This window comes from Phyllostomus hastatus, unplaced genomic scaffold, assembly GCF_019186645.2.
Source record: "Phyllostomus hastatus isolate PE091 unplaced genomic scaffold, TTU_PhHast_1.1 phas_contig_86, whole genome shotgun sequence".
NCBI lineage: Eukaryota > Metazoa > Chordata > Mammalia > Chiroptera > Phyllostomidae > Phyllostomus > Phyllostomus hastatus.
The window spans coordinates 47,255,382-47,327,470 of record NW_025333977.1 but is presented as its reverse complement, the minus strand read 5'-3'; the positions used below and the strand labels follow the sequence as shown (position 1 = coordinate 47,327,470).

The 72,089-nt window shown below is 37.8% G+C and overlaps 1 protein-coding gene across 1 annotated transcript; it reads right to left on the bottom strand.

The window, feature by feature from the left end:
• Window positions 1-36,852: 36,852 nt before the first annotated feature.
• Window positions 36,853-69,389, bottom strand: CPA3 (carboxypeptidase A3). Its single transcript, XM_045851531.1, has 11 exons — window positions 69,270-69,389; window positions 69,098-69,173; window positions 66,154-66,278; window positions 57,872-57,974; window positions 55,942-56,043; window positions 54,798-54,899; window positions 53,397-53,507; window positions 52,425-52,515; window positions 51,226-51,428; window positions 48,756-48,840; window positions 36,853-37,423 (listed from the first exon to the last, which is right to left on the bottom strand). The coding sequence occupies exons 1-11, from the start codon at window positions 69,335-69,337 to the stop codon at window positions 37,236-37,238; spliced, it is 1,254 nt and encodes a 417-aa protein (XP_045707487.1). The 5' UTR covers window positions 69,338-69,389; the 3' UTR covers window positions 36,853-37,235.
• Window positions 69,390-72,089: the final 2,700 nt, after the last annotated feature.

The following is a 72,089-nucleotide window of genomic DNA, read 5'->3' as shown; positions in this document are numbered from 1 at the left end:
AAAGCAGGAGAGAAAGGGATAAAAATGGATGTGCAATTTGGATTTTAGAAGAAAGCAACAATATGACTTTTTTAAAATAGATTTTATTAGTATTTAAATATTGTCTTTCTTTAAAATATAAGGAGTTTAATTTCAGAGAAGAAGTGGGGCAATAATAAGTAAGATGCATATTGCACTTTCCAGTTTAGGAGGTTGTCTCAAATCCATTATCTGGAGTTATCTTCTGCACAACCTTGGGAGATGGGTGTTTTTGCTCCCAAGTTTCTGACTAGGTCAACAGCTGCAATGCCATGCTGGAATTTTAATCCAGATAATTTGACTTCAAAAAGCTATACTATCCATTAAACTGGTGATTCTTAACTAGGGTGTGCATTGGAATTTCCCAGTGAGTTTTTTAACATAGGTACTCCCAGACCCATGCTGAACCTCCTCCACCAGAATTCCCTGAGTGATAATTGGGTTCATTCAATAAAGAAACACGAGTTAGGTCAGGTATGATGGATGTTTGGGGAGAAAGAACAAAGCACAGTGGGGTAGGAGAGAGTGACAGGTGCTATTTCAAAAGGTCAGTTGGGGAAAAACCTCTCCAAGGAGGGGGCATCTGAACTCAGACCCTAATGAAGTAGAGCAGTAACCTTTACAGGTGCAGGTGGGAAGGGTGCTGTAGCAGAGGGAATAACAGATGCAAAGGCCTTGAGGCAGGAGCGTGCTTGGTGTGGAGGAAAAGGAGGGAGACTAGTGTTGTGGAGTGGTGTTGGCAAGGAGAGCGTGCTGGGAGACAGGTCAGAAGGCAACCTGGGGCCAGATGTTAGGCCTTCAACTGGTGTTGCAGTTTTTAAAACAGGTTCAGGCACAAATCTCACTCCTCTAGTGTTCCTTTTTTCCCTTTGCCTTGCCAAGCAATGAAAAGGAAAAACAGGAAAGATAAAAACACAGCTAAAATACAACCCTGATGAGCTGCCACCATTGCAATCACCATGAAACCGCAGTTCAGGGCTGTTAGAGACCAAGAAGACTGAAAATGGTGAGTGGTGAATGAGTAGCTGCTAATTTGATAATCACCGTGAATCCGAGTGAAACAGATTTGTTCGCCTCACTGTCTACAATTTACTTTTATTTGTGATTGAATTGTAATTTCCATTTAAAATCATTATAAGGAAACAATACGTTCCTATCACGCTCACTTAACTACCATCCTGGAGTTTTTAGTTTTGCTCTAACATGAAATCTGGTTGTGCTGTCTTTCATTCCTACCATCAGGGCTTTCTCTTAAGTAGATGTTGTTCTTTTCCTTGTTGTGTTTATAATGTGGGACAAACTACACATATGCCTGGAGAGATGATGATTGTGTTTTATTTCTTAGAGAAGTGCACATTGGTTACGTTTGAAATTTTCTCTCAAGGGAGTTAAATATCCCATAATTCTAGAGAAAAATCTTTCATATGGATATAATTTAAAAATATGTTTATTAGAGTAGGGGTAAAATGCCATCTCCATAAAGTTTAAATCCACTACTGTTGTGGATCTTCAACAATTAGACAACTCACCATGGTGAATACAGTTACAGTAGGTAGTATTGATGTTAATTTCTTTTTCATATGCTCAAATTTATTTTTTCAGATACTGCATTGAAAAATAAAATGGTATATTACGATTGGTCATTTGCTTAAGCCAGCTAGAAAAGTTGGATGATAGAGAGCACCAGACAAGAAATGCAAGGAACATTGTCTGTCCCCACAGTCACAAGTCCGCACTCTGAGTGACCGAGACACTCAGGTGAGGAAGTAAAGTAGCATCTTGTGAAATTGGATGCAAAATGTGATCCTCTATTTGTTAAGACGAAATCCTTCATTTACATGTACATTTAATAATGTCTAGGATGACATCTCCACAGTATTGCCAGTGGTATTCCTTTAATGGAGGGTGGTTTCTGGATGATTTCACTTTTATCTTTTTGCTTATCTATACTTCTTAAGATGAACACATACTTGCAGAATGAAAAGTTGTGCAATAAGGTTTATGTACTTTTATATTATAGAAAAACACCACTGAATGCTACTTTTTTAAAATGGAGTGTTTGTTGCATGATGTGAATACCTCCCAGCTTCACCAGTTGCTTTATATTTCACCAATGAATCATTGACTCCTACTTATTTTACTTCAACACAAACTTTGCTTTCTACAATAGAAAACTTTAGCTGGATTACCCTGTAGCTTTTACAGTTTTTATAATAATCACTCCAACTCAGCACCACAGAAGAAGGGACGATTTTTCTGTGAGTTAACTGTTTATGGAGTTCAGCCTGAGGGAGCTAGGACTCTGGACCACACTGTCTGGTATATCCCTTCTGCCCACTAGAGGGCAACAGATGATAGGACTCATGGGCCATTAAGGTTAACTTCCTTGTTGACAGCTTTTTGGGAGACAAGCGAGAAATGGTCCAGGCATAGCTGGCTGGGTGTCACAGTGACTCTGTCATTCAGAAAGCCACGCGGTTTATTTGTGTTAGTGCAAATTAACAGCAGAATGTTTTCCTCTCCTCTGAACTATGAGAATGCAGAAAATTAACTCCTGCCCCATTGTTAGGAGATGCCAATGACTCAAACCTACATACTTAGGAATAAGACTTGCACCAAACAAGGGTGCAAGTCTTATACAAGTCTTATATAAGACTTGTACACTATACACTATATATTCTTGGAGGTTCTGGTTAACCAAATTTGAGGCAGAGGCTGTATAAAGTTGAGATGTAAAACAGAGATAAATTGTTTCCCTCAAGGTATATATAATAGAAAAGCTAGATAACACAGTACAAATTCTACATGCAATTAAGGGGCTATAAAGGAAGGATTATTAGTAAAGAAAATAACAGGGAAATAAATTTGACTGTCAGAATTTGAAGAAAGTAATATCTGCAGATTAGAATTGAGACAGGGGTTGAAAACTGGTATCTGCCCGGGACAGGCTGCAGTACTTTGTCTGATTAGTAGACTGCTATAAAATTTTTAAAATTTGAATTTATTTAAGTGGGACATGCACTCTTTTTTGCTAGACACCCCATCATTCCCTATCATTGTGTACCCAGAACTTCACATACTTGTCTTACCTTTCAGGCCCTTGAAGACATGTATGATTGCAACCCCTGATTTAGAGGAACTGGGAAAGGGAGACACAGGCAGGAGGAGGCAGAGTGGCATGACTGCTGGGCCGCAAGTGGCAGCAGGAGAGTCACAGTGGAGGGTGTGTGGAGTGTGGCTGCTATATATACACTGGGTTGACTCCAACCAAGGCACCATGTTGGAAAATAGGTTAAAAAAAAGGAAAAATAGGTTACAAGGAATTGAGGGTGGTGGTGGTGTGATTTGAAGAGTTCTTTAGATCCGATACTGTGGAGAGCTCTGTAAGTGCTTGAGGGTGAGAGGGACAGGAAGTCCTGGGATAAGATGCAGCGATCAACCTGGAAAAGTGCTGGGAGTCTATTTCCTGTTCATTCTGATATCTGTTTTTGCTATGGGTTTTGATGACTAGTACTGCTCTTCTGAAAAGAAACAGTGACACTGGAGTCAAATGTGACATGTGGGGATGCTGCCCCTCATCGCCACTCCAGACATCACCACTCACCTGTGTGTGTCCCTAGGAATGCTAGGGCATCAACTCCCCACATCCAGGACACGAGTCTCTCCTTGCATGATCTCGGTAGCACCAACGGACGGCAGTGGAGTCAGTGCCAGTTCTGCTCTTGGGATTGACTCAGTGGCTCACTGGGCACACAGTCACTTAATCACTGCACTTTAATTTTCTATAATAATTTCAAGGGATTGCACAAGCCAGCCTCAGAAAATTCATTTAGCAGATTGGAGCTCAGAAAAAATGCCAAAATCCAGCTCTTAATAAATAAACCAAGCTGTCAACCCTCCACTTGAGAAAAGAATTGGTCGCATTGCATTATGGGAGTAAACGGTGATGGGGAGTGGGAGAAGGGTGAAGAGGGGCAAAGAGTCTAATAAGATTAGACATGGGTTCTAATTCTAACCTCACATTTTCCTAACTGAGTGACCTTAGGAAAGCCATTGAACTTCTGTGAGCATCTGTTTCATTCACAAAATGATGAGGTTGGGATGTATGCGGCAGGGTTCTTTTTTTTTTTTTTTGGAATGAAATGAGACAGTGTTTGTAAATGTCTGGCACACATTCATTTCTACTTCATCCATGTGGAAGTCACTCCTGGAACCCTGCAGTCCTGTCTGGGAGATGGACTCTAGGTGAGAAGGAGCCAAGTCTCAAGGACACGGCATCAAGAGTTCATCTGTGTGAAGGAGCCAGGAAGAGATAATATACTGATGTTTCCTGATTAACTCAATTAAACTCTGACCACTTAACATGCCGCTAACAGTTCTGATTGCCACAGCATTTTTTTGTTCTGTTGCTCTGCTATCAAAAGAATCTAAGGTGGAATTGTGTTCAGGATCTAGAGGCTGCTCCAGAGCAGGTGGAGGAGTGCTGACTGCCCCTGTGGTGACTTGGTGGGTGCTGAAGAAGAGCCTCTGACCAAGAAACAGCTCTGCCCAACTGCCCTGAGACCTGCAGGACCTCATAGGAGCCTTGTAAGGCTCATGCTTTATAAGGAGCCTTACATGCTTTCATGTAAGTGATCTTGTTCCCCCAAAGTCGTTTGGCTACCTCCAGCAAGAAAACCAAGCTTTTCAACACACCTGAGGGCTATGACATGCCCCCTCCCCTTAACTGTGCATTGTCTGTAGGGAAGGAGGAGTGCGGTGATGGGCTGGTTCTGGGTGGTTCAAACAAGCCCCCAGCAGGTGCCTCTGTGATATCACAATTTCCTTTAGAAAGCCTCAGTCAGAAATATGAACTAATAAAGTAGTCCATTCAATAACTAACTAGAAAGGCCATGTATCTAAGGATGAGATAAAAATCTGTTTCAGATAGAACTTTGGATGGTTTATAAGGCAGTCATGATGTCTTTAAGTGTGGTTTCATCGTTTCATAACATAACAAAGACAATTTCTTTGACTGATTTTGTTTTATCTTGAAATGAGGCCCAGAACTATTAACTTCTAAGATTCTTGGTTGGCTCTTTAAAACTCAGCCACAGATTCTTAAGGACAGAAGCAGCTTAGTTGGGGGAGGTGGGAGCAAGGATTGGGATGATGTGGAGGTGTTGGGTAGAGATTTAGAAGGGAAAGGGCCACAGCGCCTGGCTTGTAGGAGGAAATAAGAGAAAGAGCACTGAGATTATGGAGGAGCACCTGGTGTGGGAGCTGGGGGCAGGGTGGGGGGGGGGCTAGAGTGGAACAAGTGAGGTAACCAGGTGCTAAACTTAAGGAGGCAGTCATATCAGGTTCATGTGAATGCAGTGCTGGTACCCAAGAGCGAGTACCTCCTTAAATTTTGTGTCATGGATGCTTTGTTTGCTCATCCTAGCCCAGGCCCTGGACTAAATTGGAAAGACATTCTGGTTTCTCCAAGACAGTTTCAAATTTGCTGCTTATTCTGTTTACCCAGAGGTTCTAGTGAAGATCTAAATGGCACAACTTTGGTGAAGAAAGTCTCTGATACTAAAGTAAAGAGAAATCACAGCTTAATAGATGTAAACATTGGTCATCTAAGGGTAAATATTTTTTTTTTCTTTAGATTAGTGGCCGTTTATATTTCAAGTCCAGGCATACCTCATTTTATTGCCCTTTACTGGTGTGTTTTTTACAAACTGCAGACAAGAACTACCAGCAAAAAGGTTCTGACCTTTTGCTGTATTGGGGTCCTCACTTTACCGCAGTGGTCTGGAACCCTGGAGCCACACTCGCAGTAGGTCCAATGACGTCCCCATGTGGCTGGAGCGCTGAGGTTTTCTTCCTCCTCCTTTTCCTCCATCCTCCTTCTTTTCTATCTCAACTCGTTTCTTCTCTTTCTCCTATTTTCCTTCTTACTCTGTGTGACACCATTGAAGTGTCGGCCCTCCTTTTTTCCCTTCCTCCTTCCTTTGCTTCCATTGCTTATAACAGATTCAGAGGGAATAAAAGAATCAAATATCTGTTTCACAGCCATTTTATAAACAATACAGGCTCCTTTCATTTGACACCACTAGGCAATGAAAAGCACTGTAGGAGGACATTTGTGACAGTAGAGTGATGAATTCATGATGACTAGGAACTACGGACTTGAAACAGGACCACTGTGCTTCTCTGCTTTTAGCTGAGACCAAATCAGAATGAATGCCCATGGGGGCTCAGCTGGATACATGAAACAAAGGGGTTTTCTATTTTGTGATGAAAGGAAAATAATTTGGGGGGAGGACAAAAAAACTCCTACTCAAACGAGAAGTTTAGTTTGTGTTTGTTTCAGCTAAATTGCTTCAAGCCCTGTCATATATTTCTGTGGGCCTCCATTGCTGTTGAAATGTTTTTTAAAGCCTTTCAGGTGTTAAACCTCTTCAGAAGTTTATCTCAAGATTAAGGAGTTACTAATGCAGCTTTTTCAACATTAGATCACATTCAACATTCTTTACTTTTAAACAACTTGAACTTTTTGAACTAAGTTCCTTTTTCCAAATTCCATTTTGAAGCAGTTGCATCTCATGTGAAACAGATTTCAGAAATTTATCTTAAAATCTGATAAGGATTCAAATATTCCAGTCTCCCACAACAGGAGGAAGGATTATCGTGAGTTATGCCATTCTCCTTTGTTTAAAACTTTTCACGATGAAGAATATGCAGTGCACTGTGTAAAAACAAGAAAACAGACTCGCGTGCCAGAGCTGGGAGGCTGGTGTGTGTGGTTTGCAGAATGTACATAGAACGATGCTGGGACTCCCTTCACATCACAGCCATTGTACGTGTGTGTATTTATTACAATAATTTTCCAGAAAATCACTTGGAAATGTTTGGGGGAAGGTGCTCCCCCTCTGACCCCCGAATTTACAAAATGTGCCATCTGGGAAAGCAGTGACTCTGATGCTGAGTTAATATTTAAAAGGTTTATTTTTGCTCCTTCGGTCCTATGCCTCTACCTGAATTGAAATGGAGTGGTCATATCCTGCTGTGTTGAAACTAAGGACTTTTCTCCTAACTTGCTGATCATTCTGAAGCATGCAAACAAATAAACAAACACCTGGAGTATTTGCATTCATCAGTTCCCCTTGTTTTCACTTGCTTTCTCCTGGGCTTAATGGCTTCTTTCTGGGTTCTCTCCTTAGTCCTTACTTTATGCCAGATGCTGTTCTAAGTTCTTGGTGATGCTAGCTCTATCAGTCTGTGCTGTTGGTCCTTTTTTTAAGGATGAGGAAACTAAGGCCCAAAGAGGTTAAAAAATTTGCCTGTGGTGACAGCCTGTCAGGGACAGAATCAGGATTTGAGCCTAGGCAATGCAGCATCAAAATTCCTACTATTAACCACTCTACTCTTCTGCCTTTCCTGAGTTGGTCTCTTTTTCCAAAACCTGTGTGGCTGTCTGAAGTCCTGTTTTAAGCTACTTTGGCCATCCACTGTCTGACAGGAGGGATATCCCCCTCCTCCATTGTGCCATTCAATCAGATCTCCTCTGGGCACTGTCATTTGGTGCCTCCCAAGACCTCCTTGAGGACCAGCCCTAATATAAATCAATTTCCTTAGCCCTGGTTCCCTCCAATTCCAAATTTCCATCGTTTTCTTCTGACCCACAGCTGAGGTGCCAGTATGCCTTCTGGTGGACCCCATTCACCTGGTGAGGACAGAAATGGGAAATTGCTATTGAGGGCTATGTAATTTCTGTATTTTATTTTATTTTATTATTTTATTTACTTACCTACCAGTGTGCAAAACTTCAAGAGCTTGATAATGTGCTGCCTCAGCTGGAGTGTGGGGAAACAGGAAGTCTCCTTTGTTGGTGGGAAGGTATACCCACGTAGCCCCTTTGGAGGGCAATTTGGTAACCTCTGTCACATGCATTCAAAATATAGCTAGACTCTGGCTACATTTTAGCACCTTTACTACTGCCATTCAGGTCTGAGCCTCCCCATTTCTCACCTCCTCTGTGGTCTCCCTGCTCCACTCTTGTCCCCCTAAATCTATTCTCAACACACATTCAAAGTGTTCTAAAGCAAAAGACAGATCATGTCACATGTCCTTTTCAGATCCCTCCATTGGTTTCCCCTTCTGTTAAGAGCAAAAGCCAAAATTTCCATCATGGGCTACAGGACCCTTCATAACCTGGCCTGAGTACCGCTTTGATTTGATCTCTTATTTTGTCTTCTTGCTGCCTCTGCTTCAGCCACACTGGCCTGCGTATTTTCCTTGAATATCTCAGTGACCTTTAAATTCCAGAACCTTTGCATGAGATGCTTCCTTGCCTGGAATAATTTTCCCTAGGTGTCTGCGGGGTCAAATCCCTTACCCCCTTTAGGTCTTAGATGAAACATCACCTTCTCCGTGGGGCCTTCACTAACTACTTGATTTAAAATTGCAACTTCTTGATCCCATTTCTTTTTACTCTTCTCTGCTTATTTCTATAACTATTATTATCTTCTAACACACTCTGACTGACATATTTATGGTGGTTTTATCTGTTTCTTTCCATGAGAATGGAAGCTCATCAAAGGTAGAAATATATATTTTTGTTTCACTTATTGACAGCAACTGGCAAACTGTCCAATAAATATTTATTTATAAATATATTTCTAAAATATTTATTGGATATTTTTAAATTTATTGATTGAAATTTGATTCAGCAATTAAATTCTATTAATTTATTTTGTGACATACTTATACATGAGCACAAAGCAACATAAATTGGTAGTCCCTGAACATTGTTTATTATAGCAATTAATAAACTGAGCAGTTATGAAGACTGGGCAGTTATCCTAAAAGATTAAGCATTACCTGAAAGTGCTATTTAAGGGATTTGCCAAAGTCTCGAACCAGATATGAATAAAAATTGATTTGTATTCCTATAGGGAACTGATCTGTGTGACAGTGGCAAATGTAGCCCAGCCTTGATTTGGAAAAGCGGCAGGTGCGAGGTGGCACACAGGAAACAGGCCCACAGATCAGCTTTCCCGTGGGAAACCAGGCCTGCATTGTACCTAGGCTGCTTTGAGGCTGGCTCTTGCTAAAACTCCCTCATCCTGAATTGAAGCAGCAAATGTTTACTGCATATCTTTAAAGTAACTTCCTAAAGTCTGTACTAATTCTCCCAAGAATGGAGTGTAACCAGATCAATCACTTTTATCGTTCCCCTGCATTTGCAACATTTTTTCTTTGTTAATCTGTAAGAAGTAATCAGCAACATCCTCTCCTAAAAGGTAATCACCGAAAGCAAACCTGAGCATAATAAATGAGAACCTTCTTTGATATATGATATTAGAAAGCAATAAAAGCCTGTCCAGGCAAGGGTCAGGATGCTCTCTCACTCAGAGAGTGGCCATGCTGTCCCTTTTTCTCCACAGGACTTCTTCAGTCCATGGGAATTTGTTCGTCACCTCCGCAACACACAGACACTGCTGGTTGGAGTCCCCATCATATTCCACTACCTCCTAGAAAATGGGAGCAAATATTGAAGACCACATCAATTACAGTCAGAACTTAATTTTCTTTGTACCTCTGAGTAAAATGTTGAAGTATATACATGTATAGAGTTACTACTTTCCCTGTCACTCCCAAATTGATAAACAAGTTTCAAAGTTGAGGACAGAGGTGTTCTGCTCCTAGTGCTAAAGAGAAGTGCCAACAATTAAGGTGAGACACTTCCCCTGGGCTTACCTAGAGGGGCTAATTGGGTGCTGTGCCCTCCACCATCTCCTCTGCCCTGATATGCTTCTATAAAAAAGTTATGGAAGAAGTCCTGTGATTAAGGCTCAGTGTCCCAGGATATAGTGAAGGGTTCCAGAAGACTCACTCTTAGGAATGGGGCTCCTTTAAGAAGCAGGGCAGTCTGGCATTTCCTCTCCTGGATGAATGCATTTCTACCTAAAGACTCACTGTGCTATTACTCCTGGAGTGAAGTTCACTTCTTGGGAAGTTTAACTGGTGCTCCAGGGGTTTGGAGGTAACCTGAACCAGAGACTACTTATCTCAGGATTTCTGCAAGCAGGAAGCCTGTAGGGGTCATCCATTGCTGAGAAGTGATGGGGTGGGGGTAGTTTGCATGGAAAGAGGAAGGGAGCAGCCCCATCTGCAGCTCCCTGTGTCCTTCGGAAAAGTGGGAAATGAGTTCACAGGATACTTGATCTGTCTTTGTATAAAAGATAATGAGGGAGAGAGCTGAGAGTGCAGGCCATGAGGTTGTCTAGGCAGCCTCTGGTCCACATGTGTGTGTAGGCTTTAGGGACTGTATTAGTTTACTAGGGCTCCAATAACAAAATACTACAACCTGGCCGGCTTAAACAGCAGCAATTTATGGTCTCGTAGCTGTGAAGTTCAGAAAATGAAGGTCAAGGGCGTTGGTAAGTTTGGTTTCGTCTGAGGCCTCTCTCCTTGGCTTGCCGATGGCTGCCTTCTGCCTGTGTCCTCACATGGCCATTCCTTTGCCTGTGTGTAGCACTGTTGTCTCTGTGTATGTTGGAATTTCCTCTTTTTAAAGGGACAATAGTCACATTGAATTAGGGCCCACATTAACAGTTTCATTTTGATCATCTCTTTAAAGACCCTGTCTTCAAATACAGTCACATTCTGAGGTACTAGTGTTTTGGGCTTCAGTCTATGAATTTTGGGGGGGACATTTCAGACCATAACAGAGACCTAGTTGTTTAGTGGGGCTGAAGGGAAATGTGGCTGCCATTTTCTGAGGTGGTTCTCAACAGTGGAATACGGCATGGTGGAGCTGAAGATCATCTCATCCACCAGGGGACTGCCCTGCCAGCAGGTGGAAGTAGATTGAGCCAGATCAGACCAGGGAGACACCGAAATGCCCGTAGGTTGTCAGTAATGTAAGAGGGTCCCTGCTTCTCCTATTCCTCCTGCTTTCCACTCTTAGTCCAAAATGCCTGACTCAGAAAAGGAACCAGGCCTTTTCCTTCTTTTTTTGCCCAATGGGCCTCTTCTCAACTCCAAGCCCATTCAGGCAATGCTAGGTCTACACTGGAGAGAAGAGAGAAGATGAAGTTTAAATTAGACATGAGGTGGGCATTTTAAACAAATTAAAATGAATTTTAACTATAAGTGGCAAGAAAGTTACAGAATTTGTAAGAAGTTGCTAGGAGGAAAAGGAGATTTCCGAACTCTGTTGAACTGTGATGCTTGAACAAAAGTAAAGGTATCTCAATTTAAACCCCACTGAGTTGATATTTCTCAATAAAATGGATATCTATCTCTACGCAAAGAAAGGAGCATGTCTTGGAAAACACAGTAAACTGTTTTCAGTAGTTATCTGTGGGGAAGGAGAGTTTGAGATGGGGGTTGGTGTGGGGAGAAAATGTACTTTTCACTCTGTACCCTTTTAAGTTAGGAAGGATTCATGTGTAAATATTACTTAAAAACTCAAACAATATAAAACTAAAGTAATTAGAACCATGTGATACTAACAGAGCAGGAGACTGAGTTAAGATCTAGCCCTGAAAGATACATGTCAATTCCATGTATTTTGAAGGAGTTTCTTACTAGGGGCAAAAAGTAATTATTATAGGGTAAACCAGGAAACTTATAATGGAAAGAAGGTGAGGTTTGCTGCGCACGAGGAGAGAACCTATTTAATGCATCTGAGGAAGATCTGTAGAAGGTGGAGGAGGAGACAGTTGGACTGGAGCTTGAATGTTAGAAACCAGTATGAATGGCTGATGCTGTTGCTTGAAGGTAGATACAAGTTGTGACAGATGTCTGCCAAGTTTTTGGCAAGGAATGGGGTTCCATTTGGTATGATGCCATTCAAGGTCAAGCTCTTTTGTGTCATGTAGATGTGGCATGTTTTTGGCTCAGTGCTGAACCCCGGGGTTTGGGATTTACATAATTGTGTGAGGCATTAAGTCAAGAGGCAATGCACAATGATTTGGCCAGTGACATTTGATATAATTCCTTGCACATATGTTCAAACAACAGAAATCACTACCGCAATACCAGAAAAAGGGCTCTGCTAAAATAAGAAAAGAGAAAAGCCTCACAAATGTGTGAGGCTTATGCATGTATCTTTCATTTCCCCATATGTGATTGATTGTATTCTTAGGTGTGTGGAGTAAATAAAAATTGTGAAATCATACATGTTCTGTGTGTACAGGAAGTGGCCAGAGAGGGGGAGGATAGCCCCATGATATTACTGGACCTAAATTAGGCCTGAACAGAAGGAGTTCTGATGAAATGAGGTACGAAACTGGACATAGGACTGCATGCAATAAATGTGGCCAGACCACACTAATTACTGCCACAGTCTTTTCCCGGACAAAGAGATGAAAGGAGAAAAACCATAAAATGGTAACATAAATAGTAAAAAATGTAGGTCTCTGCCTTGTTTTAGAGGGAGTCTTTGCCATTAAAGAGCACACTCCAAGTAGTATGCTGTGGGCTTTACCTGATGCTTGTTACTCATTCAAGCCAATGAGTCTGATGGGGGTCAGCCCAGCTTTGCTCCACAGGGCGTGTCTTCCCAAGGAAGGACTTACATACCAACCCCTCTTGGCTCATACACACTCTATTTCCATTGGGTTTTCAAATGGCAGCTTTATAGTGATAGATAGGAAAACTTTTGTCGCATGTGACAGAGCCCTTACTCAAAATACTTGGAGAAAAATAATGATTCAGGGGGAGATGAATGGGTAAAATTGTGGTATATTGAATACACACAGCAGTTAATATGAATACACTATTGTAGGTATCAATATAATAAAATAAAGAAAGCAGTGTTATATAAAAATGAGTTGGAGAGGATTCATAGGATAGGCTAGTATTTAGGTAAATCTTTTAAAACACCCCACACTATTATATATTACTTTGGAACAAATACACATATAGCAAAACTATAAACACATGGAGAAAAACAATAGATACTATATTCAGAACAGGGAAATAAAGTAGGAGGAAGGATTTTGTAAGCTTATAAAAGTAGTTTCAAATATATCTGTTAATATTCTTTTACTTAAATCTGGTGAGGATGGGATAGAGGTGGGAGAGGATGGAACAGACCTTGTTGAAAGTACAGTGGCTGCTCCATTTCTTTGCTTGGCAGTGTCTTTGTGTTTCTGAGCCAGAGCAGACAGTAGGGAGGGGCAAAGCATCTTTCCACCTTCTTTTCAGTCATCAGGTTTTCTGCAACACAGTGCCAACACATTCATGGGTCAGCAATTATATTTCACAATCCAACTCTAAGGGCTTTGCAAATAATGATCATTTTTCCCAGATTTTGACAATTAATTGCCAGTTCTAGTTTTTCCTACTGTAAGTTTCTATCATTTTTTTTTTTTTTGGTGGGGGGAGTCTTATTAAGCATCTGTAATTGTCCAAGTAGGCCAGACTATATTGTTGTAATAAACAAGCACAAATTGCAGTGGCTTAATCCAGTGAAGGCTCCTTTCTAGCTCCTGCAGTGTTCGATGCATGTATTTCTTTTTCTTTTATTTTTTTTAAAGATTTTATTTATTTATTTTTAGAGAGGGAAGGGAGGGAGAGAGAGAGAGAGAAACATCAATGTGCGGTTGCTGGGGGTTATGGCCTGCAACCCAGGCATGTACCCTGGCTGGGAATCGAACCTGGGACACTTTGGTTCCCAGCCCGCGCTCCATCCACTGAGCTACGCCAGCCAGGATGTATTTCTTTTCAGTAGGCATTCCCAATGGTTCTTCTCTAAGCAGTGCGCACGTTTGTCTAGGCTTCTTACATTGTACAACTCTGTCACCTTTTTAGCCACAGGATGGGAAAGAAGGATGGTGGCAGATTGTGAAGGATGTTTAATGGCCAGTTCTGAAAGTGGTGTACTTTATTTTTGGCCAGCCCTATCAACCACAATTCAGTCTCACAGTCCCACCTAGATGTAAGGAGGTCCAGGGAATGTAGCCTTTCTCTGTGCCTGAGAGGATAATAAAATAGTTTGGGGAGCTCATAGCATTGTCCAGCCACCATATTTTACTGAGAATATAAGACCCCGAGACAGAATTTAAAACTACTGTGTTTTGTTTTTTAACTTTTGCTTTTAATTATTTATCTAGTTGTTATTAATCATGTGGTAACTACCTGCAAATCACCACCAAAAAAATGGAGGCCTTGAAAATGTCCTACAACTAATTCTACAGTCTTCACTTTCTATATCCTTGACTCTCTGCACAAGATTACAATCATCCTGAAACCGCATTGGTCATTTTATTGTTTTCCTTTTTCTAAAAAGTTAATCTTTTATCTTGAGATAATTCTAGATTCACTTGTAGTTGTAAGAAATACAGAAAGATCCTGTGTGCCCTTTATGCAGATTTTTCCAGTGGGAATGTCTTGAAAACCTACACTTCAGCATCATAACAGGATATTACCACTAACATAGTCCAGATATAGAACATTTCCAGTGTCACAAGGACCAGTTATGTTGCCCTTTTATAGTCACACCTCCCCGCTCAGCCTCTGGCAACCATGAGATTGTTCCCAAGTTTTATAATTTTGTAATTTCAGGAATGTTATATAAATGGAACCACTTTGAAAAATTTTTTCCCACTCAACATAATCCTTTGGAGCTTTATCCAGATAGTTGCATGGACTGTGATCCATTTCTTTTTATTGCGCCTCAGGTATTCCATGGTATGGCTGTGCCCTAGTTTGTTTAACTATTCACCCATTGAGTGACATCTGGATTGTTTTCATTTTTGAACTATTACAAATAAAGCTGTTATAAATATTCATGTATAGTTTTATTTTTGGTGAACATACATCTTTATTTCTCTGAGATAAATGCCTGGGAGTGCAATTGGTGAATTACGTGTTTTAGCTATTCCAGTTCCCTTATTTTTCCATAACTTTAGAATAATCTTGAGTATATCTACAAAAAAAATCTTGCTGGGATTTTGATAGAAATTGTATTAAACCTGTATATCAGTTTGGAGGAGTACTGACAGCTTTACTATGTTGTCTTCCAATCCATGAACATGCTGTGACTCTCCTTTTATTTAGATCTTTGATTTATTTTGTTACTGTTTGTAGTTTTCAGTATACATGTTTTGTTAGATTTGCACTTAATTATTTTAGTTTTTTGGGGGCCATTGTTAGTGGTATATGTATTTTAAAGATTTTATTTATTTCTAAACAGAGGGGAAGGAAGGAAGAAAGAGAGGAAGAGAAACATCAATGTGTGGTTGCCTCTTGTGTGCCCCCTACTGGGGACCTGGTGCACAACCCAGGCATGTACCTTGACTGGGAATTGAACTGGAGACTGGTTCACAGGCCAGCACTCAATCCACAAAGCTGTACCAGCCAGGACTGTTAGTGATATATTTTAAATTTCAGTGTCTACATGTACTCATAGCTAGTATATAGAAATATAATTGATATTTCTATGTTTATCTCATATCCTACAAACTGAATTTACTTTTTCTAGGAAGTTTCTTGGAAATTCCTTTGGGAACTTCTATGTAGACAATCATGTCGTTTGTAATAGGGACACTTTTATATCTTCCTTTCTCATCTGCATTGTTTTATTTCATGTTCTTGCATTATTTCACTGACTAGACCTTCCAGTACTGTGTGGAATAAGAGTGGATACCCTTGACTGTTCCTGATTTTAAGAGGAAAGCATCAGTCCTTTGCCCTTAATTACATTGGCTATTGAGTTTTCTTTTGTTTTTGTAGATGATCTTTATCAAGTTCAGGAAATTCCTCTCTATTCTTATTGTTCTGAGAGTTTTTATAATGAATGAGTGTGAATTTTGTTAAATGCCTTTTTTTGTATTTATTGATATAGTTCTGTTTTTTTTTTTCCTAAGAGTGCGTTAAACCTCATTTGGTTTAATATATAACTCTTTTTATATGCTGTTGAGTTCCATTTGCTAATATTTTGTTGGGGATAGTTTGCCTCTGTATGCATGGGGAATATTGGTCTATAGATTTCTTCTTTTTTTTTTGGTGCTGTCTTTGGTTTTGTTGTCAGGGTAACACTGGCTTCATAAATGACTTGGGCCATATTTTCTCCTTTTCTATCCTATACCTTCTTGTTGGAAAAGATTTTGTAGAATTAGTATCGAAAGTTCTGTTAATTTTTTCAGTCATTTTTTCTGTTGTTTAGATTGGATAATTTCTATTTATTTTATTCTATTTTAGTCTGTTCATGCTGCTGTTGAGCCCATCCATTGAGGTTAGTTAAAAGTTTTTTCTTGCATTCTAAAATTTCCAGTGGTTATTCTTTTTATCTTCTGTTTCTTTGTTGATACTTTTTTAAATGAGACTTTCTAATTTTTCATTTTTTTAAGTGTGCTCGTAATTGCCCTTCTTGATTTTGGTACGATGAGTAATTTTCATATGAAATCTGGACATTTTGGGCATTATGTTATGGGATACTAGTTCTTATTTAAACCTTCTGTTTTATTTGGTCTCTTCTGACACCTCTCTGGAAGTGTAAGGTAGGCTGTAGCCTCATTATGGCCAGGTAGGTGTACAAGTCCAGTTTCCCTACTTTTGTTGACACCTGAAGGTGGGGTTCCTGCTTACTGCTGGGCAGGAATGGAGTTCTTTCTCCTCACCAATACTTCCCTGACAGAGAGGAATATGTGTTCCTCATTATTTCTCCTCCTCTGGCCTCCACCAACACCACGGTGGCAAGGAGGCTTGTTACTCCTGGGTGGTGGCATAAGTCCTGAATGTCCCCAAGACTTCTTCTCACACCCCCACAGTGGAGAGAGGGAGGAGCATCCTGCTACAGGCAGGTTTGAGGAGAAATCCAGGTTTCCCATGTTGTCTCTGCTGAACCTGTTGGGGGACCTCATTACTGTACAGTGGAGATGAAAGTCCTAGCTTCTTACTCCCCTTTGACACCACCCTTGTGGGTGGTTTGGAGTTCCTTGTTACTGTGTGATGAGGTTGGGGTGGGGATGAAAGTCTGGACTTCCCCCTCAGTCTTTGCTGTCATGGGTTGGGCCACAGTTTTTCTGTGCCGTTTTGCTGGAATAGAGTAGTTATTTTCTATAGGTTTTCTGTCTTGCTAGGCTGTCCTTTTCCTGGTTCTTTTTCTAGGAAAAATATGCTCTGTTGGGCTTTTTTTTCTCCTTTTCTCTATGTCTTGGAGTTTCTAAGCTTCTTCAGCTTTAAGAGTGGTATGTATAAGGCAAAAGAAAATCCAGGGAACTCATCAGCATTTCCTTCCTTGGTCCCAACATCCCTTGATGGTCTGCTTGCTTCTCTCCACCTTTCAATAAAAAGGAAAAAAAAAAAGAATATCCTTATTCTGTTTTCAAACTGGATCTTTATGCAGCAGACCTTCTGAGGCTTTACACACCTGGGAATATATTTACCAGGTCTTTAGATTTGACTGATAAAAAATTCTTAATTAAAAATTTTTTCTTTAATATTTTGGAAATTCTACTTCCATAGTTTTGCATTCACTGTTGATTTTAAACAATTCAATTTTGTTCTTTTGATACAATATGCTTTTTCTTTTTGTTAGCTGTTAAAATTTTCTCTTTACATTTCTTATTCTTAAATTTTAGTGAGATGTGGTGTGGATTTTTCTTTGTTCCTCCTGTTTGGCACTTTATACAGTCATTCAGTCTTAGGCCTGTTATCTTTTTAAAAATTTGGGAATTTATAGTATTTCTTCAAATATTTACTCTTCTTTTTAAAATTTGTGTTTCTGTGATTTGGATTTTAGCACTTATGTTTCTGTTCCTTATTCCTATTGACTTTTATTTTTCTCATTTCTTTGCCTTTTCTTCTTTTCTCCAGCAGAGTTTTTTTTAAATATTTCTTATCTTTGTATTTCTGTGTTTCAACTATTGTAATCTTATCTTTAAAATATTTCTTGACACTTTTTAATGTTTTTGCTTTTATCATGTTGATACATTTTCCCCTTTTAAAAACATTTCACTAATTTGATTAAAAATTATTGGTTTATATATTTTTGCTTCTGATGGAATCTGAGATCCAGATAGTTGTATTTCTTAAATATCCTTTCCTTTTGGTGTGTGGACTTTTTTTCTGGGGGTATTTTTGAATCTGTCAGGCAATGCATATAGTGGAAGGCCAGACCACTCTGTCACCACAATCTACTAAGGGGAGAAAGCATTATGAATCCTAATGTGCAGAGGGGCGAGGCAGTGAGTCAGTCACTTCTCATTTAAAATAAAAAAATAAACTCAAGGTAGGGCTTTCCTCTTTTGCCCCTTAGGAAAGAGCAGCTTCAGGTGGAGATCTTCTTTAACCACAGCAACTTCCCAAAGCCATTTCCTCAGGCTCAACATCATCTCAGAGTGGCTTCTGCCATTGATTTTCAGATCACTTGGACCAAATCTGAGTTGCTATAGGTGTGGGCGGGTCTATCTTTGTCCCAAAAGTATCTTTTCCATTTTAACCTCTCTGTACTCTACAGGGCTGCCTCTTATGTAGGGTGAAGCCATTCCTGCCCTCTTACATCAGTTCAAAACAGCCCTCTGTCTTCATTTCAGGGATTTCTCATAACTTCTTTGGTGTTTTTGGTTGATCTTTGGGAAGAGAGACAATAGCAATGGATGGTCGTCTTTCTTGTAGGATCTGGAAATGAATCCACCCACTCTTTGCTAATATTTTTAAAGAAACAAAATATTTTTCAGCACAAAGTAACATATAGTTTTGTCTCATGGTTTTATTTTTTATAAAAAGTATAGATATAAATAAAATGTAGAATACAAAATACTATATCCAGGCTCTTTTGTCTCTGCTCCATTCCCAGTCTTGAGCAACCTACAATCTCAACATGTTTTTATGCTACAAGTTCTTTTTCACTTTGTTATTTTGAGTGTATTTCTTTTGTGTTGGGAACTGCCCTGCCTGGTATCAGAAGCTGTAACCCCGCCAAGGCTAAGGCTGAGGGAGTGGCCTTGGACCATAAGCCAGCAAGGAGACAAAAGCTTATCTCCCTGGCAGGAGTGCTGCTTCTGCTGCTTCATTCATAACTGAACCCCAAAGCTTGGTGGGTTAGCCAATGACGGGTAAGATTCCCCAAGGGGGGAATGATCTAAGACAGGCACGATCACGTGGGAGGCCCCCAAGAAAGGACTTTGGGAGCTGCAGCAAAAGGGGGTGATGGACCCTCACTCCTCGGCTTTGACAAAGTCTGAGTCCTCATCTTCTGGGAGAAAATCTCCTTATCTCTTGGTTGCCTTAGTTCCCTTGCTCCACCTAAGCCTGAAACAATGACAGGGTGGTGCAGCTCTGTTCTGAAAAGGGTGGGCTCCCCGGGTGATCAGGCCTAAGAAAGAATATGTAAAATCCTGTGAAACCTGCTTTGTTTAGAATGCTCTCAGTTGAATGAGAAGCGTCCAAGGAAGAAGTAAGTTTGTTCTTTAAAGTTTTACAGCTCTTTGACCTGACTCAAAATAGGCCCTCAGACTTCCCTGTTATCTATTGTTTGATCCTTACTTCCTAGCAATGAGTAATGAGCTTTTACCTGAATTCTTATTCAAACGAAACCAATAAAAAGCCTCTCCGGAGGGGGAACGGGGGCTCTGTCCACCAGCGAGGGTGGCCAAGTGGGCGGCCTCCAGGAGAGAGGGTGGCCAAGGCGCTCCCCAGGTGAGGAGTGACCCTGCTGTTCCTATTCCCCCACAGGACCTGATTGTCTCTGTGTATGTTTCTCTCGCGTGTTGACAAACATCCGCAGCTGAGATGGATACTGCTGGCCAGTATCCTCCACACTTTTGGTTTTTACTTTTTATTTTTACTGTTCTATAGTGTATATTTTAATATATTGCATGCCATTTTAAAAATTATATATCAAAACTTACCAAAACACCCTTACATTTTTAGTTTTCACTACTAGAGATGAGTATAACATGTTTATAAATATATATATACACATATAGATTTGATTTACTTGTTTACATTTATTTAAGAATAAGATTACAAAGCCCATGGATATAAAAACTTTATGGCTGTTAAAGTGTTGCCAAATTGTCCTTCAAAGAAGGATGCTTTTTTAAACCACTTATTCTGATGTATACTTACTTGCATATGCACAAACTTGTTGGATATCACTTAAGACAAATTCTCTTCTGCCTTTTTGCACCACTGTGATTACATTTTTTAAGGATACACTACATTATAATAGTGATGGCCTTTTTTAAAAAAAAAGAAAACACTATTACTTACAAATAACCCTGTAAAATCCTCTTAATTCTAATTCTAATTTAAGTAATTAGGAATATAACAGTGAGTGACATTTACTCCTTCAGGTTCTAGCAATATGGAGAGCATGTATTACTTAAATAGTGCGAGGCCTTCGATGTCCCAGAAAGGGACAAACTGTTTTTGAAATTAGTGTTACTTTTGGACGTTGTCTGAAAGTCTGGCCTCTCCTTCTGTTTGGAGCCGTGTAAGCCCTGGGGTTTTCTGTCATCTGAGAACGGGGTGAGAAATGGGAAAAAGACGGCTGCTAGACTTCTTGCCAACCCCAAGGCCTGCTGCTCAACCTAGATTTAATTTGATATTAAAAACCCCCTCAAAACTATAACATTTTTACATATTGAAGACCTGCCATTACCTGCTACTATTTTTAAACAAATACTCTGAATATAGTGTTTACATTTTTATTGTGTGGTATAATTTACAAGATTCCTGAAATGATTATGGTTAATATGTATTAAGCACTGTTTTAGATAATATATGCTTAATCCTTGCATCAATTTTTGCTACATAACAAACAATGTCAAAATCTTGGAGGTTTACAATGATAAATGTTTATTTTCTCCTTCACAGGTCTGTGAGTTGTCTGCGGCTCAGCTGGGCTTTGGGCAGCTGGCTTTGACTCCAGGCTGTGAGTTGGGTTCCCATCAGCCTCACCCATGCCAACAGCTTCCTGGGGTGTGCTCTTCCATGGCAGAACACAGAAGTGTAAGTGGGAAGGCCAAGCCACACAAACATATTTAAAACTTCTGCGTATGTCACATTTGCTAAATTTCTGTCATCCCATGCAAATCTCACGGGTGAGCCCAATTGTAGTAGGCTGGAATATATACTCTGTTCACTATGCTCAATATTGTAGAGTCATGTGGGGAAAAGTGTAGATATGTGACTTTATTAAGGAGTGAAGGAAGAACTGAGAACAGCCCTGACCAGTGTGGATTAGTGTTTTAGGCATCATCCCACAAATCAAAAGGTCACTGGTTCATTCTCAGTTGGGCTACATGCCTGGGTTGTGGGCCATGTCCCTGGTTGGGGGCATGCAAGAGGCAACTGATCGATGTTTCTCCCCTTCTCTTTCTCCCTCCTTTTCTCTCTTTCTAAAAATAAATACATAAATAAAATCCTTTAAAAAAAGAATTGAGAACAATAATTCCATGTATTATAATCCTCAAAGCAATTGTGCAGACTGTCTATTGTTAACTCACTTCATCTCCACCCCCACCCTCTATGTTATATTAAAGGTGCTAATTGCATTGTATTTTAGGGGAGAAGAAGCCTAGTGTACTAGTCAGCTTGAGCTGCCATAACAAAATTCCATAGACTGGATGGCCTAAATGACAGACATTTATTTCTCCAGTTCTGGAGGCTGGGAGCCTGCGAGTAGGGTGGCAGCATGGTTAGGTTCTGCTGAGAGCTCTCTCCCTGGCTTGCCGCCTTCTTGCTGTGCCCTCACATGGCCAGCAGAGAAGGGGAACAAGCTCTGTGTGGTCTTCTTGTAGGAGCAGCAGTACTGTTATGGGGCCAACCCTGATGACCTCATTTAATCCTAATTATCTCCCAAGGGCATCTGCTCCAAATATGATCACCTGTGTTGTTTACACACATACAAATTTGATGGGGGTGGGTGGGTGGAGATGGGGCTAAATTCTGTCTGTACTTTTTAGGAATAACATTTCCCAAAATTCCTAAATAATAGAGTTCTGGGTCCAGTTCTGTTAGTGAGAAACAGTTACTTGAGATGGCAAATGTGGAAAACTCGGGGAAGGCATTATTCTTTGCAAGGTGGGCAAATAAAAGACAAAGCACCTACATGAGGTTCACTTTGGGTGCAGCTTTGGTGTTACCTGAAGCTGAAAACTTTAGCAGAAGTTTTCTTAAGTCTGTGACTTCTGGTTTGCCCCGACATTTGCTCCCCCAGAGGTTCCTGATTTTGTAAGCACCTGTCATATTTTATTGAATTTAAGATGCCATCAAGAAAGAAAAAAAATTCTACTAATTAGGTTAAAAGTTTTAGCCTTAGGATTTGTATTTCATACATTTTTAAAATTAACATTCCTCAATTTATTTATTTTATTTTTTACTGTTTTTCCCCATTATTATTTATCCTCCCTATACCCTCTTCTACCTCCACTCATTCCCCTACCGACTGCAATTACCACCCTGTTGTCCATGTCCATTAGTTCTTTCCCTTTTTTTTTTGCTCAATTCCTCCACTCCCTTAAGCCCCCAGAGTTGCCAGCTTGCTCTTTTCTATGAGTCTGTCTCTATTTTGCTTGTTAGTTCAGTTTGTTCATTAGATTCCACATATGAGTGAAATCACGTGGTAATTGTCCTTTTCTAACTGGCCCTTCTCACTTAGCATAATGTTCTTCAGGTCCATCCATGCCTTTGCAAAGGGTAAAATTTTCCTCTTTTTTTATGGCCGAGTAGTATTCCATTGTGTAAATGTACCATATTTTTTTCTTATCCACTCATCTACTGATGGACACCTGGGCTACTTCCAAATCCTGGCTATTGTAAATACTGCTGCAATGAACACAGGGATGCGTATATTCTTTCGAATTAGTGTTTCAAGTTTCTTCAGATAAATTTCCAGAAGTCAAAAATCTGGGTCACATGGAAGTTCCATTCCTAATTTTCTGAGGCAACTCTGTACTGCTTTCCACAGTGGTTTCACTTTTATTCCATACTTAAAAAAATCCTGTTTGATTTATGTAAACAGGCTTGAACAAAACATGTCATAATCATACATAAATAAAAATGCAAATATGAGCACAATAAATTTGTTGCTATTTCTGAAATTACTTCACATTCAGAATTTTGCTCCTGTGAGTCATTCTTCCACTTAGAGGCCTCAATGTGTACATTTTTCCAATCATCAAGAGGCATCAGCAGTGTTGTAACGGTGGGAAATTATATCCCGCCCCACCATTCTTTGACATTGTTTCTGTAAATGCTGACTCTGACTAATGTCACTTGTAGATAAACAGCACGTTTGTATAAGAATTCTAGGAGCTAACTTCAAAACATACAGACTCTGGAACTGCAGGGTCAAAAGGCAGATCCATTTTTAGTTTTCTGAGGAAGTTCCATACTGCTTTCCATAGTGGTTGTACCAGTCTGCAGTCCCACCAACAGTGCACCAGGGTCCCCTTTTCTCCACAACCTAAACAACAAAACAAAGAAACAAGCAAAATATAACCAAAGACATTGAAATAGGGGACAGGCTGACAGTGACCAGAGGGGAGAGAAGAGGGAATTTCAGGGGAGAATGGGAAGGGTTTATAGGAACAAATTTAAAGGACACATGGAGAAAAACTAGGGGGAGGGTGGTAATGGGAGGGAAGTGGGGAGGGTTGGGTGGGTGGGCTGGAATGGGAGTAAAAGGGAGAAAACTGTACTTGAACAATGATTAAAATAAAATTAAAAAAAAACATACAGACTCTGACCTTCAGGCATCCTAGCTCTGGAAGATTTGCTGACCTTTAACCCTGGAGCCAGGATGATGTGAAGGCAGGATGAGTAAGCCAGGAGGAAGCACACTGGACCATCATTTACTGGAATGGACTGTGCTCATCTGCATGTAGAGAATGTTTCAACTCCCACCTTGATCTCTTTGTTCTGTTCCCCTCTCCCTCCTTATAAAAACCCCTGCCTCCACTGAGATGTGGAGATGGGCTTTGCGACATGAGTCCCCCATCTTCCAGATGACCAGCATCTGAATAAACCGCTTTCCTTTACATGAGTACCTGCCTCTAGAGTGTTGGCTTTTGTAGTGGTAGGCAGCCAGACCTGCTTTTGGTTACAACATCAGTGTTGGATCATTTCTTTTTAAATTTTATTTATTCATTTTTTTTAGAGAGAGAAGAGGGAGGGAGAAAGGGAGAGAGAGAAACATCAATCAGTTGCCTCTTGCATGCCCCCAACTGGGGGCATGTCCCACAACCCAGGCATATGCCTTGAGTGGGAATTGAATCAGTGACCTTTGGTTCATAGGCCAATGCTCAATCCACTGAGCCACACCAGCCAGGGCTTGGATCATTTCTTAAAAGAGTTTTCAATCATTGTCTTCTATCTTTCTTCCAAGCTACTAACACCTATTTTGCCAGTTTAGCTGGTATTGCCTTGTTTTTATGTTGACTCATAGTCTGTTCTCAAAGAGTCCTGAAATGATTTGTGGACGTAAAGTGGGAGGATTTGCAATAGTTCAGCTGGCCACCAGGAATGAACATGAGGTTCTGCACTTCTCAATGAGCTAATTCTTTACCAGTTTAAAGACACATTCCTGTGATACATCAAGAACTAACCTAGTTGGTGGGTTGTGTAGGGTTCCTGGAAAACTATTCTGAAGACTTTCAGGCAGCTTAGTGGGAATCCATCTATGCTTCTGAGCATATTTTATAACATGTTGGGGGAAGAGCTCTTTTTCATATATCATTTTAAAACCTAAAATAAAATAAAAAACCCATGGCATGTAAAAACAGCAAAAGTGAAACAATCTAGATGTGGGCTTTGAGTGACAGAGAATTGCCAGGGTTGGTTTACTAACTGCAATAAAGGTGCCACCCTGCTGTGTGGGCGATGCTGGTTTGGGGAGACTGTGCATGTGTGGGGCAGGGGCATAGGGGAGCTCTATAATTTCTGCGCAATTTTGCTGTGAGCCTATGATTTCCCTAAAAATGAAAACCTTTTTAAAAATTAAATATGACAACAATACTGTTATCGGCAATTATGTATAACTTTACCAGTTTAGGCTTCTTTTATAACCTGTGTCATAATCTCAATCTCTTTAGCACTTTTAGCAGTGATAGTATGAGCCCTGTAGTTTCTTTAGCATTTCCTAAGCAAATAGTTTTATTAATTTCCTCAGTTGAATCCCATGTTGCTGTAAATTAAGTAAATTTTGTTCATAGTCAGCAAAAAGTTTCTGACAAATTGATACATAGGGCCTTATGGATAATCATGGATAGTGCATAAATTACGCACACATGCCTCTCTTTTATCTCTTCTGGATGATTTGTTTATTAATTTGTCTATTTATTTGTCTTCTGCTTTCATTTCCCTATGATTTTGGGTTGCCCTAAAAGCAGAGCCTGAGACAAGGATGTGGGTGCATAGAGAACAAATTTAGAAGATGATCTCTGGAAGCAAGTGACCCTCTGAGGCATTAACTTCACCTCTGGGGACATTTATTGTCCCCCACACCCTAATTTCTAGGCTTCTCTGAGGTTAAAAAAGCAGAGACACCCTCATTGTTTTGAATAAAGAGAAAGAATATGATGAAGAATGTGATGAAGACAGAGGGCTACTTGGAAGCACTATGCTAGTTTTGTTTTGCTTATGATATTTGCTAGGCCAAATGCATAAAACTGAGACTTAGCATGAGCTTGTGACCTTCATTCTCCCAGTCTGTTTGCTTCTGTGCCTCTACCAACTGCTGAGGATGGATGCTGTCTGCCTATCCCCAGTGGATCTTTTCTGTGTTCTCTAATTCACCCCAAACCCCTATCAGCCCATACTAAATTAATAATTTGCAATGTCATGTAAAAGTCAGATTCTGAGGAGTCTGGTTGACATGTGTTCATTTAGCAGAGCCCGTTCACTTGTCATCACATTTCTGCACATCAGATTCTGGACTGCGGTCACTCCACCTAGGTGTTGCCATACCAGGAGGTCCTGCTAAAGCAGCCTGCTAGAACTGTGTCAGACAGGTGTTAGGGGCTGTCGGGAACTTAAAAAAGTCCATGCAGCTGTGGCTGATTTCCAAGAGTATAGATGCAAGTTCAGGAGTAACCCTACATATGGGGCAGTTTACCAAAGTCAGCAACTTGAACTCTGGGAGCAGCTGAGAGAGTGGAGACGTGTGAACTGGAACGTTTGGGAAAAGCCCCACGAGGGAGCCAGGTCAGAGCAGTGAATTTGAGTTGGGGGTGCAATATTGATAAGGGCCCCAGGACACTTTCTTTTTGAAGACTGGCCTCCCAATCAGATGCCATTTAAAAATGTGATGCTATTCTTCTTGCGCCACCAAATTGTTGGTTGAATTCTTTAGCTCTTAAGAGCAGGCAACGTGATTGTGGGATTGAGGTTGGAATTTAGGTCCAAATGCCATGTTTGCCAAGGAGGTGTGTGATTGACATTTTGCGGTGTCCTTGGAGAGGCTTACTGACTCATTTGTGTATGGGAAGCTTAGTTTATAAATGCCTGGGAGCTCTGGATAAGAGCCATAGGTTTGGTGGGACCCATAAAGGGAAAAATCTGTTGACTTGCTCTGTGGGACAGCCAGGCATATTATGGTCCATGCATTCGGGTCCAAGCCATTTTGTCACCTGTGCTGGAACTTTCTCGGGGAATTGCTGTCCCTGGTCTATTGGGTGATGCTGATCAGCTCCTGGGTGGACCTGCACCCTGTGGAGCCATGCCGCATCCCCTTATTTATCACTGGGGAAGAGCTGTAGCCTTTGCTTTCCCATGGGCTATGGAGAAATGAAGGCAGGGTCTATGGTATCTGGGACAGGCAGTAAACCTTCCTTTTATTTACTCATTTTTTGTGAGTCCACATTGTTTGTAAACTCTCACTTGTTAGACAAGAAAAAAGTCACTTTTCACTCCAGAGGCCTTGAATGATGTACCACAAAGATTTCTGGTCACCATTGGAAAGCAGCATGTGTGGGTTTCAGACCTGGGTCAAATCCAAATGCTGCCCCTCAGGTGAAAGCCATTGGTGATTCTCTTAGGTTCTCTGAGTCTTGGTTTCTTCCTTCATGTGGTAGTTAATTATACCTGTCTCTTACCATCATCAGGAGATTAAGTAAATTAATGATGTAAAAAGCCTGGCATGGAGGTCCAGAAATGTCAATTTTCTTCCAACTTGGCCTAATAGGTCAGTTGTGATACCTGAAGCTAAAGCCTTAAAAATTGAATTTAAATGAAAAGTAAGATATTTATGCATTATTTAACAATAATAAACAGTGAGAAAAAATCTTTAGATTTAAACTGAAGAATTTTAAAGATGGAAGTATAGTTTTATTTCCTAAATGTGGTTGTTTCCAGTGACTATTTTGTTTACTTTAGATGGGAAAAAAGTGTCACAGAGAAGAGATAGCCTTGGTGTAAAGGCATTTGATGAAATGCAGCTAATTAAACACATAATTTCGTACTGACTGTGTACCCAACATATTTTGGCACATAAAATATTTACTCTGATAGACTGAAGCTGTTACTCTGAACTGGGTCTGAGTTGTTATTGAGACTGAGTGTTTTTAATCTAGCAAACGATAATGACTTCATCACTTCTGACTTTGTGTGTCGGGTTTCAGCTTGCAAAGAGATTTTATAGTCTTCCAGCTTTTGGTAACAGTGCTCAATAGACTATTTCTCTAAGATCCTGTTTTTGAAAAGAACATTAAATACTTGTTAATGTATATTTATATTCAAAACTCTAAATTCATTCTAAACATAAGCAAATCTCCTAATTATAAATTTCCCCACTATATTCAGTTTTGTGTGAAAGCCAAAAACTTGAACAGCACAAAAAGTAGATCAGCTCAAAGTTTCTTTTCAAAAAGCTTTGATGTTTGGTTTCTGCCCTCCCAATTTCTTGATGCATTCCTATAAGAAAATGATATTATTTTGGTCATGTTTTAAGTAGGTATATTTTGAGAAAAAAAAAAACACCCCAAACCGGTGCTTTAAGAAAGCATTGTTTGGGTTTACTTCAGCTTCATGTTCACTGAGTGTTTTTAAGCTTACTTCTGAATGCAAGTTCTGCTTTGCTTCTAGTTGAGTTTCCTTCATTACTAAGTCTTTGTGTATTTTAGAGGTTTGGGGTTTCAGATTTGTGACCTCTTAAATTAGGGGCATGAATGAGAAATTGCCAGTGTTATCTAAAGCTCAAGATTCTACATTTTTCTTTTTTTTTCTGGCTGTAATTTCCCAAGCTTTGTAGCAGTGTCACAGCATAGACTGTGGTTTGGTCAGTCTGGGTGGGTATGGTGCTGAGCCAGCATTTCTCCCAGGCTCCCAGACAATGCTGAGGCTGCTGGTCTGAGGACCACACTGAGTAGAAAGAGTTCAGCACACGCATTTTAAAATTTGACTGCTTCGGTTTGATTGCCTATTCTACCATTTCTTAGCTCTATGACTTTGAGTAGAGTATTTAGCTTTTCTTTGCCTCCATTTGACGCCCGTCAAAATGGGAGTAATTAATATGGCATTTAGCTTTAAGGGTTTATTTAAAGCTTCTGGTCAAGATGGCAAAGTAGGCAGACATGGCGTATCTCTTTGCACAACTAAATGAAAATTACAACTAAAACACAGAACAACCATCACTGAGGAACATCAGAAATCTAGTTGAATGGAATTCTGACAACTGCAGAATTGAAGAAACCACATCCATCCAGACTGGTAGGAGAGGCATGGGGGTAGAACAGACTGGCCCCACCCCCAGTAAAAATTCAGGAGGGATATCTTGGGAGCCAGGAGTCTCAGACCCCTATCAGGCCCCCCAGGTCAGGATTCCAGTGCCAGGAAAATAAGTCTCCACAACCTCTGGCTGCGAAAACCATTGGGGATTAAATCAGTGGAGGAGGATGCTAGAGTCCTAAGCAGCTTCTCTTGAGGCACCCACACATAGACTCATCTACTTAGACTCTCTCCCTCTCAGCTCCAGCACTGGAGTGGTAGCTTGAAGGGCACCAGTGGTATACAGGGAGAGACTGAAGTGTCTGGTATTGGAGAGAGCAGAGACCTCAATACCAGACACCACAGAGCTAGCAAGCTGGTGCCGTATCTGAGGCTCCATCACCTGGCTAACACTGTGTGACCCACCTTGGAGATCCACAGAGGCACTATCCCACCCAATTTGCTGGCTAATGGTTTGGAACAGCCAAACTTCTTTTCCATAAGAACGAGGGATCTTGGCTCCTAAATCCTTGTCAAATAAGCAACAGCTGGCTTCAGTGAGCCTTAGGCAGCCAGATTAGAGGACAGCTTGGTTTCATCTGGAAATCTCTAAGCCCAGCACAAGTAACAGCTATCTCAGATTGCTTCACAGCTCAAGCAGGGTGCCTCCAGCAAAACACAGGTGGGGGCTGACCTTGGCCTGCACCACCTGGGAAACCCTAGGGCCAACACATCCAGTGGACAGCTACAGACCACATTGAAGCTCCACCACCAATCTTCCCCTTTACAGCTGATCCTCCACAGAGGGCTGAAATCAGTGGTTAGTGAGGGCTGAGATCAGTGGTCAGTGATCACAGCCACTATTTGCAGCTGACTGGCCTGGGTAAATCCCTCCTATTGATCTGCCAACAGCAACCAAGTCTCAACTACAAGGAGGGTGTACTCAGCCCACATGAAGGGTGCACCTTGAGTACCCAGCTTGGGTAATAGGAGAGTCTGTGCCATTGGACCCTACAGGACACCTACTACATTAGGCCACAGTACCAAGACTTGGAGTCAAAGCAGCTCTATCTAAGACATAGTAACAAACACAGGGAGGCTGCCAAAATGAGGAGACAAAGAATCATGGCCCAAATGAAAGAATAGATCAACTCCCCCCCCCAAAAAAGAGCTAAACAAAATGGAGATAAGTAATCTATCAGATACAGAATTCAAAACACTGGTTATAAGGATGCTCAAGGAACTTAGTGAGGATCTCAGCAGCATAAAATAGATCCAATCAGAAACGAAGGATACACTAATTGAAATAAAGAGCAGTTTACAGGGAAACAACAGCAGAATGGATGGAGCTGAGAATCAAATCAATGATGTGGAACATAAGGAAGCAGAAAACAACCACACAGAAGAACAAGAAGAATAAAGAATTCAAAAAAATTAGGATAGTATAAATAGCATCTGGGATAACTTCAAGAGGTCCAACATTTGCTTCATAGGGGTGCCAGAAGAAGAGAAAGAGCAAGAAATTGGAAATCTATTTGAAAAAACAGTGAAAGAAAACTTCCTTAATTTAGTGGAGGAAATGTGCAAGTCCAGGAAATGCAGAGTCCCAATTATGAAGGATGCAAAGAAACCCACTCCAAGACACATCATTAATTAAAAGGTCAAAGGTTAAAGGTACAGAGAGAATCTTAAATGCAAGAGAAAAGTTAGTTACTGGAAGGTTGCCAGATGGAAGAGGGGAGGGAGAGAATGGGTGAAGAGATGAGGCAATTAAGAAGTTCAAATAAGTAGTTATACAATAGCCATGGGGATATGAAGTGCACTATAGGAAATGGAGTAGCCAAAGAACTTACACACATGACCCATGCACATGAACAATGGTGTGGGGACTGCCTGAGGGAGTGAGGGGTGCTGGGTGGAGGGGGGGCAAAGGGAGAAAAATCAGCACAACTATAATGGCATAATAAATAAAGGATAATGAAAAAAAGAATGATAGAATCTATGTAAAGTATTGAACATCTATCTAATAGTGAAGTGATAACTACTGATAAATATTATTATTTATATTATCTGGTAAAAATAGTTTCTAGAAAATTGTAAGGGGAAATGAAGGAGCCCTAATATTTATTTTTGCTTGAGAAACATTTCAGTACAACCTGGTGACTAACCATCCAGTTTTCCCAGGATTGTCTTGGTTTTAGCACTAAAAATCTTGCATCCTGGGAAACTCCTTGCTTCTCAGCAAGCCAGAACAATTGGTTAACCTTGTGTTTTATATAGTACTTTTAAAATCTCCACAATAGCCTTGTGACAAAAGTATTGTTATCTGAATTTCACAGATGGGCCATGGCTAGCAAATAGTGAAGGCTCTATTCAAATCTGCTTTGGAGTGACTTCAGACTCCTTGTGTGCTCCATCGCATGGGTTGTACATTCAAATGTTCTTGTGTTCTCAGCCTTTTAAATTGCATTTCATGTGCATATGTGGTTTAGAACAAAATAGAGAAATAAAAGATCTTTAACCTCCATAGTTATTTTAATACAAAAAATTAATAGGTAATTAGGAATATATTGGACACACCAGAATCATGAGGGTACCCTGGTCCAAGGTCTAAGAAAAGGTATCTCTTCTTTAAGACTTTCTTTCTTTCCTTTTTTTCCTTTCATTTCTTGATGTTTTATTGTCTACACTATTACAGATGTCCCATTTATTGCCCCTTTGGCCCTTCTACACCCAGCTCTCCCACCACTTCCACAGTCAATCCCCACACCACTGTCCATGTCCGTGGCTCCTTCATGTATGTTCTCTGACTACTCCCTTCACCTTCTTTCCACCAATCCCCATCTCCCCCTCATCTCTTCAAGACTTGCTTTCTTATTTCAAAGACTTGCTTTTTGTAGACCAAGTGAAATGAACATTTGGGTTAAGATGAAGCAGTCATATTTAAATTATTATGAGAGAGCGTTAGTTTGTCGAAGGAGCTAAGGAAAATCTGACTTTATTACTTTTTTCTTACTGACCTTTTCTTTTTAGTCTTCTGCCAAAACCACCAGACACATGTTCCTTGTCTTTCTTCATTTCTCTGCCTTTGTGAAAAATTAAATAGAGTAAACAAAATTGAGCTTTGTCAAGTGCAGCGTCAAGGGATGCCTGAACGTAAGCAAGTTTTTGGATTGTCCTATTACCCTGCTTGAGCTTGTGAGTGATGGCCAAGGACCACGTCAGCTGGAATCCTCCCCTTGGTCTTCAATGAAACAAATGCTGTTGACTCCAAAATTATTTCTGCAAATATTTTTCAAGAACTTGCTTAGTTTTACTATTAAGGAAGCTATTGCTCATTGCCAAGGGAATTTTTACAATGGATCCTAAAGCAGTTTCCTCAACAGACATGGTGGGCTTTGGTGGCGGTCACAGTTTTTATGATCTGAAAATGGATTTGGATATGACACTTAACATAAAAACTTAAAACATTCCAAATTAATAAATAAAAATAAACTATAAATAATTATAATGAATTAATGCCAGCTATGTTACAATTCATAGAATCAACAAAATTTCAAAGCAGGGACCCTTATTATCCTTATTTACTGATGTATATTTAAAACATTTTCATGTTGAGTGGATTTGAAATTTGTAAGTTTGTGTTTGAACACTTGGTTTGTTATTTACAAACATTTTTATGGATGATGAAAATTTTAATGAAAAAAATCCCTATTCTGTTTACTTGATTTTCAGTCTAAAATTTTAATTGAAGATAAAGCCTGTGAGTAAATTACATTTGCAAATAAACTGCACAATTAAATATCACTAAAGTCATTGAAAAATCTTATCAAAAAGCTGAAGGAAATTTTAGAATTATTTTGTCACTGGTTCTCAAAGTGTGGGTGGTGGACCAGCAGCACCAGCATTATGTGGGGGAGGGGTTCAGCAATTTGCACCTTAATAAGCTTCCGGGGGGGGGGGGGGGGGGGGTTCCAGTATGCATTCAAATGTGAGAATACCTTGTCTACATCATCTAGAAGCATGTATGATGGGCCATTAGCAAGGTTCTAGAATTAGGACCTAAATTGATGAGTCACAAATTAAATAACCTTTCTCCCTCTCAGCCTTCTAGAGAAGTAATGACCATTAAACAGTGTGGTGTAGTGAAAATAATTTGAATTTTTTAGTGTGAAGATCTAGTTTCAGTTTGCACCTTTGTATATGTAAGTCACTTAAACACTTTGAGTCATGGTTTCTAACATGTGAAATGTGGATAATAAATAGCATCCCCTCAACTCAGTCTCACAGAGTTGTGATCAAATGCAGACATGCACGGGAGGGCAATTTTTGAATTACCAGTGCTATGCAAACGTTCCTTTTCATATGATTATTACTGCCAGTATGATTACAGTTCTCAGAACTTTTCCTTCTCACCCCCACCCTTTGCCCCATTAAAATTTAATTACCTCTTGATTTTTTAAGTTTTGCAGAGATTTAATTAAAAAGGAATTGGAGAATTTAAAATAAAAAAATAAACCAGAGTTCTTATTTCTGTTATATATGGAGCGAGAGATACAGGTTTTTCTTTGTTTCATGAATAGACTTTTAAGCCTTGACTCCACAGTGTAAAATGAGCCAAGTCAATAACACACTTCAGTGATACCATGGCAATAATAATGCATTTACAACATTAAGTGTCAAATTTTCCTCACATATTTCAAAAACTGTTTAACATTTTTTTTGGTTTCACCTCTCTTGACACTAGTGAACTTAAGGCACATTGTAATTGAAGGATAAGTGAGCAAAAAAGCAGTTCAAGTGATAATATATCCATTTCAATTCCTACTTTCTGGACTGAGACCTTTTATGCTAAGTTCATGTGAGAGTAAATTTTTATGACAAAATTATAACCCTCACATAGACGCTACTCAGGCAGGCTGAGATCTGTCCTGGTATAATGGATTTTGTGACAATGAAATGCAAGAGAGTCTCCAAAAAGCTTTGCCTAAGGAATTTCTGACAGTAGCCTATATGCTGTTGAGATTTCCAAGATGCTATTATGACTCATTTCTACTCATTATAGAAAAGTGGGTTGGTATTTTAATCATGAAATACAATTGTGTTGGAAGAAGTAAGAATTGTAAAGGCATAATCTATGAAATATTGCCATGTATTCATATTAGCTACACTGTTCAGTAAATGTTGTTGCTTTTAATGTGGTTTTATGTAATAAAGCCTTCTAATTTGGGAGGTTGCATTTATTTGTTACTCCTAATTTAAATTTCACTTATAATTTTCTATATATCACTGGTTGAATGAAAAGGAGTCATCTTTCATCACCAGAGGTAATCTGAACTTCATATAATTCTCTAAAAATTGTTTACTAAATGGTAGAACACAGCTTCTCCTATTTCAATGGGTTAATTTTTTGAGTGAAAATATGTAAATATGTTAATATTTTGAGACAAAAAAGTTGCTTCAAAATATTGTAAATGTGCAGTTACAAATATCATAGCTTCTCTAAGAGCCTCATATTTTCTTCTTTTTTCCTCCAGCTTTATTGAGATACAATTGACATAGACACTGTGTAATTTAAGATGTACAACTTGATGATTTGATACATGCATATGTTGTAAAATGATTATCACAACAGGGTTAGTTAACCCCTTCATCACCTCACATAATTGTGTGTGTGTGTGTTTGTGCATTAAGAACACTTAAAGTGTGCTCTCAACAACTTTTAGGTATATGTCCATCCATTTGGAATGGCCAAAGTTAATGTAAACACTTTGTGAGAACAAGTTGCTAGGGGAGAACCTGAGGACAGAGAGAATTTGTGCATTCTCAGTGATCTGTAGTTTCTCTGGGAATTACTTTATTTTTTTCATCTAAAGAAAATCAGGCATCGATATTTGTCTTAAATGAGAAGCAGACTTGTCAGTGAGCCTATTGTTTACTTAGCCAAGGAGCACTTTGTAATTGTAGAATGTATCTGATGTGTAGGATGTGGGGAGGGTACCTCTGATAAGACATTTTAAAATCAGTTTGGAGTCATGATACCCTTTGGAAACTCAATTTTTTTTACACTAGTAAAAATAATAAGATCTTTTATTTATTTACTTATTTCATTATTTTTAAAACTTTTTTATCGAATTTATTAGGGTGACATTGGTTAATAGAATTATATGTTTCAAGTGTACAATTCTATAATACATAAACTGTATATTATATCATGTGTTCACTACCTTAAGTCAAGTCTCCTTCCATCACCATTTATCCTCCTTTGCCCTCTCTACCTCCATGTCTCAGACACTAGAACACTGCCAGAAAAAAATTTCAAAATATTACTCAGGCTGGTGTGGCTCAGTGGATTGAGTGGTGGCCTGAGAACCAAAGGGTTGGAGGTTTGATTCCCAGTCTAGGGCACATGCCTGGGTTGAGGTCCAGGATCCTATTACTTGGGGCATGTGAGAGGGAACCACACATTGATGCTTCCCTTTCTCTCTTTCTCCCTCCCTTCCCCACTCTAAAAAGAAATAAAATCTTTAAAATTTTTCAAAATACAAAACAATGGTCCTTTGAGTGAACTTGGTAGTAAGAACATTAGAAAAGGAATGATGATTTAGAAGATTATTTTGTATGTGTGTGAGACATATTATAAGAGACTGCATAATTTGTAACTTGGGTAAAAAGTCCTTTTACTGATAAATGAGAAATGTCAAGGAAAGAATAACAGCTTTAGGTACTCAAGCTTTCCCATAAAGTTTTAGTTTTTAATTTTAACATGGATATTTTTCTTTACCTATTTATCTTCACAATTTATATGAAGACAAAGCAGCAAAATTCTCTGATACCACGCAAAAGCTGTTTAATTCAGATAAGAAACAATCTTGTTAGAATTTTTACTTGAATGATTTTCCTCTCTTTGAGAAAATAAATGTAAAACTACATACTTGCTTAATAAAATAGCACATAAAACTTTTGCATCCTTTATAAACTGAATAATGGATGAACACAGGATGATATTCAACAATTGGGATTACCCTCTTGCTTCCTCCATCTACTCACCCAATGGAGTTAGAAGTAGTTACGCAGATCTTAACGTTAGAATTTCTTCTAGTCCTTTCTCAGTTGAGTGAGTAAATGCAAATGAGTGTATAATTCCCATATGGCATGTTTATTGGAACAAATTTACATTCCTATGTTCTGAGCCAGTTTTGAATGTAAATATTTAGGCATAGATATTATATTTTTTATAAAGTACAACTTAATCTCATAACCACAGTTTTGTCTTGTACTTTCTTGACTCTATCATTTTCTCTTTCCTCTATTTATAAAGCAATTTTGTTACTGTTGGTTCTCCCAGACAATTTTACATGGAAAACATTTACCTTTACCTACCTTATAACTGTCAGAAACACTATCACCTGTAGATTTGATGGTACTCTTTCTTTTATGGGCCCCTAAAGTATTCATGAGGAATGTGCCAGACAGAGGATTTGTTGACCTGTTTTCTCAGGATCTGGTGGATCCTCCCAAAATTTTTCTAGAATGTTCTGAAAAGTAAGTTTAAAGGAAGTTAAGAAACTTTCTCCTTGGCTTCAGATTCTGTCAGGCATCTATGGTCTGGATTTCTAGAATGCAGACACCACTGTCATCACATGATGAAGTACTGAAGAGTTAAGACTGGGGAAAAGGTACTTTGTAACACTCTCTTAAACAATAGGATTATACACAGTATGAAGGTATAAATTACCCCAATTGCCCTTGGTCAGCGTGACTTTTTCTCTTTTCAACTTGTAGTACATTTTCAGGCTTCCTTTCAATTTCTGACGAGGCCAGGGCTCACAGCTGACCCGATGTGTTAGCTGTGTCTATAACTGCCAAGGGATGTTTTGGGAGGTAGTTCCCTTTGGTTGTGTCAGGTTAAACTATTTTGAATTTAATATATATTACATTGATGGGAACTGGTTTAAAGCACTGAGAATCATCTCTACATGAACTATTTTATTTCCTGTTAGGATATCCTTTTGCTGTTGTGAAGACACAAACAATGCCTAGGTATATTTAAAAATGTACATATGTAAGCAAAATATGTTTTTGAAATTGAAGATATTCTTCCTTTTTAACAGTATGCATGAGAAATATTAATGCTTGATTATTAATGCTAATAGAGGAATGTAGAGAATATAGTTTATAAAAAACAAGATGCATTTTGGAATGTGTTTTATTTTTATTATATTAGCACATAAAATGATGAAGCCACACTGTGAAAATCTGATTCTGGAGAAACTGAGGGTTCTCGTGTCTTTCTTATGACCCACTTTATTTCACCTTTGAAAATACTCAAAATAATACTTTGTGCAGGTTTTAAACTTTACTTGAAACAAAGAAAGGCAGTTAACATCTTTTGTTTAAAGCTATTTGTTAAGTTGCTACTGAGAGAAAATGAAAGCAAAAAGAAATAATACAGTACTTAAATGAGCAAGAGTCAGGTGATGTGGAAGCATTATTTAGGGATAATTGAAGATTGACATTCTGATGAGAAGCACAAAGAAGAGTTAATTGGCTTATTCCAAACTGAGGGCAATTCTTTAGGAAGTATTCTTGAGGATATACTTGGCAATATATTTGACAGCAAGCATGGTCTCTTTACAGGTTGACTTTATCCGAGATTCCGGAAGGAGAAAACCAAATCTGCCTTCATCTCGGAGCTCAAAGGCAAATGTGTGCTTGATGCCCATGGTGTAAGCCCAGTCTAAAGAAGAACCTGGTGTCTGGTCTGTAAGACATAAGCAGTAAATATTTAATTAGAAACAAGTGCTAATGTTTTTCTTGAAATGGATAATCACTGGTGTAAAATTAGCAATAAAAAATAATTATGTGTACAGATAATTGCAGTAATGAATGGGAGTAGTGGTCTGCATAGTTTAGAGTGTAGAGTAAAACATAATCATAGTTTTGGGACCCACCATGTATTTTAAATATATGCTGCACTTTTGAAATTATGTTTTGCTTGGGTCAGTACCCTACATTGAGTTTATTTCCTGCACATGTTGATGCAGATGGAGTCGATGGGAGCAAGGACAAGCTGCTGAGAAAATCAACTGAGATGGGGGTTACGGGCCACGGAAAACCCACTGAGGAAAACTACACATACAAACTATGCAAAATTACATTCTTCCTAACAATTCAGGTCTCTTTCTATTGATGTTGCTAGGGTAAACTCTTTTATTGTTAAAAGGCCAAAAAAGTTATCTTAAGGATGTATTTGATTCCCTCTTGCATCTTTTCCATGGCAACTTTTTTGAAATTTTACTAAAAGTCATATTATTTGGTAAAAGGATTAAAAAATATAAACACATCTAGAAGTTATATACTTATAAAATTTATATAGTGCATATAAATACTAAAATACATTTATGTATATTTTTATTTACATAATAGAATAACTATTTCTTTGTACATAAAATAATTTATGTTCCAGGACAAGTATTGAATTTAGCTGACATTAACATTTTAGGTTTTAAAGCTAAGAATTCAAAACTGTGATGAATAAAGAGAGAAATAATGTTTTGATGTAAAGAGATAAAGTTGCCTCTTAAATTATTCAACAAATATTTATTAAACCTTTAATATGTACACTGTACTTCACTTGGCACTGTGGAGAGTGGGTGGTGCAGGTGCAAAGATGAAGATGCCATTGGTGCCTTTGGGAACTTAGAATTTAGGGGAGAGGAGTCAAAGATGCAAATCAGTTGAGACTAGACAGACTGTATAAGCACTATAGGAAAGGTAAAATACCTTATGAAGATTTTAGAGAAAAAAGGGCTTATGCCTGGTGACAACGATAGCATTTCATGCTGAATGCCTGTTCTAATACCACCTTCATGATGGAGGTGGTATTTGAGGTGAGCCCTGAAGAAAGGTAATTTTCCGATGGAGATGGAAGAAAGGTATTCTGGCCAGTGAACTACAAGGATGGAAAAGCATGGATGCATTTTTAGGAACCAGTGATGTCTGGTTGGACAGGAACAAACGGATCAGTGAGAATTTGTAGGCAAAACTCAGAAAACCTGATAAATCAGGACACTGTCTTTTGTTCAGGAGGCAATAACAGCCATTTCAATGCTGTATTGAGGATGACTAACCTGGGTTGAAGAAAGTGGAGGCCAGTTTGGAGGTATTGTGAAAGGAAAGCCTGAACTAGTATAGATTCTCCATGCTGGGAACAGAATTCAGGGCTTGGTGTAAGAAACATGGAATGGAAGAGTCACAGAATCTGATAAAAATTGGAGAAATTTCAATCTGGGTGGCTGAAAAAAGATCCACTTTGTTAACAGAATCAGAAACTTAGAGTAGCAATGGGGGAAAGGAAGTGAAGGAAGTAAGGCACAAGGATATGTTTAAATCAGTTGGAAACTTGGGAAAATCAATTTTGAAATTTTGGCAGAAACATCATGGGTGAAATTGGTTTGCATAAGATTTGATTAATGTTTTTCATTTTGATTAATGTTTTTATGGTATATTCTTTTCCAATTTTCAGTTTCAACCTATCTATGTTGTATTTGGATTGGGTTACTTATAGTGTATTGCTAAATCACATATTTTAAAATCTATTCCCCAATCTCTACTTTTAATTAATGTATTTAGGTAAATTACTTTTAGGAGTTCAATCTGCCATTTTATTATTTGATTTTTCATCTGTTTTCATTACTCTGAAATAGGAATTTATTTTATGTTTAATATATTTAACTATATTTAATATTTTATTTTATTTCCTTCTTCTTTGTTACATAAACATTTTTTAGAATTCTCTTTTGATTTATTTACAATAATGCTTTTGATCACTTTGTATCATTTTCTTAGTGGTTGCTTTAGGCATGATAATATACATACATAATATATCAAAATCTATTAATATCAATGTTTAATCATGTCAAGTGAGTATAAAAAGCTTGCATTTAGGTTCTTTTTCCTTTCCCACTTTTTAAATACAGTTGTCTTGAGTACTTCTCTATATACATTGAGCATGACATTAGAAGAGGTTATAATTTTTGATTCACCCATCAGAAGGAGAAAGATAAGGTAATTCATTCATTCATACCCTATCCATTGTTCTTTTTTCTTTTCTACAGTTTCAAGCCTTCTTTTGTTATCATTTCTTTGTTATTTAGAGAGCTTCCTTTAGCTATTTTAATTTTTTAAAGTATATTTTATTGATTATGTTATTACAGTTGTCTCAATTTTTCTCCCCTTTATCCTCCATTTGCCCTGCACCCCCCATCCTCCAGAGTTCCCCTCCCTAGTTCATGTCCATGTGTTGTACATATAAGTTCTTTGACTTCTCTGTTTCCTATACTATTTTTAACCTCCCCCTGTCTATTTTGTGCCTACCAATTATGTTTTTTATTCCCTGTACCTTCCCCCCATTCTCTCCTCCCCTTCTCCACTGATAACCCTCCGTGTGATCTTCATTTCTGAGATTCTGTTCCTGTTCTAGTTGTTCACTTAGTTTTTGTTTATTAGGTTCAGTTGTTGATAGTTGTGAGTTTGTCATCATTTTACTGTTCATAATTTTTGATCTTCTATTTTTTAGATAAGTCCCTTTAACATTTCATATAATAAGGGCTTGGTAATGATAAACTCCTTTAACTTGACCTTATCTGAGAAGCACTTTATCTGCCTTTCCATTCTAAATGATAGCTTTGCTGGATAGAGTAATCTTGGATATAGGTCCTTCCTTTCATCACTTTGAATACTTCTTTCCAGCCCCTTCTTGCCTGCAAGGTTTCTTTTGAGAAATCAACTGATAGTCTTATGGGAACTCCTTTGTAGGTAACTGTCTCCTTTTCTCTTTCTGCTTTTAAGATTCTTTTCTTACCTTTAATCTTGGGTGATGTAATTATGTGCCTTGGTGTGCGCTTCCTTGAGTCCAACTTTTTTGGGACTCTCTGAACTTCCTGGAAGTCTATTTCCTTCATCAGATTGGGGAACTTCTCCTTCATTATTTGTTCAAATAAGTTTTCAACTTCTTGGTCTTCCTCTTCTCCTTCTGGCATCCCCATGATTCGGATGTTGGAATGTTTAAAGTCCCAAAAAGGTTCCTCAGCCTCTCCTCACTTTTTTGAATTGTTTCTTCATTCTGTTCCGGTTGTATGCTTATTTCTTCCTTTTCTTCCAAATCATTGATTTGAGTTCTGGTTTCTTTTTCTTCACTGTTGGTTCCATATGTATTTTCCTTTATTTCACTTTATATAGCCTTCATTTCTTCCTTCATTTTGCAACTGAACTCAATCAATTCTGTGAGCATCCTGATTACCAGTGTTTTGAAATCTGTATCTGTTAGGTTGGTTCTCTCCTCATTGCTTTGTTGTTTTTCTGGAGTTTTGATCTGTTCTTTCATTTGGGTCATATGTCTTGGCTCACCTGTTACTTGTAAGGGGCAGAGCCTTAGGTATTCGCCAGGGTGGGACAACTCACTTTGCTGGGTTGTGGTGCTGTATGTGGGGGAGGGGTCAGGGAGTGAACAATGCTGCTTACTCATTGCTCAGCTCTCACCCCACTTTCTATCACTTCCCTCACTTCCAACATGCAAATTGGGTCCTGTTGGTGCTGATTCCTGGGCAGGTAGGATTGTGCACATTATAGGACCCTGTGGGTCCCTCCAACATATTCTATTGTGAGACTGGGAGTTTCTCCCATTGCAGCAACCCCCACGTATTTTTACAGCCAGAGGTTTTGAGGCTTTGTTTCCCTGTGCTGGAACCCTGGGTTGCATGGTCTGTTTCGCTCCCCAGTTGTTCCTCCTGGCTTACCCTCATGTGAATGTGGGAAGTCCCATCCTCCAGCCCCTGCCTTGTCATGTGTCCTTTCTGCACCAGCTTCCTATCTCAGCCCCACCTACCCATCTGGATGAATGTTTCTTCTTTAACTCCTTGGTTGTCAGACTTCCATGCAGTTTGATTTTCTGGGAGTTCTGGTTGTTTTTGATTTTTAAATTGGTTGTTATCCTTCTTTTGGTTGTGGGAAGAAGTGAAGTATTTCTACCTATGCCTCCATCTTGGCTGGAAGTCCCCCTTTAGCCATTTTTTAAGGTAGGTCTGCAGTTGAAAAATTCTCTTAGATTTCCTTTGTCTGAGAATGTCTTTATTTTTCTGCATTTCTAAAGGATTTTTTTTTACCGAATATAGAATTTTGGGATGATAATTCTTTTAGCACTTGAAAAATGTCACTTCTTTTTGGCCTTTCATGGTTTGAAATGAGAAATCTATTGTTATTTGAATTATTTTCCCCCTCTTGATTGTTTCTCTCTGGTTACCTTCAAGAGTTTTTTCTTTGTCTTTTGGTTTTAGAATTTTAATTATGATGTGGTTCAATGTGAGTTTCTTTGAGTTTGTCCTGTTTGGGGTTCACTTAGCTTCTTGGGCATATTCATTTATGTTTTTAGGAAGTTTAGAAAATTTCAGTCTTTATTTCTTCAAGTATTTTTTTCTAGCTCCACTCTCTCCCTCTTCTCTTTCTGGACTTGGATGATATGCATGTTGGTGCTTTTGTTATTATGCCACTGGTCCCTGAGGCTTTGCTCATTTTATTTTTTTAGGTTGTTTTCATTCCTCAGATTAGGTGAATTCTATTGTTCTATCTTTCAGTTCATTGAGTCTTCCCTCCATCATATTCATTCTACTAGTGAGTTACTCTGGTGAGTTTTTAAATATTTAAGTTATTGTGCTGTTCAGTTTTATAATTTACATTTTTTTTCACATCTTGCATTTCTTTGGTGAGATTTCCTGTATTTCATTTGTTTCATGGCTCTGTAATGCTTGTTGAAGCATTTTCATGATGGTAACTTTGAAATTCTTGTTAGATGATACCAACATCTAAATCATCATCTTAATATTGGTATCTATTGCTTGTCTTGCCTCATTCAAGCTGTGGTTTTTCTCATCTTTGATATAACAAGTGATTTTTGATTGTATATTGGACACTTGAGCTATTATGTTAAATCTGAAATCTTAACTGAAATATATTTTAGCAGTAGTCACCCTGTTTAGGTTTAGCATGCAAGCCCTTCCTAATCTTCTATTGTGGCTTGTGGCTCAAATGACAATAGTGTTTTAAGAGCCATTGCATTGCTATTTTGTTCTGGTTAGTTCATCTAGTGATGCGGGGCTTCTACTGATTCCTGCGGGTGCCTGCTGCATGGAGGAAAAGTAATTTCTTAGCTGGTCTACCTGATGCCTCTAGGGGGCAAACACAGGCTCCAGCCTGTGAGGATAGAGAGCACTTCCTTGATGAGGAAAGTAGTAGGAGAGGCCTGAAGAGAAAACTTGCGAAGTAGCTGCATATGATACCTATTATTGGAAAAATGTCTACTTTTAGAAGCAGTCAGCAGAGACAGAGTAGAAAAGAGGGATGAGAATGCAAACCAGGCAAGTTTAGTGTCAAGGAAGATAAGGAATGGTATGAAGGGATATCAACAGGGTCCAATGTGGCATGGGTTTTGTGGAGCATGTAAGCTGAGATAACTGTACTGGCTTTAGTGATCAAGAAGACTGCCATTTCTAGCTAGAGTTGGATTTAAGTTCATTAGGAAGAAAGCACATAAGGTAAGGGTTTGGTAGCAATGGAAATAAGGAAAATAAAAATTGTGATTTAGGGTGTGTTAGATATTTTAACAAACTGGACCAGTTTCTAGCTGTACTAGCTTTCCACTTGTAGTTAAATAAACTCTTCTGATTTCAAAGAATTAAAGATTATGGCTATTCCATTTTGAAAAATTTGTGTGAAATTTCTCATTAAGTTTAACAGTGGTGATTGAGAAAAAAAAATGTATGGTCTATCCAGAAGGTATCCAGCCATGTAATATGAAACACAGAGACATTTATTGAAGAAGATACAAGATACAAGAAACATTGTACATAAGACAATGACACCTCATTGTAGGGGCCTTCGGATCTCACACAATTCTCCCAATCACCATTGGCCCTGTTGTATTTTCCTGAATCTCATCAACAGTCTGAACTCTTTTCCTTTTCAAAGGTGATTTTAGTTTTGGGAAAAGCCAGAAGTCTCAGGGCACCAAATTTGGGCTGTAGGAGTCTGAGTCACCTGGGTGATTTGATGTTTCACTAAAAAACTTTGCACGAAATGTGATATATGAGCTGGCATGTTGTCATGATGAAGCTGCCCATCACCAGTTACTTATAGCTTGGCCTTCTGAATCGTGTAAATAGTTTCCACAGAGGAATGTTCAAGCTTAATGCAAAAATTGATGCAGATTCGTTGCTCTGCTCACTTAGTCATTTTGAATATAATCGCCACACAGTATACATGCTCACTCAACAGTGTCTACTGCCCCCATTGACTAGTACAGTGAAGTCGTCATTGTTCACACATGCACATTCTAGTCCACTCTCCTTGGCTGCCAGGTTACATTGATGTCATGCAAACAGTTCTTGTTATATTAACAATGGCTGGGCTTTTTCTGGAGACCTTTTATATATGTACACACACACACTTATATACAAATAGTGGATTTTCATAGTTTTGTGATGTTCCTGAGTATAATACATTTTGTTTTATGATGCCAATTTGTGTATTTTCAAAACCTTAATTTACAAACCAAAACTCTTAAGGCATAAAATAAATCCAAGATTAAAAGCTTTTTACTTGTGAAAATACAGTATTATAGAACTTAATTTGTTGAATATGCAATTTAGCCTTGTATGTATCTCCATCTATACTGACTAAAATATGTGTATATTTATAAAATATAACAATCACTTGCTAAATTACTCATTTCACTAGTTCCTATCACAACCTTCTGATTTAAGTACCAATTGCTGTTTTACAGAAAAGGAAGCCTATCTTTAGACTTGTGATATTAATTATATAGTGTACTACTCACCATATGTCAATCTATAGTTCTCCCAATGAAAAGTCTTCATTGAGTTTTATAAGATAATTTTTTGTTGACAATATTTTCTTAATATATAGACATTAAAAACATTTTTACTCCTTTCAAGCCACATTATGTGCAAGGAACTTACTCTAATACAATTCAAACAAGTCAAAATAAAACTGAACTGAGCTAGCTAGGAATCCAGTTTTAGCCCAAAGGAATTCACATGAAGTGATGCTGGTAAATTAATGTCTAATTATTTTTAGAACAAAGTGTTATTGACATGCATTAAACATGATAACCTGCACTTTTTATATCAACACTAAGTCAAAATTCTATCTGAAGCAAGGGAGCTGAAGCAAGAGATGCATGGTTATAAATTAAAATATTTTTTCTGCCCTTTTGTTGTTCCTTAATATAATCTCAGCTTGCATTTCTCTTAGCTAGATATTGAGTGTTGTAAGTTACAAATTTGAGATCTTGATTTTCAACAAGGTTGAGAAACAGGAGCAGATATAGCAATTTCGGTGCATGGGAAGGCACAAAACAAGGTGCTTTGTAATTAACTTTTTAATTCATAATGTGACTGACAAATGGATGATACTAATAATGATATACATGACCCGGTTCCTATTAAGTCAATGATCTATTTTTGCTAACCAGGTACTATGTTCAGTTATTTCTAAAATGGTAAAGGATTAGATATACTGCCAATATGCAAAAGATTTTCACAATCTTTTATCACCAGTTTTTGTGCAATTTGAATATTGCTGCTTTGTGGCAGAGTACTTGGTATACTACTGTGGTCTGGAATGCTGATTTTTGTGTCTGTTCTGCTCTACAGTAATAAAATCTTTCTGTACGTCAATTTTACAGTCTACAAATGAGGGGTTTCATTAAGATTGGTGGTTCTCAACCCTAGTTTCATCTCTTTAGGATCACTTCAGGTACTTAAAAAACAACAGGAGTGCCTGGGCCCCATGGCAGGCTAATGGAATCAGAATGTTTTAGGGTGGGGCCTAACCACCTGTGTTTTAAGAACTTCTCAGATGACTAATGGGAAGTGAGACTTAAGAATCATGAAGTAGACCAGTGGTTTTCAACTGGTGTGCTGTGCAAGGCACAAAAGTGTGCTGCAAGAAATTTTAAAACACTCAGTATCTGACTATTTAGTCAGGGGCACTGACATCTGTTCCCATAGATTGTCAAATACATAAATGACAATAGCCAATATAACAATAGCCATCTGGTGTGAATGAAGCAAAATTATACTTAATTTTTGTCAGATCAGCAAAAATTAATATTTTTTAGTAATTACTGTATGTGTGCCATGAGACGAAAATGGTTGAAAATCACTAACATAGATCATTTTTTATGTTTCCTCCTGGTTTAAAATTTTTTGGTTTTAACTTAAAAAAATTTGTTGTATTTGCTTCTTAGGTTTAGATTGCAAACGTATTTAATTTTTTCTGGAGGTCAAAGATCTCTCCACAACTTGCGTATTAAAAATGCTCCCTCAGACCTTTACTTCTGTTGCTATCAAATCAAAGAGAAAAATACTGGCAAAGAGAAAAATACTGCCAAGTCCTGGACTTCTTAAGTAACAATCAGGATATTGGCATGACTAAATATTAATTGTGGAGTGCGTTTATTTTCTATTCTTACCAAGTCAAGCACCTTGCGACCCTTTACTTCTCATGACTGTTTAACATTCAATCAGAGGCTTTATTAAGCATACACTGCCAAAAATTTTGAATGTCAAGCTGCAGCAGCCCTGTATGAAAGAGGCAATGCTTCCTAAATCTGAATTCCTTTAAAAATCTTTTAATGTTATATAATAAATAAGTTAAAAATGCTGCTACACAGTTGTACAGAATAGTAATTCCTCTTCACCCGATCCTCTCATTTCAAATGTGACACATGATGGCATGGAGCGATGTATGGTATCTTTGGCTGGCTGCCAGTTAGCACATACCTCCTTAAGGGTAGTCATTGTGTCTTAACTCTTCTCACTTGTCTCTCAAAGCTCCAAAGTGCTGGGCAGTTATTAGGTAGTTGCTCTGTAAGTTAAATGATTGTGATGCAATGCCATGCATAGCTCTACTATGCCGATGATTTGTGTATATAGACGTGGAAAGTGTGTAACAATCCTGTGATTTTCTAGTTGCTACTTGCAAAATTTGTTCCTGTTCGGAACCCTTTGTGTTTTGATGCTAAGAATATCTGTGTGTTTTTCTTACTTATGATGTGAAAGTTGCTCTTACATCATATCTGGGTGGCTTATCTGGCCCTGCTATTTCTCAGTATCCACTAAGTAGACTGCTATTTTAAATGGATGTTCAAGTCCGCTCTCTTGTTCTTTACTTTGTTTGCTTTTTGCCCACTCACATGGCTAGGTCTATCATTTGTTTTGAAACCTTGTCATCCACTTGTATGCATAACGAATTCCTGGCTTGGCTATTCAGCATGATCTGTTTGGGTGCTGACAGTTGGCTGTGTAATGTTCTTTTCCTTCAGCCCTTTGCCAGTGACTGGTGGATAGGTGATTGCTGATGAATGTTTTCTAGGAATGGGACTTGTCTGTTTTTTTTTCTTTTTCTTGTCATTTATCCAAATCCACCAAAAAAGCTGCCAATAACTTGGTTCTAGAAGTTGTATGTGATGACTATGGCATTTTCAAATTTCATGGCAATTGTTGAGGGTGTAGACTTTTAGTTCAAAGTTTATACTTTTAGCCTGGATTAAGGAAGTAATTTTTAAAGTGTGGCTGGGTAGAGTTATTGCAAGGAATCCATAGGTTCATATGCACATATTCATTTTTTCAGTACACAAATTCTAAAAGTATAATGGGAATAAGTTTGAGTGGTCCATGAAATGCAGTCTTCATGCTAAAAATTTTGGTTATCATGGCTCTAGAGAGTGATGTGTGCTAAATCAAGTTCAGTCTTGTGGTTTCAATCCAAGTTCACTCTTTTTGGATAAGTCAGGACACCGCCTTTAGTGAGCAAGTTTATTGGAACTATTTTTGATGTTGTCCATACCCTTCACTGTGCTAGATATTAAGTGGTGTAAGAGGAGATAGGAAATGTGATCCTTACTTTTGAGGAATTAAATTTTGTTAAGAAGTTAAGGTTTTGTAAGCAGTTTCATTGGGAATTTTCTGTTAATTTTGGGCCTAAGAACTGAAGCTCAGAAATGGTTTGGAGAAAAGGCAGTTTTTACTAAAGTATTTCCAAATTAATGCCAGTGGGATCTAGCCACCAGAGAAGACATGATCTCACTTTCTAGGGTCTAAATTAATGGTTTTGATTGGTGAAAAACAAATGAATTTATTTTCATTGCTTTAATGAGGAACAGCCTAATTACTATAGCTGCAAAAACCAAATGGGTAAGCAGTATGCACAATGGTCAAGATCATGGGCTTTGCATTTTGTTAAAACCTGGGAATGAATGGCAGTTTAGCTAGTTACAAGTATTGCCCAAGTCCTAAGGTGCTGTTACAATGAATTGAGATAGTGAAAATCAAGGGCTAAGCAAGTGGCTGACAGGTAAGAAATATGTCAATAATTTATAGTGCAGACAGAAAAAAATAGTGCAGAGTAAGAAGTGGTGCTGAGACACTAAAACAGAACAGAACTAGAACCCTGTGACCTCCTTTCTTAATCTACCATATAGATCTCAGTTGAACATGATAGGAAGGGGCTGGTGAGAGAGACAGGAAACTGGTTTTCTATGATTAAAGTGGCTCAATCTGTGGGCCTACCGATTCTTCTACCAGGAGCTAGGGAAAAAACTGTGCTTGCCTGGAGACTAGCCCAAGTAAGAAAGAGTCCAATTCAAGTTAAATGATTTAAAAAAATTTCAACTTTGCCCCAACTAATTCTTATTCTTGTGAGGATAAAATGTGTGGTTGGTGGGCACAGGAAGGGGGATGAATTAAACTGTAAATTTGTCTTGATTTAATAACTTTTGTTGACCTTGTAACCTTGTAGAAAGTTAAGTATAATTTGTTTAAAGAAAGATATTATCCTCACCAACAGCAAATTTTATCCCCCAGATTCACATTTAATTCAAAATCACCTGTTAAAACTAAAGGCCAAATTAGCAATTCCAAATGTTCTAATACTAGTTTACAAATTCTATAATTTCCTTTAATAATTATAAAAAAGAGTTAAGGAAAATGACACATTAAGTAATAGGAAACACTTACAAATTGTTGATGCTATTGGACCATAGATGTAGCGGGTTTCATAGCGAGTTGCTAAAACATCAGTGCCGATCTTTGCAACTTTGGTCTAGAGAGAAAGGGAAGTTAGGAAGTTAGGGTGCTATGTAAGTGCCATTAATTTACTGGGCATTAAAAAGCCCATTTTACTGGTTACTTGGTATTTGAAGATCAAAATAAAATAAATGGCTAAACAAGAAATTTATTTTCAGTGAGATATATTGTCATTGTGAAGACTTCTAAATGTGAAATCAGTTATCTACAGTAATGTCTTATCTCCTTCTGTGATTCTATTTCTTTTCTCTCTCTCCTTCTTTCTCTTTCTCTGTGACTTCCTCCTTCTCATCATTCTATCATTCCTCATAATGAAACGTATCTTTCTTTTTTCAGATGTTTTTCTGGCTTCAGATTTTTTAGCTTTTATATATATTTAAATTGAATTTATTGGGGTGACATTGCTTAATAAGATCATATACATTTCAAGTGTACATTTCTATGCTACATGATCCATCTATATATTGCATTGTGTGCCCACCACCCAAAGTCAAATAATTTTTCATCACTACATATTTGGCCCCCTTTATCCTTTACTGACTCCCATCCCTCTTCCCTCTGGTAACCACCATACTGTTGTGTGTCTATGAGTTTCAGTTTTTATATCCTACATTTAAGTAAACCATATGGTTCTTAGCTTTTTCTGACTGACTTATTTCACTTAGAATAATATTCTCGAGGTCCATCCATGTTGCTGCTAGGTTCAGATTTTTATTTCTTCTAAGCCATTTTCTCCCTTGTTCCCCCTTCCTTTGTCTTTATAGGTTCCACATCATCACAGATCTTTCTTCACATCAGATTTTAGCATGTCAAGGGCAGAAGAAGGGTGGTTGACTCCTCTTTAAAATAGTTGTTAAATTAGAGTTTCTCTTCTAGAGCAGCACTTCATGATCTTTAATGCACATTAGTGTTTTGTGCTATGAGAATGATTTATTGGAACAAACTTTAGTGGAATATAGTCATTAATGTATTTGTAATCAAATGAAGATTTTTTTAGTCTATGGGTATAATGTATATAACCAAGAAATATATTTTCTTAATCAATTTAGTTGCTGTGTAAAAGCTATTACTTTACTCAAATGGTTTCTTGTATACATTTGTAGTTTTTAATCCATAATGCCATTTTCCTAAGGGCAGATTGAAATTGCATTGCTGTGTCTTTGTATAAGTTGTTCATACTCATGGATTCAGATTCTCAACTAAATTGGTTAAATAAATGATTCTATGGGCCATGGATTGCTTGTACTTTTTCTTGGTTGCATATATACAGATGGTTTTACTGATTGGTCTAAATGTCTGCTTCAACTTAAAATTAAATGCTGTATTGCTGAAACAATTGACTGAAGTCAGAATGACAATTGTGTGCCTGTCTTCAAAATTTAAAAAAAAATTTTATGAAGCAGTATTTGAACCATATCTTTTGCTGGATATGTTGTGTTTGTCAATCACCATGGGATTTGGGACACTAAATTTTATCTGCTTTATTTCTTTTCTTACTGCAATTAAAATATTTCTTTTCCTTTTTTTAATCCTTACCTGAGGACATGCGTATTGATTTTAGAGAGGGGGAAGGGAGGAGAGAGAGATGGAGAGAAACATTGATGTGAGAGAGAAACATTGATTAATTGTCTCTTTTAGGTGTCCTGACTAGGGACTGAACCCGAAACCTAGGCAGGTGCCCTGACTGGGAATCAAACTGGCAGCCATTCAATTTACATATGGATGTTCCAACTAACTGAACCCAATTGGCCAGGGCAAATATTTATTTCTTTATATGGATATTCATTTATTCACACTGCTAGTTCTTGTAATTCATTGAAACTCATATCTACAATTTTTTTAAAGCTAAGAAATTAGTCTCCATAGATGGAAAAGGATGCTTAGTGGATCATAGTTCTGGAAAGACTGTTCTTAGTGAGGAAGTTTCACAAACATTCTTTGGATGGTAGTGTTCTTTCTTTGGATAGTGAAAGTATTAGTATCATTTCTAAGATGACCTGGAGGATGAAAATACAATGGACACACTTAAATCTGGTGTCTTAGGGATAGGAAAAGCATATATCTTTGCTGTTCTATTAGACTTTTGCTGTGTGTGGTTTCACTGACATACTGTAAACGTTTAATGATCTATGTAGTAATGGAATTCTACTCTGATGGCCTAGAGACATTTCCTCCTATTGGCTTTATCTTAGAATCATATTGAAAGATTTTATTAACTGTATAATTTTAATACATAAAAATTAATCTAAGGATATGATTTTAACTCTAAGGTAAATTTCATTAGTTCTTTTCTTTGGTAGTAAAATGGAATTCTTTTAACATAACACAAGTTGTTAATAAAGAACTGACTGAATGTCAATGGTGGTGTCAAAGCATAAACCACAAGCTTTTCTCTACGTACCAGTTCCTCATTGTTAGGTGGCAATTTTGATGTATATCCATACGGAAACAATAGCATCTGGGAGTAGGAGTGTATGGTGATATAGGCTTTGATTGATTTCAGGTGGCTTTGAATGAAGTCAGTGACAGCTCTGGTCTCTTTCTCGGACTCTGGAATGGGGCCCGGATAGGTGTCCTCACATGGGTTTTTGGTGCTAGGAGAAGCTATAGAGGACACAAATGGATGAGATCACAATCTGCTCCCCTCTTCAGCACAGCCATCGCTTCTGAGGTGGATGCACAAAATGTTTTAAGCACTTTGGCTTACCAGGTTTACGGGGCCCCTCTATGTTTCCGGTGTCAGAGTCACTGCAGGCTAACTTTGTATACACAACTCAGAGTGTAACAAACAGCTTGCTAGAATATTCTTAGTCATGTTTATTTTCTCTCCTTTGTCCAGAGAAACAGGAATAATAAAGCAGAAGCAGTCTAGGGCCTGGGGCCAGAGATCCCAGCTCCAATTCAACTGCAGTTCTGACTTGCTGGGTACTGGCTACGTTCTTTGAACCCGAGTTTCTTCAACCTATTTTAGCAGGCAGTCATCAATTAGGGAAACTGCTAATATCATATTAATTATGGTAGAATACAATTAAAAGTTGAGATGGTATTTTTCACAAAGCTAGATAGCAATAAATATTATGAATTGGGATAGTGGTCATTTCTCCATGAACATATGTAATGATAAAGTGATATTTGTGTAGCAACTACAGAGTCATCTGATATTGCAGATCTTTGTTTATTATTGCATTTTCATTAAACCTCTCACTCTCTTCTCTCCAGATGTTTCTTTTCACTGAACATCTAAAGAACTATCTGTACTAGTTTTAACCGCAGGTATTTCTCAACTTTTATTAGATCAGGATAAGGAAGGACCTTAGATCTCTCTTCAGATGATTTGAATTATTATACATCTGAATTGTGCTTAAATTTTAGCAAGCTAAGTATATTAAGAGATAGTTTGACAACCCCACACCCCACTTCCTCCCATATTACAAAACATTCATAATGCTTCTATAGCAGTGATGATATCTTTCATTTTTAGATTAGAAAATTAACACTCACTCAGGTAAAACATATGTTTACTGAAATGAGTAGGTGGTTTAAGTAAATTCTGTGTCTAAACACTTTATAGCTCTTTTCCTTGAGATCAAGTCAACTCACAGTTCCATGAGACATTAAAGTTCCTGTTGAGGTCAGTGCCGATGCATTTGGAGTTTTGGTTCTTGGAACGATTTTTTCTCCACAGGCGGTTCTGCAGGATCAAATGACAGAAGTATTTACAGCAGATCAGTTTGAATTTTTCAATTTGATCATTTCAGATCCTCTCTGCAAATTTCTACAGCTTTATTTGAAATCTATCTAGTTTAAATGAGGACCTTTATTAAAGGAAAATTTTATTGTTTTCTTACTATTTGTAATAGTTTCAGAAATACTGCTTTTATGTAAATATTCTAATTCAGTTAGTTTTAAAAACTGTTGATTAGTTCTCATTATTAGAAAAGATAAATGATCTTCTGGAATTACCTATACTTAAATTATAACTTCATTACATCTTTTACCATTTATAGATACAGATATAATACAGGTAAAATTGTGACTGTTGGAGCAAACTTTTCAGGAAAGAACTTGGTGTGATAGTATCTATCTAAAAGTTCATTATTAGTGAATTTAATCTTATCAAACAGCAGCAGGGAAATAGAGGATCCTGTTAAAAGACAGATAGATATCTGTGTCACTTGTTAATTTATTTTTGATATAATTATTCCTCCTCAAATTCTGTCCCAAGTTGATGGAATAAACTGACTTTTGCTTTGAAGTCAATGACTTGACTTCATAATATCTTTAAATGACTTGTACTCTTAGCTAGAGTATCCTTTATAGTAACTGCTTTATTTCATTTTTTTGCATTACTAGATTCAGTAGCAAAAATTTCATATTGTTTCAAGAACACCTGTGCAGTTAGAAAATCATGCTTGCCTTAGTCTGAAATTGAGATTTTAAAAAATATACATTTGTGAATTGAAATTAATTGGTTACCCAAGTTTTAAACTTAATATCAATCACTGTGCATTAAAGTCAGTAAGTAATATATTATCTAAATGCAAAAAAAGAAACTACAAAACAGTATATTACCTGTTTCCATGACCAAATATATCCATCAATGTTGAACACAGGAAGAACATAAAAGTTCATTCTGTCCAGGAGTTTGGTCATAATTTTGTTTTTTCCATAAGTTTTGGTTGCCTATAAGGATAGGAAAAAGAGGAAGCTATTGTATAAAGTTTAGCTATTGTGTGGAAAGTTGTGGTTATAATAGTAATAACTACCATTCCTTAAGTTATTTGCCCAAGGTCAAATGATTTTGAACATATTTATCCTAAACTGTACAAAACTAAATGACCCATACAGATGACATTTATTCAGACTAATGAAATTAATTGAACTGAGCATTCGTTAAAGGATCATTTAAATTTTGAGACTTGTAGCATTTCAAATGTAGCATGCAAGATACATTTCATAGGAAGATTAGAAGCCAAGTGAAAAATGAGCAGTACAGCTTATTTTAAATGGATTATTTCCCTCACATCCTTTTTGTAAATATGGATTGAATCCATAAGCATTAGAATATGTAAATATTTGAGAGGATTCATAAATTAATTATAAATAGGATTTTAAAAAGTGCTCTATTGACTAAAAAAATCAAGAGTTTAGAAATTGACTATCTACTTTTTTTCTCACATCTGACTGAAATTTCTCTAATTATATGGACTTTCTATGGCTACCTAAAAATCTCTGTCATCATTTTTGGGAAATCTCTTCCAGGTCCAGCTGTACTGGAGCAGGGAGATATCCTGTGGTCCTATGATGGGTGTTCCTTTATGAGGGGTGCACTGGGCTCTCAGATGGAAGAACTAGACCAGGGCAGGGATAATCAACTCAACTGGCAGATTCACACTTAGTGAAACTATGCACACCCAGAAGGGCATTGTCATGCCTGTTTCATCAGTGTGTTGGGTGCAAAAGCTGCAGACAGAGAAGGTTAAACATAGTTGGAGTCAGAATACAATAGAAATAGAGTGAGAGAAATAACAAACATAAACTTAAAAAAATGAGTTATTTTTCATTTGGAAAGGGAGTTTAAGTGTGCGAAGTGTATATGAGGTTAATGAAATACCTATGCAGAAATAAGGCCTTTGCTTTGAGCTTACTGAAGAAAGTCCATGTTTGTAGGTTGGATGTTAAGATAGTTTCAGATTATCCGTGCTTAGCTATAGGAAAAACTCTCATATTGTAACCCCCTAAATTTTCTTTTCATTTTATAAGCTGTCAGCTGGAATTTAAGAAATCTGAAGGAAGGTGTCAATTTTAAAAAAGCTGAATGTTGAGTAAAATCCAAAGCATTTATTTCCTGACAGCACCAAACGTGGGCTCATCTAGTTCAGTGGAACTACACTTGTTTGGAAAGGGCGGTTGCTGCTTGGTGAGGTGCTGGAGACTTGACAATCTGAGAATTGCCTGTTCCAATTCACTTACCTGATAGACAAACCACTGGCAGAATGCTGGGGAGATCCATTCTCGTGCATGAATGCCACAGTCCATAAAAATAGCCTTTCTACTTTCATCTTTTTTCCCAATCTATTTAAAAATAAAGTTGAGATATAGTTGTAATTTGCACAGATTCACACATTGATCTTTTGTTGTCCTATAACTCATTTATATTCTCAAAGCAATTCTTCCTCCTGTCTCCTATTTTAATGAGTAACTGTGTAAGTACATATTGTTCTCAGATAGAACCATGGCATATATCCTTAAATGTCTCTATATAATTCCTAATTGATTATATAGGATATTTTTCAAAAGTTTTTCCTAGTGTCAGAGTTGCTTTTAGGATTACTTTTTTAAAAATCATGATCTTGTTTTTCTTATTTTCCTGATAACATTCTTTGGTCTGAGACATAAATTATAAAGTTGCTTCTGTTTCTGACATTTCTTTTTTCTGTCTTCATAACCTGGGAATGTTCCACTTGGAGTAGAAAAGATTTTGTTTTTGAAGTGGGAAGGAGGACTAGTGACTAGATATTTGAAAGGCTGTCATTTTGAAGAGAGGTGGAATTTGTTTTGCATAGTTGGAGAGAATGAATGGATGGGAATTTAGGGTAAGAAAGGGCTTCCCAGTTAGGGGATGTATCTGGGAGCAGTGTCTTTGGATGCACAAAAATCCAGCTGCAGCTGAATGGCAGTTATCAGCTTTGTTATAGAATGGAGTCACCCATCAACATGGGGTTGAAGAGCTTCACTTACTGTTCTGGGAGCCTATGATTCTATGTCCTTGAATTTTTCTCTTCTTCATGACATTTTAGTTAACAGTTTCACTGAATTTTAATGGACAGAAAACTGTTTTATGAACCAGGGACATCATAAACTCTTGTAACAAACATACAGGATAAGATATTTGCATGTGTTCACTGTGTCTTGACAAATGGTTTAATCAGGAATTTTCTAGTTCCACTTAAAATCACCTGTCACTTCTGTTCTAGAATGGATGTCTAGAGCTTAAATATTCCCCAAAACTTAAGATGTTTATTGTATCAAAATTAGCTACATGTGTTGAAAAGTAAGTTTAAAATTCATGTTTTTCAACAATAATATGAATTAGTAGTTCTTGAATGGTTTTTACCTTGAGAACATACAGTGGATTATCTTCAACAGTAGTTCCAATTTTAATACGAGAGACCATATCAGGATGCTTGTGTACCATTTTTTCAGTCCAAGCAACAATCTTAAGAGTAAACTCAATATGAGAAATTAGGATAAAAGAAAACTAATAAAAGACAACAAATATTTAAGATAATTTTTTTCTTTTTAGTTGAAGCACAAGCATTTTTTATTTTTATTTTTTAAATTATATTTTATTGATTATGCTATTACAGTTGTCCTGATTTTTTCCCCTTTGCCCCCCTCCACCCAGCACCCCCAACTCCCTCAGGCAGTCCTCCACACCATTGTTTATGTCCATGGGTCATGCATGAAAGTTTTTTGGCTACTCCTTTTCTTATACTGTACTTTACAGCCCCACAGCTATTCTGGAACTATCTATTTGTATTTCTTAATCCCCTCACCTCTTCACCCATTCTCCCCCACTCCTTCCCTTCTGGCAACCATCAAAACATTCTCTATATATATGGTTCTGTCTCTGTTCTTGTTTGCTTAGCTTATTTTTTTAGAATGAACTGTTGATAAATATGTTATCTATCAACATTTTTTGCCATTTTATTGTTCATAGTTTTGATCTTACTCTTTTTTTAAAATAAGTCCCTTTAAAATTTTATGTAATAATGGTTTGATGATGATGAACTTCTTTAGCTTTTTCATGTCTGGGAAGCTTGATATCTACCTTTTGATTCTAAATGATACCTTTGCTGGGTAGAGCAATCTTGGCTGTAGGTCCCTGCTCATTCTGACTTTGAGTAATTCCTGCCAATTCCTTCTAGCCTGCAAAGTTTCTTTTGAGAAATCAGCTGACAGTTTCATGGGAACTCCCCTGTAGGTAACTAACGTCTTTTCTCTTACTGCTTTTAAGATTCTCTTTTTAACTTTGGCATTTTAATTATGGTGTGTTTTGGAGTGGGTCTCTTCGCATCTGTCTAGTTTGGGATTTTCTGTGCTTCCTGGACTTGCATGTGTACTTCCTACATCAAATTAGGGAATTTTTATTTCATTATTTTTTCAAATAGATTTCTAATTTCTTGCTCTTTCCCTTCTCCTTCTAGCACCCCTATGATGTAAATGCCTCATACTGCCCTTTTTTGGGGGGTTCTTTATACTACCCTCATTTTGAGGGGTTCTTTTTTCTTCTTGTTGTTCTGATTGGTTCCTTATGTTCCAAATCATTGATTTGATTCTCGGCTTCATTCACTCTACTGTAGTTTCCCTATAAATTGTTCTTTATTTCCATTAATGTATCCTTCATTCCTAACTAGATCTTTTTTATGCTGTTGAGGTCCTTATTAAGTTCCTTGAGCATCCTCACAAATAGTGTTTTGTAAGTTTTTTGAGGGAATCAGACTGCATCTGATAGATTACTTATCTTCATTTTGTTTAGTTCTTTTTCTGGGGTTTGGCCTGTTCTTTCATTTGGGCCATGTTTTGCTGTCTCCTCATTTTGGCAGCCTCCCTGTGTTTGTTTCTATTAGGTGGGGCTGCTTTGACTCCACATCTTGGTAGTGTGGCCTCATGTAGTAGGTGTCCTCTAGGGTCCAGTGGCACAACTTTCCCTATCACCCAAGTTGGGTACTCAAGGTATGCCCATAGGGTGGGCTGAATACACCCTCCTCTTGTAGTTGAGCTTTGATTGCTATTGGCATATCAATGGGAGGGATTTACCCAGGCTAGTCAGGTACAAGGACTGGATGTGACCACTGACCACCAACCTCTGCCCTCTGTGGATGATCAGCTATGTAGGGGCAGGATAGTGGTTCTCTAACGTGGTCTGTAGCTGTCCACTGGGTGCACTAGCCCTGAGGTTTCCTGGGTGGTGCAGGCCAAGGTCAGCTCTCACCTGTGTCTTTCCCAGGGAAGCCTGGAACCACAGGCATTTTATACTGTACCTTGTTCCAGGTATTGTATTTTGCATAGCTGTGCCTGCCTGGCGTATCTTCTTTGACATCAAACTGTTTCTCAATCACTTCTTGTAGATCATGAATCAAGATTCTGTTTGGCAAAGGAATGATAAAATGCACATTTACTAGAGAAAGAAAAACTCGTTTATCTTTCATTTGCAAAATTTTCTCTTCCTTTATCTTAGATCAGGTTTTCCTGTTTCTTGATTATTCACTTACCATTTCCTTTAGACATGTCATGTGTCTGGCTTAAGATCTTCCCATTTATCTACAGCTGTGCTGTCCAATATAATAGTCTATAGCTACACATAGCTATTGAATACTTGAAGTGGACTTGTCTGATCATAGAGATTGTTATACATATGAAATAGCTCACTAATAGTAGCTCACTAACTAATCATTACATGTTGGAATAATATTGTGGATGTGTTAGCTTAAATAGAATATTTTGTTAAGATTACTTTTAAATTGTGGTTACTAGAATATTTAGAATTATCCACGTGTCTTGCATTTTACTGCTATTGGGAAGTGATGATCTATAGTCACTCGCAATCTTTTGTCAAACACACACCTCAGGCAACAGTGGATACTCTTGTGCACAAATCTGCTGACTCTCCCAAGGAACTTGAGTAACAATAATAATAAGCATTTACTTAGCACTCACCATGTGCCAGTCATGCTCTAACCAACTTATGTACATTAACTTATTTAATTTCCACATTGAGATTATTATCCTCATTTTACAGATGAAAAAGCTGAGACATAAAGTGTTTAAATAACTTGCCATGGTTACAGAGCTAGAAAATGGCTAGGTTGGCTTGGAGTGTGACATAAGGTGCAGGAAGAATCATTGGAAAGCTAGTGTTGGGGACCAGAAGGTATGTCTCTGCCTTCTTACCTATTTCATCTCATCCTGAGTTATATCATCTCATTACCTCATTGAATCACATGGCTTTGAATACAACCTAATTGTAATCCATATTTGTGTCTCCAGTTCTGGCTTCTTCCTGAATCTACTTCTCCCTCACCTCTTCCCCTACCTTTCCTGTGACTTGCACATCCAACTGACTACCTGACATTTTCATTTGGATATCCATATGTTTAGTATGGCCCAGGTACTGCCTGACACACATTATTTTACTTTATTTTATTACTGTTATCTCCATTTACAGATGGAGATGTTGTTCAAAAAGTTTAAATACAACTTGTGTGTGGTGGAGTTGGAAATTTGAATGTCAGCTTGATGTTCCAAAAATACCACTGACATCATATATACAAATATTGTTTTTCTTTATTTTTATTGTTGATACTCTTACAGATGTCCCCAATTCTGTCCCCCCACCCCTTTGCCCTCCTCAATCCAGCCTGTCTGCCCTTTCCTCTGGTCGTAACTACATATACAAATATTTTTTATATTTTGTCTGTTTAGGGATTTTCTATTTTATCCTATTGATCTGTTTTCCTACTCTTGTGTAAACACCAAACCATAATTATAGTTTTAATACTTAATTTTAATATTTAATAAAGTCTCTCCTTATTCTTGTTTTCAAAAATATTTAAGTAATTTTACCTATTTTAAGAAATATTTTGTCAGAATCACTTTAGGAATTATTAGAAAAGTGGGCTTTTCATTAGAATTGCACTAAATTATGAATAAGTTTGGGAAATTTGTGATTAATATTAAAGCATAATATAGTTTTTTTGATACTTCAGTAAAATTTTCTGTATTTTGTTTAATATATTTTTTATGAGTCTTATGAATGGTTTTTCCCAGCTAAATATATAAACTATTTATTATTTATATATTCAAATGTTTTCATTATACTTATCTATTAGCCACTGTATTAGTTTAAAACTATCCTTTTACTTCTGATTTTTAAAGTTATGTCTTTAGGATTTTCTGTGTAGTTATTCTGCAAAAAATTATACTTTCTACTTTTTTCCAATATGTATTTTTTTCTTATTGCATTGGCTAAGGTCTGGACAAGGGTAATAATAGTGGTTAAAGAGGATGTTCTATTTTCTTTTTCTGGTTTTAACAAGAAAATCTGTCATTCACTATTAAGTATATATAATGCTGATTGCCATTTTGAGATTAATATGACAGTGTCTGTATGATCAAATTATTATTGTCCACTGATGTACAGTTGCAATTAAAATTTATTATTAAATTTCTGAATATGTTAAATATTATGTTGCAGCCACAGAAGATTTACACACACTTTCACAAAAATGCTTGTTCTTCTTATTTTAGATATAGTTATAAAAGCTTGTGTAACCTAGGAATAGTGCACTGGACTCAGGGAAAATGATGTGTAGGAAGCAAGCATACCATCGTAGGTGATAGCTGACAGCAAAAAAGGTAAAGTAAAATTGCATAGATAGAGGACTTAGAGGAATTGCATAGATAGAGGACTCTGACAAGAGTCAGATGTAAATCCAAATTACCCAACATGTTTTGGGAATTTAGCCCTGGAACAGATCATTCTCTTATTGCACAGTATGAAAATTTGCATTTACAATGATAATCTTCCGACCAAAAATAATCTATATTTAATATACCCTATTTTATAGGGTATTGTGGCTTATAATGAAAATATCTTCATGAAATATTTAAAATAAAGGATTTTCTGAGGTTGCACTTATCTGAACAATTTCTTTATTTGGATTATCTCATTTCCCATTGACTTCATATAAAAAAGGCATTACTCAATTTTGTTGATGAAACACATGAATTTTTCTTCTGCTAGCAAAGAGTTCCATGTGGAAAGATGCTTTCTAGTTTCAAACAAACATTTAATCTAGTCATTTAGGACAGTATCATGCACTCTTTTACTTCCATAAATCCCATCAAGTAAGGAAGCAGGAATCCAGTGGGAAGAGGTTCTGTGAACCAGATAATCTTGGGTTCCAAACCTAGTAGGTTGCTTAATACTGAATGTGATCTTGGGAAGGTTAACTATTTCTCTGACTCTCAGTTCACTCACTTTAACAATAGTACCAAATATACCAGCCGGGATTGTGGTAAGGATGAAATTAAGTGAAATGTGAGAGGTACCTGGCATTCCATAGGCACCCAGTGAACTTCAGGATGATAGTGAGAATGAGTCATGAAACTGACAACCACCTCACAGTTTTAAAATATCTTTAAACCAGGTTTAGAAGGTCTGTACTCGTTTGCCTCTGATTTCTTCAATTTCTTACAATAATGAACTGTGACACTGAAGCACCCACTCTACTTGTCAGTTTCTTCTTGCTGATTGACTGACTGATCTGAGTTTGGAGGCAGAACTTAAATGAGGTATACTCCTAATTAGGGTTTATTTAGCACATGAGACCAAGTACTGCTCATGAATATTGATTCCCATTAACAGCACTGACAAGCACATTATTATGCACATTATATGTAACTCGCTGTTTGCTTGGCTTTTGACTTATGATAAATCTGGGATTTCTGAGAAAAAAATTAAGAAAATTTTGGAATCAGCTAGGGCATCTTGTATTTAAACTCACACAAAGGCCTGAGAAGGTTGGAAATTATATTTTGGGTGGTAACTGCATACATAATTAATTATTTTAAGTCCTAAAGAGGGCATGTGGATTTTTCTCTACCTGCATTAATAGAAGTGGAGGAAACAAGCCAAAGAGAAATTTTATGGTCCCAAAGGTTGATTTGTAACATAAGACAGTATTAATTAATCACAGGAATCTCATACCTAAGAATATTTTTAGACTTACACATATCAATTTAGCTCTTGTGATAACAGCAGCAAAAGAAAATTGGGTGAGCTGAAATACAACCTTTCCACAAAGGCAGCTGCATGTGGACATCAGAACAATGCCAGATTGTTGCTGATAAGGACTAAAAATTAAGCCTAAGGCTGAAAATTTAGAACTGGGGCCAGATGTTGTTTTCATGAGCTCTTCCAATAACCAGCAGTCAGGCTTATGAAACCAAATTACTTTCTCTTAAATATTACTTTAGCACTCCAATAATTATTTAATTTGTTAAAAATATTTCTAAATGTATGTAAAAAGATAAATAATTATCTTTGAGGATTCAATGATGTGAATGGCTAATGTTTATCCAGTCTCATGTGCCAGGAACTTCGTTCAGCATGGCATTTATATTTTACCTTTTAATCTTGACTTCAACACTGTTAATTGGGTACCATTATAACCCCCAACTTTACACAGGTTATGTAGATTTACAAAGTTCTCACAACTGGTAAAATACGGGAGTTGGGGTTTGAAGCGAGAGAGGGCCGACCTCTAGCTGTGAACCGTGGCACGATGGTGCCTCCGTCACAAGGAGTGACAGCCCTGGACAGTGCCGCCAGACCTGCAGTTTACTTAGCCTACTGAGAAAAGTTTGTCTGCTTGACCAGCTCTCTTGGAAACCTGTGTCTCCATGTCTGGGAGCAGATGAGAAGTTCAGAGAAGAGGCAAGGATGAATCCTGTTTTGATAATTTCAAAGTGCCCCCCTTCTGCCCCTTTTGTAGAGGAATAAAGAAGGAGTGAGGGAGAACTGAGAACAAAGGCACAGTAATCTTCTATCAGTCACACTTTCTCTCTCCAAGGTTTCAGTTACCTGCGGTCAACTGTGGTCCAAAAATATTAAGTGGAAAATTCCAGAAATAAACAGTTCATAAGTTTTAAATTGCATGCCTTTCTGAGTACTCCTCACTGCATCTCCTCATACAGGCCTTGTATCATCTCACATCATCACAGGAAGAAGGGTGAGTATAGAACAATAAGATATTTTGAGAAAGAGAGATCACATTCACATAAATTTTATTATAGTATATTGTTATTCTATTTTATTATGAGTTATTGTTAGTGTCTTATGATGCTTAACTTATGAATTAAACTTTATCATAGGTATGTTTGTATAGGTAAAAACAGTCCGTGTGTGCCTGTGTGTATACCGACGGGGGGGAAGCATGTTTCAGGGAGGCAGAGTCATTGTATGTGCCTTTTAAGCTCCACTTTGGGCTTATGCCCACACTTCAGTAGGACAGTGTCTACCTAAAAGCATGATTTCAGGTTTCCACAAGATCCCACTCATCCCAAGTAGCTTCCTAATTGGGTTACCATGTATCAAACTGGGGCACTTTCTGACGTGGATTTCCCCACATTTGAGGCATATCCAATGTTGGACAATAAGCTATACGGCATTAATTTATTCACTGGGAGGAACAGGGAGCATCTGCTGATAGCCTCTAGTTATCCTCTGTTGTACAACGTGTGTGTGTGTGTGCATGCATGCACAATTGTGTAAGCACATGTTAGTGGTCTTTCCTCCATTTGATTTAATAGAAGTGAAGGACTCAGGCAAAGAGTGATTCTGTAGTCCTAGTCCATCTTCATGAAACCCCTGTGAAACACTGTAAAGTAAAATACTTATTTTATAGGACTCTGTATATACTTGGGACATGAACGTGTGTCTGACTGAACATCATTAGGTACTTAGACATTAATACGAAGTGCTGATGATTGCTATGTAAGTTTGGTGTAAATATCTTTTGCATTTTTCCACATAATCTTATGTGCATCTAAATAAGATTTTACTTAATTGTATTATTTGAATTTTACTATTATAGTAATAGTGAACAACTCTTACCTTATAATTTTAACTTTAGATGAAAGAGAAGATAACCTGAAATGTCTCTAAAATACAAATATCTAAAATACAGAAAATAGTAAAAACACTAGAGTTTTTAACTGCTGAATCTAAATATGGAATCTACACCTTTAGTCTCAGTTGAATGGATGTACTTTCTTTTATACATTTTTTCACCAGTCTGTTCAGGTTTGTTAGTATATACATATTTGTTTTTTTTTGTTTTTTTTTGGTTTGGCCTATATGAGTTTGTAAAAGTGTAAATAAAAATGGAGCAAACATGCTGCTTTAAAATCAAATCTTAGTAATTTAATTTTCTGAAAATTAAAAAATCACACACAGATGCTTTAAGCTAAATAGTGGTTTATATGCACTGTCTAATGAAGGCTGTCGAAGTAAATCATTGTGTCAAACCAGCCCTGTAATGTGGTTTTATCCAGACTGGTGCCTGGGTCCAACCAGATGTTTCTGTTCTTAGAATCCTCTTCTGTTACTGACTGACACCAAGTAACACATATAATTAATATGCAAATAAAATTATCTATATAATTAGTACTTGGAGACAAGATTTTAAGTAGTTCTTATCTGCAGAGATTACTTTACATATTTATATTTCTGAGTAAGGTAACTATCTAATTATGTGGCTTTCCTACAACTGTGGCTAATTTGGACCAATTTCTAGAAATCATGTCCTAATTAGATAAAACTAATTTTTATAGGTAGTTTAATACTCTGGTTCTTGATGTGCATAGCAAGTAAGGATGATGGCATAAGACAAATTGAAAAATGCACTCTTTATGAGCATCTGAATTTAGATAATTAGACTTCTGTTTGAAGTCAGGCTAGGAGAGGCCAACAGAGGACCGCAGAAGAGAAAGGGAGGATGTGAGTGATTGGATAAAACGGAGGCACGTCAGCTACCTGCCCAGGTGTCTTCTATCACAGTGATTTATTCCACTATCCACACTCATGCCAAGCAACTAGCTTTTTGACTACATTACCAAGATATTAGGACAACATAATACTTCATTTTTACCCTGATGGTCAAACCAAATTATACAAGATTGGTTAGCTAAAATTTATTTTAGCTTGGGCTGGATACTTTGTAAGGATTAAATGATCATAGGAATCTGACTCAGGTCTGTATTAATGAAGCAAACTGAAGAGTGTAGTAACTGAGGCACACATTTGAGAAGCCTGGCTGTGAAGTGAATCAAGAGACACAGTCACTAGGGGGTAGCTATAGGGTGGAGGGGTGGTGCCTTTTAGAGAAAGAATCCAAAAGTCATCTGAACCTTAGCGTAATGCACTACTAATTTCTGTGATCTTGGAGGTATATTTTAGAAAGTGTCTCTTCTAATTCAATGCTGCAATTTATTAAACAAATATAAAAACACATGTTGACATATTATTTAAAAGGAGTTAAATGCTGGTATAAATTAAGTTTGAATATGTTCTCACTTATTAACTTCCTTGGTTTCACATCCCACTTGAAAAAACAGCAGAAACAGAGATAAACTACAGCCTGCTACTTTTTAAGCTATTAAGCCACAAATAAGAATTTTTTAACTTGTCTTACATATTTTTTTCCTAATTTCAGCAGGGTTCATATTTATTGAGGATACTGAAGGGATATTATACATGCAACCAAGTCAAGATGAGCAGCAGGAAATCCACTCTGCAATAGATTATAGGATCTTTGTCTTAGCTGGAAGAAGAGGCCTTTTGAGTGACAGCCCCAAGTTAGGTAGCAGGGGCATGAAATAGCAAGTTAAGAAGAAAGAACTAGTGCTTAGTGGTGTTTTGAGTGGTGGAGATCTCAATAAAGGGGATTCCTGGGATGCCAAGGGCTGGGGAAGTTAAAATGGGACCACTCATTATCACTAAATATTTGAAAGTATAAAAACACATTTTGTTTTCCATATTGTGCTGATTTGTGATATTCATTGCTGGGCTACCTTCTTGTTCACTGCCCCCGCCCAGGCCCAGACAGTGCATGGCTCATGGCTGGTGATCAATACACTCTAATTTCCCCTTACTTTTCTATGGGATCACAATGACTCCTTTTGGCATCTTTGGCTATTCAATAATTCTCTCCTCATGGATTTGTCTTATTCTATTGCACTGCTTTTGCTTTCTCTGAGGAAGAATTTCTTTCATAAAAATTGTTTATTTACTATATATTCTATATTCCCTCATGTCTGGCTTAAAGATGAACATTATTATTTGGTTCTCTTTTTATGTCTCAGGAGAATTCACATACAAAAATGTCGTGCTGGTGGTTACCAGTCACTGTGTCTGGGCTCTGGGGCTTACCTCTTGTTGAGGTGGCGAGTGTGCCTAAAGCATTCATGTTTGCTCACATGCACTCTGTCCTCACTAGGGGCTTGTTTGGAGATGGCAGGTGTAGATCATTGCCATTCTTGCAGATTAGAGCAAACAGAAGATGGAAGTTTTGTGGCCAGGTTTGATTTAATGGCTGGCCTCTATAGTCAGGCCTCAATAGCCTGTTTGGAAGTAACTGTAAATTTTATGTCATAGATACAATTTTTATTTTTTTCTCAGTTAAAAAAATAGTACTTCCCTTTTAAGATGCCCTGAACTTTGCATATCCAATACATTTGAATATTGAATAATAGGACTTACTCATAGTACATTTTATTTTGATCCAAGGCAAACTGGATGGACTGGGATTCCTTTTCACTGACTTGGAAATCCACTGTCATGTTAGCAACCACATGGTGGCTGGCATCTGGATACCAGAAGTCGAGCTGTAGAAACGAGTTCAAACAGTTGTTTGTTAGCTCACCCAACACTTATTTATTAGGAAATGACTGTATGTCATACACCATGAAAGGAATTTGGGTTCAATATGACTAAAGTATGGACCCTTTTCTTAACAAGCTTATGAAATTTTTGCAAATACCACATATTTAATGTCTGTTGAATGTGAAAGAGTGGGGAAAAAACCATTTGTGTCAATTTTGCAGGACATGGTACCTATAAATACAAAAAGAATGAGCAGCTTTTGGTTAATTTGTTTGGTTCCACCATCCTGGGTTTGATTGAGGTGTTCCATAATTGATTTAGCCACAGAATCTGTATCTAATTGGGAATATAGATTAAATACATGGTTCCCCACTACCCCTCTCAGTTCAAACCTCAAAACCAAATGTCCCTGTAAACTCCTGAATTCCTGGAAGTTCCAATCTTCAGTACTGTAATTTTTTCTAGCAGTATGCCATTGGGAGAATTACTAAAGCTCTTTGAGTTTCAGTTTGCTTCCCTAAAAAAATGAGGCTAACAGGACTCCACTTGGATGTTGTGAAGATTGTGAAATAGTTTTGAGGTCTGCGATACGCAGGTTTTTAACAGCTGTTGTTTTCCTTCCCTTTCTCATGCTCTGGCTAAGAATTTCAGAAATTTGGTGAATGGGCCCAGTAGAATAGCATTCAGATTAAAATAACTTTGAGAAGATTCTAATTTTTGTTCTTTAAAATCATACGCAATGATGAAACCTAATGAAGTACTACTCTCCAACCTAGAAAATATGAAGGAAATGCCCTATTTCTACCCATTACACTGGGCCTGTCTAAGTCTGCCTGGCTGTTTCCAAGTTGAATCCCACTGTACCTCTCAGTTAATTATTATGAGACTGCTATGAACGAATGTTTATTGGTTTGTTTTGATCAAAAAGTTACAGATAAGCTGGACCTACGAGGGATGTAAATGTGATGTAAAGGTGAGTTATGCAGGGCCGTTTAACCGTAATGGCAGTTTCTCTGTCTGAACAAGGTAATGTGTCACAAGGTCTAGGGCTCAGTGACCTTTCATGAGCAGTTATTAAGCATCAGGCACAGAGCTGGGTGTCACCACTGTGGATACTAATAAAGGACTTGGGAGAAACAAGACGTTTTGCATGAGAGGCATCACATATGCATTTCCAACATGCTGACCAGTACCAGGGAGAAGCACAGGTGCTCCAGGAGCATGAGAAGCAATCCCAACTGGGTCATGAGAGTTGGTGGACAGAGAAGACTTCCTGCAGGAGACACTGCCTGAGCTGGGTCTTGAAGAAGGAGAGTTAACCAAGTCAAAGAGTAAACATTCCTCCTGAGCAAAGCTGTGCGGGGCCACAGTGGGTGAGTTGATGGTGTTCATGGAGTTTTAGAGAAAGACAGTTGGGGAGGAGGATACTACTGAGGCTGGTGGTCTGGCAGATCTTGAAGACTTGATACAACAGTACCAATAGAAAGTGCTTTTCCATTGTGACTAGGCCTGTTACTCATTGCTCCCCAAACAGTAGCTCATTTAGTCTTTAAAACAACCTTAGGAAATAAGTATGATTATTATCCCATTTGATGGAGAAGGAAACTGAGATCCAGAGAGGTTAAGTAACTTGCCTAAGGCCACATAGCTGGGATTGGAATTGGTGAAGACCATACTCTGTCTATAATCAGCTGCCTCTCATGAAAAAGCTTCAAATGGAGGAATGCAATCTTCAAGTTTTAGAGAGAGCAATCAGTTGGGGTATGGATTGACTTTGTAGGAGGAAGGACTAGAACCCTGAATGCTAGTTAAGGTGTTACTAAAATTGTCCCAGTAAGAGGTAGAGCCACTGTGAACTTGGCAGTGGCTGAGAAAGGGAGTGAAAAGTATGGATTTGAAAAACATGTGGGAATTAGAATAGGTAGAACTTTTGATTGGTTTGAGATGGAGACAAGGTTGTGTGGGACTAGAATAAATCCCAGATTTGGTTCTGGGTTTAAATCTCATGTGTCATCTTGATTATTTAATTTACTGTCTTTGAACTTCAATTCTGTTTTAAATGGGTTAAGTCAGGGGTGTCAAACTCATTTTTGCTGGGGACCACATCAGCTTCAAGGTTGCCTTCAGAGGGCTGAAATAATTTTAGGACTGTATAAATGTAACTACACCTTAACTGTTAAGGAGTTGACATTACATTTGGCCTTTTGAAGGCAATCACAAAGCTGATGTGGCCCCCAGTGAAAATGAGTTTGACACCTCTGGGTTAATTATGACACTGACACTGAAAATCTGTTGGAGAATTTGAAATGATGTATGCAAGGTGGCCGGCACATGCACCTTTGTATGGGACCAGCTGAAGAAATGATAAAATGATTGTTAGCCTGGTGTATTTAAAGGAACAATCAAAGTTGAAGAATTTCCCTTTAAAATGGATCTGTTCTTGGAAAGGTTCACACCTGGGTCCTTAAAGTTATCAGTTAATACTTTAAATGGAAATTATGCCACAGGTAAGGACTGGGGTGGGAGTGAGCACAGTGGAGTGGGCAAGGAGGGAAATGAGGCCTCAGTAAAGGTCAGGAACATCCCCTTATTTCACAATTTCAGCTACAAAAAGTACTTGTTTGCCAGGCTTTTGGGAGGAAAAGTGGGAGTGGTAATTTGGAGAAAAACAAAAACAAGAAGAATTGACGATGGGCTGAATTGTCCAAGTAGCTCCTGCCACTTCCCTTTATCTTTGTCTTTGGATATTAAACATAAAATAAAAAGAAACAGCTTTTAGAGAACAGAAAGAAAAGGCAAAATATCTTTCTAAATGCTTTACCTTGTTGGTTTTGGCCAAGTCCTTTATGATGTTTGCTTGGTTTTCATCCTGGGGCTTTACGCGGAACACCTTCTCCCTTTATGAATGCAAAAGATGAAAAATACAAACTGTAAAGAGTGTTCCCTAGTCCTCTTCCCACATAGATACTGCCACACAGAGTGGTGAGATTTACCTGTCAAAGCGGACAGGAGCAACTGCCAGGGTGGTAGCGATCAAACCCACCAGCAGGATGAACTGCATGGTTCTTGCTTGCCTGCCCCCAGGTCCTCTGCCAGTTTTATGCCTCAGCTCTTCTCTGGAGAAGCAGCTGACTTCCTCTTAGGGTTCTGGTGGATGAAGTGTCCCTCTACCATGCCCCTCCCCATGTTTTCTAGTTGAGGGGAGACAAGTGTGGTAGCAACATTAACACTAAAGGCAATACTACTCATTTATATTTTATAATAGGGAATTCCCATTTTACAGATGGGATGGGAGGCAGATTCCTTTTTAAACAAATAACTTGCCCAAGGTAACAGAGCTAGTATATTCACAGAGCTGGCATTGAACCCAGTTCTTTGTTCTAAAATACTACTCTACCATATGTTTGAATTGAATGATGGAAGGAATCAGTTTAAATTTGCATTTGGAACCTGAGATGCATTTGAGTATCTGTCCACTGAAACTTGCTGGGTGCTCCTTAATAACATGTTTTTTTGAAGCTACATTGTAAATTTTTGAATTTTAAAAACATTTAAATTACAGAATAGTTTTAAAAGATTTTATTTATTTATTTTTAGAAAGAGGGGAAAGGATGGAGAAAGAGAGAGAGAGAAACAATGATCTGTGAGAGATAGATCCATTGGTTGCCTCTTGTGCGCCCCCAATTGGGGACCTGGCCTGCAACCCAGGCATGTGCCTTGATGGGAATCAAATCAGTGACCCCTTGGTTTGCAGGCCAGCACTCAATCCACTGAGCCACATCAACCAAGGCAGAATATTTTAAATTTATTAAAATATTATAAGTAATGTAGAAAACATTAATGTGTTCACCATCTAGACTTTATGTTGGTAATACTTTTGCCATATTTGTTCTGTACCTCTCTTTGTAAAGAAGTAAACATTACAGAAAGAGCTAAAGCATCCACTTCTCCACTCCTTTCCCATTCTCCCCGCTCCATCCTCAGAGGTAGTGCCTGTGCCTAAAGCAGTGAGGACTCGGAGAGGGCGCGATAACATGGGTGCTCAAGTGTACAATGGCTATCTTCAGGATCTGGGGGAGGCAGGTGCCCATTAAATGCTTTTATGAAAGTCAAATTAATGAATGTCATTTATAGACCATTTTAAATGGTTTCCTGGGGGAGGGCCTTTAGTTTTGAACAAAGTTCAGTCAATTATAAGTTATTTGGGAGAAAACACATCTTTACCCAGAATCATAGGTAATCTAATAGAGTGAGTGAATTGATCTAATCAGAGAAGTTATTAGAATCGCCTTTTAAAAATTCCCCCTCACATTGACAGATGCATAGGTGGTCATATATGAAATTTCTTAGAGTCATGGTTGCCTATTTTCATTATCAAAATAGTATTTTTGGGGGGATTATAGGTTATAAGTAGCAGCAATAGTTTATTTTTCTCCATCTGATAGGTGTGTGATATAATGTATGACTTTCCTTTATTCCTTCAAAGGTTGGTCCCCTTGCTCTAGCCCTGCAGGTAAGGAAGAGGAGGGTTTTACAAATGGTTTCATATTCTTGACATTGGACAAGCTCATCAGCACTAGAAACTGCCAGACCAAATGCTGCTTCTGTTGTTTCTGAGCGTAGGTTTCGCAGGGGTGCAGAGAAAAAGAAGAGCTTGACTTTGGACTTACACAGATATAACCTCAGAGTAGCTCCCAAACACTGGCTACTTTACCTTGAGCAAGCTGCCTAGTCATTCTGGGTCTTGGTTTTCTCATCTGTAAAATGGGGATGCAAATGCACCTCTGAAAAGTGGCTGTGAGGACTAAATGAGGTAGCACATGTAAGGGACTTGGTGGATGGCAGGTGCTAAAAAACATGCTGTGACCTCTAGGTAGGTGATAAAATTGTCAGATTCTGTAAACCAACTTACACTGGCCACTGGCAGGTCACACAACTGACGAGTATCAGAACAGATTGCATGGCAGACTCAAGTGTGTGCTGTGACCTTCGGAGGCGACACCTCCCTCTATATTTGTGTCATTGTGGACTACCTTAAGAATGTTTTAATGTAATAACTTTGCTGTTTGGAAATTTATTTTCTGATTCTAAAACAAATAAATGCCTATTGAAAACAATTTAGCAAAATATAGGAAAGTTGGAAGAAGACAACAGAAAAATCCATGAATTCTAACATTCTGATATATTTCTTGAATCCTGTGTGTGTGTGTGTGTGTGTGTGTGTGTGTGTGTGTGTGACTAGTTTTAGAACTGTAGAAAAGACTTCTGTATCTTTTTTTAGGTTAAGTAGGAAGGACACCTCTATTTTATTTTGGGATCTAGATAAATATTTTAAGGATCCTGATACCTCTCAGGGTGAGACTCAAATAAATCTTTCACCTGTTAATGTCTGTTGCAATATTGACAGTTCCCTGTTTTTGGAATGAGACGTAAATATGTGATGCTTTTAAGACCTCTCACTTCTCCCCAATCTATTTAGCCTCTGAAGAATTGTATAATAGATGGAGTACAAGAATATACTGATGCTTTTTTGCAGAACAGGTCATAGATTTTTGACAAGCACAGTTCAGTACAACTTTAAACTACTATAGTAAGATTCATAAAAGGTCTTGCCATGTGTATGGACTGAGCAAGTTTTGGGGCACTGTTTCAGGATTGATTGTGTAAGACAAGATGTTTCATAAGTTCAATTAATCATTTTTAAAAGAGATTTAAAGTTGAAGCTTCACATGCCAATAATTTTCCATCTTCCTGGGTCTTTGTACTCCTAGTATTTTTCAGTATTATATGTCTAACCACAATTTAAAATATCA

Bases quoted from the DNA above. Each gene is read 5' to 3' on its own strand.
- CPA3 (XM_045851531.1), bottom strand. From the start codon at position 69,337: ATGCAGTTCATCCTGCTGGTGGGTTTGATCGCTACCACCCTGGCAGTT. The intron at 69,174-69,269 runs GTAAATCTCACC...GCATTCATAAAG, and splicing joins GCTCCTGTCCGCTTTGACAG to GGAGAAGGTGTTCCGCGTAA. The intron at 66,279-69,097 runs GTAAAGCATTTA...TCGTTTCTACAG, and splicing joins ACTTGGCCAAAACCAACAAG to CTCGACTTCTGGTATCCAGA.